This window comes from Medicago sativa, chromosome 7 (genome assembly GCF_051527215.1).
Source record: "Medicago sativa cultivar Bolivia chromosome 7, Bolivia_mono, whole genome shotgun sequence".
Lineage (NCBI taxonomy): Eukaryota > Viridiplantae > Streptophyta > Magnoliopsida > Fabales > Fabaceae > Medicago > Medicago sativa.
The window spans coordinates 22,959,105-23,031,193 of record NC_140755.1 but is presented as its reverse complement, the minus strand read 5'-3'; the positions used below and the strand labels follow the sequence as shown (position 1 = coordinate 23,031,193).

Below are 72,089 nucleotides of genomic sequence, written 5' to 3'. Positions count from 1 at the left end.
GTTAATTTACGGATTTTACTCGTTTTTCACCCTTTTTCTTTCCATAAAAAAGGCATAAAGTGGCCTAGCCTTATCGAATCGAAGCATGTAATAGTTCCTAGGAAATCAAACGAGCATATCTACGACTTCCATGGTTGATTTTAGAAATTTTAAAAACGTCCAAAATGGTGGTAAAGTGAATTTCCTTGTTAATTTACAGATTTTACTCGATTTTGATCCCTTTTCTTTCGCTAAAAAGGGCATAAAATGGCCTAGCCTTATCGAATCGAACCATGTAATAGTTAGTAGGAAATCTAACGAGCATATCTATCACTTCCATGGTTGATTGTTTATTTACGGATCTTACTCGTCTTTGACCCATTTTCTTTCACTAAAAAATGCATAAAGTGGCCTAGCCTTATCGAATCGAAGCATGTAATAGTTCCTAGGAAATCTAACAAGCATATCTACGACTTCCACGGTTTATATTAGAATTTTCAAAACGGCCAAAATGAGGGTTAAGTTAATTTCCTTGTTAATTTACGGATTTTACTTGCTTTTGACCCTTTTTCTTTCACTAAAAAAGGCATAAAGTGGCCTAGCCTTATCGAATCGAAGCATGTAATAGTTCCTAGGAAATCTAACAAGCATATCTACGACTTCCACGGTTTATATTAGAATTTTCAAAACGGCCAAAATGAGGGTTAAGTTAATTTCCTTGTTAATTTACGGATTTTACTCGTTTTTCACCCTTTTTCTTTCCATAAAAAAGGCATAAAGTGGCCTAGCCTTATCGAATCGAAGCATGTAATAGTTCCTAGGAAATCAAACGAGCATATCTACGACTTCCATGGTTGATTTTAGAAATTTTAAAAACGTCCAAAATGGTGGTAAAGTGAATTTCCTTGTTAATTTACGGATTTTACTCGATTTTGATCCCTTTTCTTTCGCTAAAAAGGGCATAAAGTGGCCTAGCCTTATCGAATCGAACCATGTAATAGTTTGTAGGAAATCTAACGAGCATATCTATCACTTCCATGGTTGATTTTAGAATTTTCAAAACCGGCCAAAATGGGGGTTAAGTGAATATCCTTGTTTATTTACGGATCTTACTCGTCTTTTACCCATTTTCTTTCACTAAAAAATGCATAAAGTGGCCTAGCCTTATCGAATCGAAGCATGTAATAGTTCCTAGGAAATCTAACAAGCATATCTACGACTTCCACGGTTTATATTAGAATTTTCAAAACGGCCAAAATGAGGGTTAAGTTAATTTCCTTGTTAATTTACGGATTTTACTCGTTTTTCACCCTTTTTCTTTCCATAAAAAAGGCATAAATGGCCTAGCCTTATCGAATCGAAGCATGTAATAGTTCCTAGGAAATCAAACGAGCATATCTACGACTTCCATGGTTGATTTTAGAAATTTTAAAAACGTCCAAAATGGTGGTAAAGTGAATTTCCTTGTTAATTTACGGATTTTACTCGATTTTGATCCCTTTTCTTTCGCTAAAAAGGGCATAAAGTGGCCTAGCCTTATCGAATCGAACCATGTAATAGTTCGTAGGAAATCTAACGAGCATATCAATCACTTCCATGGTTGATTTTAGAATTTTCAAAACCGGCCAAAATGGGGGTTAAGTGAATATCCTTGTTTATTTACGAATCTTACTCGTCTTTGACCCATTTTCTTTCACTAAAAAATGCATAAAGTGGCCTAGCCTTATCGAATCGAAGCATGTAATAGTTCCTACGAAATCTAACAAGCATATCTACGACTTCCACGGTTTATATTAGAATTTTCAAAACGGCCAAAATGAGGGTTAAGTTAATTTCCTTGTTAATTTACGGATTTTACTTGCTTTTGACCCTTTTTCTTTCACTAAAAAAGGCATAAAGTGGCCTAGCCTTATCGAGTCGAAGCATGTAATAGTTCCTAGGAAATCTAACAAGCATATCTACGACTTCCACGGTTTATATTAGAATTTTCAAAACGGCCAAAATGAGGGTTAAGTTAATTTCCTTGTTAATTTACGGATTTTACTCGTTTTTCACCCTTTTTCTTTCCATAAAAAAGGCATAAAGTGGCCTAGCCTTATCGAATCGAAGCATGTAATAGTTCCTAGGAAATCAAACGAGCATATCTACGACTTCCATGGTTGATTTTAGAAATTTTAAAAACGTCCAAAATGGTGGTAAAGTGAATTTCCTTGTTAATTTACGGATTTTACTCGATTTTGATCCCTTTTCTTTCGCTAAAAAGGGCATAAAGTGGCCTAGCCTTATCGAATCGAACCATGTAATAGTTTGTAGGAAATCTAACGAGCATATCTATCACTTCCATGGTTGATTTTAGAATTTTCAAAACCGGCCAAAATGGGGGTTAAGTGAATATCCTTGTTTATTTACGGATCTTACTCGTCTTTTACCCATTTTCTTTCACTAAAAAATGCATAAAGTGGCCTAGCCTTATCGAATCGAAGCATGTAATAGTTCCTAGGAAATCTAACAAGCATATCTACGACTTCCACGGTTTATATTAGAATTTTCAAAACGGCCAAAATGAGGGTTAAGTTAATTTCCTTGTTAATTTACGGATTTTACTTGCTTTTGACCCTTTTTCTTTCACTAAAAAAGGCATAAAGTGGCCTAGCCTTTTCGAATCGAAGCATGTAATAGTTCCTAGGAAATCTAACAAGTATATCTACGACTTCCACGGTTTATATTAGAATTTTCAAAACGGCCAAAATGAGGGTTAAGTTAATTTCCTTGTTAATTTACGGATTTTACTCGTTTTTCACCCTTTTTCTTTCCATAAAAAAGGCATAAAGTGGCCTAGCCTTATCGAATCGAAGCATGTAATAGTTCCTAGGAAATCAAACGAGCATATCTACGACTTCCATGGTTGATTTTAGAAATTTTAAAAACGTCCAAAATGGTGGTAAAGTGAATTTCCTTGTTAATTTACGGATTTTACTCGATTTTGATCCCTTTTCTTTCGCTAAAAAGGGCATAAAGTGGCCTAGCCTTATCGAATCGAACCATGTAATAGTTCGTAGGAAATCTAACGAGCATATCTATCACTTCCATGGTTGATTTTAGAATTTTCAAAACCGGCCAAAATGGGGGTTAAGTGAATATCCTTGTTTATTTACGGATCTTACTCGTCTTTGACCCATTTTCTTTCACTAAAAAATGCATAAAGTGGCCTAGCCTTATCGAATCGAAGCATGTAATAGTTCCTAGGAAATCTAACAAGCATATCTACGACTTCCACGGTTTATATTAGAATTTTCAAAACGGCCAAAATGAGGGTTAAGTTAATTTCCTTGTTAATTTACGGATTTTACTTGCTTTTGACCCTTTTTCTTTCACTAAAAAAGGCATAAAGTGGCCTAGCCTTATCGAATCGAAGCATGTAATAGTTCCTAGGAAATCTAACAAGCATATCTACGACTTCCACGGTTTATATTAGAATTTTCAAAACGGCCAAAATGAGGGTTAAGTTAATTTCCTTGTTAATTTACGGATTTTACTCGTTTTTCACCCTTTTTCTTTCCATAAAAAAGGCATAAATGGCCTAGCCTTATCGAATCGAAGCATGTAATAGTTCCTAGGAAATCAAACGAGCATATCTACGACTTCCATGGTTGATTTTAGAAATTTTAAAAACGTCCAAAATGGTTGTAAAGTGAATTTCCTTGTTAATTTACGGATTTTACTCGATTTTGATCCCTTTTCTTTCGCTAAAAAGGGCATAAAGTGGGCTAGCCTTATCGAATCGAACCATGTAATAGTTCGTAGGAAATCTAACGAGCATATCAATCACTTCCATGGTTGATTTTAGAATTTTCAAAACCGGCCAAAATGGGGGTTAAGTGAATATCCTTGTTTATTTACGGATCTTACTCGTCTTTGACCCATTTTCTTTCACTAAAAAATGCATAAAGTGGCCTAGCCTTATCGAATCGAAGCATGTAATAGTTCCTACGAAATCTAACAAGCATATCTACGACTTCCACGGTTTATATTAGAATTTTCAAAACGGCCAAAATGAGGGTTAAGTTAATTTCCTTGTTAATTTACGGATTTTACTTGCTTTTGACCCTTTTTCTTTCACTAAAAAAGGCATAAAGTGGCCTAGCCTTATCGAATCGAAGCATGTAATAGTTCATAGGAAATCTAACAAGCATATCTACGACTTCCACGGTTTATATTAGAATTTTCAAAACGGCCAAAATGAGGGTTAAGTTAATTTCCTTGTTAATTTACGGATTTTACTTGCTTTTGACCCTTTTTCTTTCACTAAAAAAGGCATAAAGTGGCCTAGCCTTATCGAATCGAAGCATGTAATAGTTCATAGGAAATCTAACAAGCATATCTACGACTTCCACGGTTTATATTAGAATTTTCAAAACGGCCAAAATGAGGGTTAAGTAAATTTCCTTGTTAATTTACGGATTTTACTCGTTTTTCACCCTTTTTATTTCCATAAAAAAGGCATAAAGTGGCCTAGCCTTATCGAATCGAAGCATGTAATAGTTCCTAGGAAATCTAACAAGCATATCTACGACTTCCACGGTTTATATTAGAATTTTCAAAACGGCCAAAATGAGGGTTAAGTTAATTTCCTTGTTAATTTACGGATTTTACTTGCTTTTGACCCTTTTTCTTTCACTAAAAAAGGCATAAAGTGGCCTAGCCTTATCGAATCGAAGCATGTAATAGTTCCTAGGAAATCTAACAAGCATATCTACGACTTCCACGGTTTATATTAGAATTTTCAAAACGGCCAAAATGAGGGTTAAGTTAATTTCCTTGTTAATTTACGGATTTTACTCGTTTTTCACCCTTTTTCTTTCCATAAAAAAGGCATAAAGTGGCCTAGCCTTATCGAATCGAAGCATGTAATAGTTCCTAGGAAATCTAACAAGCATATCTACGACTTCCACGGTTTATATTAGAATTTTCAAAACGGCCAAAATGAGGGTTAAGTTAATTTCCTTGTTAATTTACGGATTTTACTCGTTTTTCGACCTTTTTCTTTCCATAAAAAAGGCATAAAGTGGCCTAGCCTTATCGAATCGAAGCATGTAATAGTTCCTAGGAAATCAAACGAGCATATCTACGACTTCCATGGTTGATTTTAGAATTTTCAAAACCGGCCAAAATGGGGGTTAAGTGAATATCCTTGTTTATTTACGGATCTTACTCGTCTTTTACCCATTTTCTTTCACTAAAAAATGCATAAAGTGGCCTAGCCTTATCGAATCGAAGCATGTAATAGTTCCTAGGAAATCTAACAAGCATATCTACGACTTCCACGGTTTATATTAGAATTTTCAAAACGGCCAAAATGAGGGTTAAGTTAATTTCCTTGTTAATTTACGGATTTTACTTGCTTTTGACCCTTTTTCTTTCACTAAAAAAGGCATAAAGTGGCCTAGCCTTATCGAATCGAAGCATGTAATAGTTCCTAGGAAATCTAACAAGCATATCTACGACTTCCACGGTTTATATTAGAATTTTCAAAACGGCCAAAATGAGGGTTAAGTTAATTTCCTTGTTAATTTACGGATTTTACTCGTTTTTCACCCTTTTTCTTTCCATAAAAAAGGCATAAAGTGGCCTAGCCTTATCGAATCGAAGCATGTAATAGTTCCTAGGAAATCAAACGAGCATATCTACGACTTCCATGGTTGATTTTAGAAATTTTAAAAACGTCCAAAATGGTGGTAAAGTGAATTTCCTTGTTAATTTACGGATTTTACTCGATTTTGATCCCTTTTCTTTCGCTAAAAAGGGCATAAAGTGGCCTAGCCTTATCGAATCGAACCATGTAATAGTTCGTAGGAAATCTAACGAGCATATCTATCACTTCCATGGTTGATTTTAGAATTTTCAAAACCGGCCAAAATGGGGGTTAAGTGAATATCCTTGTTTATTTACGGATCTTACTCGTCTTTGACCCATTTTCTTTCACTAAAAAATGCATAAAGTGGCCTAGCCTTATCGAATCGAAGCATGTAATAGTTCCTAGGAAATCTAACAAGCATATCTACGACTTCCACGGTTTATATTAGAATTTTCAAAACGGCCAAAATGAGGGTTAAGTTAATTTCCTTGTTAATTTACGGATTTTACTCGTTTTTCACCCTTTTTCTTTCCATAAAAAAGGCATAAAGTGGCCTAGCCTTATCGAATCGAAGCATGTAATAGTTCCTAGGAAATCAAACGAGCATATCTACGACTTCCATGGTTGATTTTAGAATTTTCAAAACCGGCCAAAATGGGGGTTAAGTGAATATCCTTGTTTATTTACGGATCTTACTCGTCTTTTACCCATTTTCTTTCACTAAAAAATGCATAAAGTGGCCTAGCCTTATCGAATCGAAGCATGTAATAGTTCCTAGGAAATCTAACAAGCATATCTACGACTTCCACGGTTTATATTAGAATTTTCAAAACGGCCAAAATGAGGGTTAAGTTAATTTCCTTGTTAATTTACGGATTTTACTTGCTTTTGACCCTTTTTCTTTCACTAAAAAAGGCATAAAGTGGCCTAGCCTTATCGAATCGAAGCATGTAATAGTTCCTAGGAAATCTAACAAGCATATCTACGACTTCCACGGTTTATATTAGAATTTTCAAAACGGCCAAAATGAGGGTTAAGTTAATTTCCTTGTTAATTTACGGATTTTACTCGTTTTTCACCCTTTTTCTTTCCATAAAAAAGGCATAAAGTGGCCTAGCCTTATCGAATCGAAGCATGTAATAGTTCCTAGGAAATCAAACGAGCATATCTACGACTTCCATGGTTGATTTTAGAAATTTTAAAAACGTCCAAAATGGTGGTAAAGTGAATTTCCTTGTTAATTTACGGATTTTACTCGATTTTGATCCCTTTTCTTTCGCTAAAAAGGGCATAAAGTGGCCTAGCCTTATCGAATCGAACCATGTAATAGTTCGTAGGAAATCTAACGAGCATATCTATCACTTCCATGGTTGATTTTAGAATTTTCAAAACCGGCCAAAATGGGGGTTAAGTGAATATCCTTGTTTATTTACGGATCTTACTCGTCTTTGACCCATTTTCTTTCACTAAAAAATGCATAAAGTGGCCTAGCCTTATCGAATCGAAGCATGTAATAGTTCCTAGGAAATCTAACAAGCATATCTACGACTTCCACGGTTTATATTAGAATTTTCAAAACGGCCAAAATGAGGGTTAAGTTAATTTCCTTGTTAATTTACGGATTTTACTTGCTTTTGACCCTTTTTCTTTCACTAAAAAAGGCATAAAGTGGCCTAGCCTTATCGAATCGAAGCATGTAATAGTTCCTAGGAAATCTAACGAGCATATCTATTACTTCCATGGTTGATTTTAGAATTTTCAAAAACGGCCAAAATGGGGGTTAGGTTAATTTCCTTGTTAATTTACGGATTTTACTCGTTTTTCACCCTTTTTCTTTCCATAAAAAAGGCATAAAGTGGCCTAGCCTTATCGAATCGAAGCATGTAATAGTTCCTAGGAAATCAAACGAGCATATCTACGACTTCCATGGTTGATTTTAGAAATTTTAAAAACGTCCAAAATGGTGGTAAAGTGAATTTCCTTGTTAATTTACGGATTTTACTCGATTTTGATCCCTTTTCTTTCGCTAAAAAGGGCATAAAGTGGCCTAGCCTTATCGAATCGAACCATGTAATAGTTCGTAGGAAATCTAACGAGCATATCTATCACTTCCATGGTTGATTTTAGAATTTTCAAAACCGGCCAAAATGGGGGTTAAGTGAATATCCTTGTTTATTTACGGATCTTACTCGTCTTTAACCCATTTTCTTTCACTAAAAAATGCATAAAGTGGCCTAGCCTTATCGAATCGAAGCATGTAATAGTTCCTAGGAAATCTAACAAGCATATCTACGACTTCCACGGTTTATATTAGAATTTTCAAAACGGCCAAAATGAGGGTTAAGTTAATTTCCTTGTTAATTTACGGATTTTACTTGCTTTTGACCCTTTTTCTTTCACTAAAAAAGGCATAAAGTGGCCTAGCCTTATCGAATCGAAGCATGTAATAGTTCCTAGGAAATCTAACAAGCATATCTACGACTTCCACGGTTTATATTAGAATTTTCAAAACGGCCAAAATGAGGGTTAAGTTAATTTCCTTGTTAATTTACGGATTTTACTCGTTTTTCACCCTTTTTCTTTCCATAAAAAAGGCATAAAGTGGCCTAGCCTTATCGAATCGAAGCATGTAATAGTTCCTAGGAAATCAAACGAGCATATCTATGACTTCCATGGTTGATTTTAGAAATTTTAAAAACGTCCAAAATGGTGGTAAAGTGAATTTCCTTGTTAATTTACGGATTTTACTCGATTTTGATCCCTTTTCTTTCGCTAAAAAGGGCATAAAGTGGCCTAGCCTTATCGAATCGAACCATGTAATAGTTCGTAGGAAATCTAACGAGCATATCTATCACTTCCATGGTTGATTTTAGAATTTTCAAAACCGGCCAAAATGGGGGTTAAGTGAATATCCTTGTTTATTTACGGATCTTACTCGTCTTTGACCCATTTTCTTTCACTAAAAAATGCATAAAGTGGCCTAGCCTTATCGAATCGAAGCATGTAATAGTTCCTAGGAAATCTAACAAGCATATCTACGACTTCCACGGTTTATATTAGAATTTTCAAAACGGCCAAAATGAGGGTTAAGTTAATTTCCTTGTTAATTTACGGATTTTACTTGCTTTTGACCCTTTTTCTTTCACTAAAAAAGGCATAAAGTGGCCTAGCCTTATCGAATCGAAGCATGTAATAGTTCCTAGGAAATCTAACGAGCATATCTATTACTTCCATGGTTGATTTTAGAATTTTCAAAAACGGCCAAAATGGGGGTTAGGTTAATTTCCTTGTTAATTTACGGATTTTACTCGTTTTTCACCCTTTTTCTTTCCATAAAAAAGGCATAAAGTGGCCTAGCCTTATCGAATCGAAGCATGTAATAGTTCCTAGGAAATCAAACGAGCATATCTACGACTTCCATGGTTGATTTTAGAAATTTTAAAAACGTCCAAAATGGTGGTAAAGTGAATTTCCTTGTTAATTTACGGATTTTACTCGATTTTGATCCCTTTTCTTTCGCTGAAAAGGGCATAAAGTGGCCTAGCCTTATCGAATCGAACCATGTAATAGTTCGTAGGAAATCTAACGAGCATATCTATCACTTACATGGTTGATTTTAGAATTTTCAAAACCGGCCAAAATGGGGGTTAAGTGAATATCCTTGTTTATTTACGGATCTTACTCGTCTTTAACCCATTTTCTTTCACTAAAAAATGCATAATGTGGCCTAGCCTTATCGAATCGAAGCATGTAATAGTTCCTAGGAAATCTAACAAGCATATCTACGACTTCCACGGTTTATATTAGAATTTTCAAAACGGCCAAAATGAGGGTTAAGTTAATTTCCTTGTTAATTTACGGATTTTACTTGCTTTTGACCCTTTTTCTTTCACTAAAAAAGGCATAAAGTGGCCTAGCCTTATCGAATCGAAGCATGTAATAGTTCCTAGGAAATCTAACAAGCATATCTATGACTTCCACGGTTTATATTAGAATTTTCAAAACGGCCAAAATGAGGGTTAAGTTAATTTCCTTGTTAATTTACGGATTTTACTCGTTTTTCACCCTTTTTCTTTCCATAAAAAAGGCATAAAGTGGCCTAGCCTTATCGAATCGAAGCATGTAATAGTTCCTAGGAAATCAAACGAGCATATCTACGACTTCCATGGTTGATTTTAGAAATTTTAAAAACGTCCAAAATGGTGGTAAAGTGAATTTCCTTGTTAATTTACGGATTTTACTCGATTTTGATCCCTTTTCTTTCGCTAAAAAGGGCATAAAGTGGCCTAGCCTTATCGAATCGAACCATGTAATAGTTCGTAGGAAATCTAACGAGCATATCTATCACTTCCATGGTTGATTTTAGAATTTTCAAAACCGGCCAAAATGGGGGTTAAGTGAATATCCTTGTTTATTTACGGATCTTACTCGTCTTTAACCCATTTTCTTTCACTAAAAAATGCATAAAGTGGCCTAGCCTTATCGAATCGAAGCATGTAATAGTTCCTAGGAAATCTAACAAGCATATCTACGACTTCCACGGTTTATATTAGAATTTTCAAAACGGCCAAAATGAGGGTTAAGTTAATTTCCTTGTTAATTTACGGATTTTACTTGCTTTTGACCCTTTTTCTTTCACTAAAAAAGGCATAAAGTGGCCTAGCCTTATCGAATCGAAGCATGTAATAGTTCCTAGGAAATCTAACGAGCATATCTATTACTTCCATGGTTGATTTTAGAATTTTCAAAAACGGCCAAAATGGGGGTTAGGTTAATTTCCTTGTTAATTTACGGATTTTACTCGTTTTTCACCCTTTTTCTTTCCATAAAAAAGGCATAAAGTGGCCTAGCCTTATCGAATAGAAGTATGTAATAGTTCCTAGGAAATCTAACGAGCATACCTACGACTTCCATGGTTGATTTTAGAAATTTTAAAAACGTCCAAAATGGTGGTAAAGTGAATTTCCTTGTTAATTTACGGATTTTACTCGATTTTGATCCCTTTTCTTTCGCTAAAAAGGGCATAAAGTGGCGTAGCCTTATCGAATCGAACCATGTAATAGTTCGTAGGAAATCTAACGAGCATATCTATCACTTCCATGGTTGATTTTAGAATTTTCAAAACCGGCCAAAATGGGGGTTAAGTGAATATCCTTGTTTATTTACGGATCTTACTCGTCTTTAACCCATTTTCTTTCACTAAAAAATGCATAAAGTGGCCTAGCCTTATCGAATCGAAGCATGTAATAGTGCCTAGGAAATCTAACAAGCATATCTACGACTTCCACGGTTTATATTAGAATTTTCAAAACGGCCAAAATGAGGGTTAAGTTAATTTCCTTGTTAATTTACGGATTTTACTCGTTTTTCACCCTTTTTCTTTCCATAAAAAATGCATAAAGTGGCCTAGCCTTATCGAATCGAAGCATGTAATAGTTCCTAGGAAATCTAACGAGCATACCTACGACTTCCATGGTTGATTTTAGAAATTTTAAAAACGTCCAAAATGGTGGTAAAGTGAATTTCCTTGTTAATTTACGGATTTTACTCGATTTTGATCCCTTTTCTTTCGCTAAAAAGGGCATAAAGTGGCCTAGCCTTATCGAATCGAACCATGTAATAGTTCGTAGGAAATCTAACGAGCATATCAATCACTTCCATGGTTGATTTTAGAATTTTCAAAACCGGCCAAAATGGGGGTTAAGTGAATATCCTTGTTTATTTACGGATCTTACTCGTCTTTGACCCATTTTCTTTCACTAAAAAATGCATAAAGTGGCCTAGCCTTATCGAATCGAAGCATGTAATAGTTCCTACGAAATCTAACAAGCATATCTACGACTTCCACGGTTTATATTAGAATTTTCAAAACGGCCAAAATGAGGGTTAAGTTAATTTCCTTGTTAATTTACGGATTTTACTTGCTTTTGACCCTTTTTCTTTCACTAAAAAAGGCATAAAGTGGCCTAGCCTTATCGAGTCGAAGCATGTAATAGTTCCTAGGAAATCTAACAAGCATATCTACGACTTCCACGGTTTATATTAGAATTTTCAAAACGGCCAAAATGAGGGTTAAGTTAATTTCCTTGTTAATTTACGGATTTTACTCGTTTTTCACCCTTTTTCTTTCCATAAAAAAGGCATAAAGTGGCCTAGCCTTATCGAATCGAAGCATGTAATAGTTCCTAGGAAATCAAACGAGCATATCTACGACTTCCATGGTTGATTTTAGAAATTTTAAAAACGTCCAAAATGGTGGTAAAGTGAATTTCCTTGTTAATTTACGGATTTTACTCGATTTTGATCCCTTTTCTTTCGCTAAAAAGGGCATAAAATGACCTAGCCTTATCGAATCGAACAATGTAATAGTTAGTAGGAAATCTAACGAGCATATCTATCACTTCCATGGTTGATTGTTTATTTACGGATCTTACTCGTCTTTGACCCATTTTCTTTCACTAAAAAATGCATAAAGTGGCCTAGCCTTATCGAATCGAAGCATGTAATAGTTCCTAGGAAATCTAACAAGCATATCTACGACTTCCACGGTTTATATTAGAATTTTCAAAACGGCCAAAATGAGGGTTAAGTTAATTTCCTTGTTAATTTACGGATTTTACTTGCTTTTGACCCTTTTTCTTTCACTAAAAAAGGCATAAAGTGGCCTAGCCTTATCGAATCGAAGCATGTAATAGTTCCTAGGAAATCTAACAAGCATATCTACGACTTCCACGGTTTATATTAGAATTTTCAAAACGGCCAAAATGAGGGTTAAGTTAATTTCCTTGTTAATTTACGGATTTTACTCGTTTTTCACCCTTTTTCTTTCCATAAAAAAGGCATAAAGTGGCCTAGCCTTATCGAATCGAAGCATGTAATAGTTCCTAGGAAATCAAACGAGCATATCTACGACTTCCATGGTTGATTTTAGAAATTTTAAAAACGTCCAAAATGGTGGTAAAGTGAATTTCCTTGTTAATTTACGGATTTTACTCGATTTTGATCCCTTTTCTTTCGCTAAAAAGGGCATAAAGTGGCCTAGCCTTATCGAATCAAACCATGTAATAGTTTGTAGGAAATCTAACGAGCATATCTATCACTTCCATGGTTGATTTTAGAATTTTCAAAACCGGCCAAAATGGGGGTTAAGTGAATATCCTTGTTTATTTACGGATCTTACTCGTCTTTGACCCATTTTCTTTCACTAAAAAATGCATAAAGTGGCCTAGCCTTATCGAATCGAACCATGTAATAGTTCGTAGGAAATCTAACGAGCATATCTATCACTTCCATGGTTGATTTTAGAATTTTCAAAACCGGCCAAAATGGGGGTTAAGTGAATATCCTTGTTTATTTACGGATCTTACTCGTCTTTTACCCATTTTCTTTCACTAAAAAATGCATAAAGTGGCCTAGCCTTATCGAATCGAAGCATGTAATAGTTCCTAGGAAATCTAACAAGCATATCTACGACTTCCACGGTTTATATTAGAATTTTCAAAACGGCCAAAATGAGGGTTAAGTTAATTTCCTTGTTAATTTACGGATTTTACTTGCTTTTGACCCTTTTTCTTTCACTAAAAAAGGCATAAAGTGGCCTAGCCTTATCGAATCGAAGCATGTAATAGTTCATAGGAAATCTAACAAGCATATCTACGACTTCCACGGTTTATATTAGAATTTTCAAAACGGCCAAAATGAGGGTTAAGTAAATTTCCTTGTTAATTTACGGATTTTACTCGTTTTTCACCCTTTTTCTTTCCATAAAAAAGGCATAAAGTGGCCTAGCCTTATCGAATCGAAGCATGTAATAGTTCCTAGGAAATCTAACAAGCATATCTACGACTTCCACGGTTTATATTAGAATTTTCAAAACGGCCAAAATGAGGGTTAAGTTAATTTCCTTGTTAATTTACGGATTTTACTTGCTTTTGACCCTTTTTCTTTCACTAAAAAAGGCATAAAGTGGCCTAGCCTTATCGAATCGAAGCATGTAATAGTTCCTAGGAAATCTAACAAGCATATCTACGACTTCCACGGTTTATATTAGAATTTTCAAAACGGCCAAAATGAGGGTTAAGTTAATTTCCTTGTTAATTTACGGATTTTACTCGTTTTTCACCCTTTTTCTTTCCATAAAAAAGGCATAAAGTGGCCTAGCCTTATCGAATCGAAGCATGTAATAGTTCCTAGGAAATCTAACAAGCATATCTACGACTTCCACGGTTTATATTAGAATTTTCAAAACGGCCAAAATGAGGGTTAAGTTAATTTCCTTGTTAATTTACGGATTTTACTCGTTTTTCGACCTTTTTCTTTCCATAAAAAAGGCATAAAGTGGCCTAGCCTTATCGAATCGAAGCATGTAATAGTTCCTAGGAAATCAAACGAGCATATCTACGACTTCCATGGTTGATTTTAGAATTTTCAAAACCGGCCAAAATGGGGGTTAAGTGAATATCCTTGTTTATTTACGGATCTTACTCGTCTTTTACCCATTTTCTTTCACTAAAAAATGCATAAAGTGGCCTAGCCTTATCGAATCGAAGCATGTAATAGTTCCTAGGAAATCTAACAAGCATATCTACGACTTCCACGGTTTATATTAGAATTTTCAAAACGGCCAAAATGAGGGTTAAGTTAATTTCCTTGTTAATTTACGGATTTTACTTGCTTTTGACCCTTTTTCTTTCACTAAAAAAGGCATAAAGTGGCCTAGCCTTATCGAATCGAAGCATGTAATAGTTCCTAGGAAATCTAACAAGCATATCTACGACTTCCACGGTTTATATTAGAATTTTCAAAACGGCCAAAATGAGGGTTAAGTTAATTTCCTTGTTAATTTACGGATTTTACTCGTTTTTCACCCTTTTTCTTTCCATAAAAAAGGCATAAAGTGGCCTAGCCTTATCGAATCGAAGCATGTAATAGTTCCTAGGAAATCAAACGAGCATATCTACGACTTCCATGGTTGATTTTAGAAATTTTAAAAACGTCCAAAATGGTGGTAAAGTGAATTTCCTTGTTAATTTACGGATTTTACTCGATTTTGATCCCTTTTCTTTCGCTAAAAAGGGCATAAAGTGGCCTAGCCTTATCGAATCGAACCATGTAATAGTTCGTAGGAAATCTAACGAGCATATCTATCACTTCCATGGTTGATTTTAGAATTTTCAAAACCGGCCAAAATGGGGGTTAAGTGAATATCCTTGTTTATTTACGGATCTTACTCGTCTTTGACCCATTTTCTTTCACTAAAAAATGCATAAAGTGGCCTAGCCTTATCGAATCGAAGCATGTAATAGTTCCTAGGAAATCTAACAAGCATATCTACGACTTCCACGGTTTATATTAGAATTTTCAAAACGGCCAAAATGAGGGTTAAGTTAATTTCCTTGTTAATTTACGGATTTTACTCGTTTTTCACCCTTTTTCTTTCCATAAAAAAGGCATAAAGTGGCCTAGCCTTATCGAATCGAAGCATGTAATAGTTCCTAGGAAATCAAACGAGCATATCTACGACTTCCATGGTTGATTTTAGAATTTTCAAAACCGGCCAAAATGGGGGTTAAGTGAATATCCTTGTTTATTTACGGATCTTACTCGTCTTTTACCCATTTTCTTTCACTAAAAAATGCATAAAGTGGCCTAGCCTTATCGAATCGAAGCATGTAATAGTTCCTAGGAAATCTAACAAGCATATCTACGACTTCCACGGTTTATATTAGAATTTTCAAAACGGCCAAAATGAGGGTTAAGTTAATTTCCTTGTTAATTTACGGATTTTACTTGCTTTTGACCCTTTTTCTTTCACTAAAAAAGGCATAAAGTGGCCTAGCCTTATCGAATCGAAGCATGTAATAGTTCCTAGGAAATCTAACAAGCATATCTACGACTTCCACGGTTTATATTAGAATTTTCAAAACGGCCAAAATGAGGGTTAAGTTAATTTCCTTGTTAATTTACGGATTTTACTCGTTTTTCACCCTTTTTCTTTCCATAAAAAAGGCATAAAGTGGCCTAGCCTTATCGAATCGAAGCATGTAATAGTTCCTAGGAAATCAAACGAGCATATCTACGACTTCCATGGTTGATTTTAGAAATTTTAAAAACGTCCAAAATGGTGGTAAAGTGAATTTCCTTGTTAATTTACGGATTTTACTCGATTTTGATCCCTTTTCTTTCGCTAAAAAGGGCATAAAGTGGCCTAGCCTTATCGAATCGAACCATGTAATAGTTCGTAGGAAATCTAACGAGCATATCTATCACTTCCATGGTTGATTTTAGAATTTTCAAAACCGGCCAAAATGGGGGTTAAGTGAATATCCTTGTTTATTTACGGATCTTACTCGTCTTTGACCCATTTTCTTTCACTAAAAAATGCATAAAGTGGCCTAGCCTTATCGAATCGAAGCATGTAATAGTTCCTAGGAAATCTAACAAGCATATCTACGACTTCCACGGTTTATATTAGAATTTTCAAAACGGCCAAAATGAGGGTTAAGTTAATTTCCTTGTTAATTTACGGATTTTACTTGCTTTTGACCCTTTTTCTTTCACTAAAAAAGGCATAAAGTGGCCTAGCCTTATCGAATCGAAGCATGTAATAGTTCCTAGGAAATCTAACGAGCATATCTATTACTTCCATGGTTGATTTTAGAATTTTCAAAAACGGCCAAAATGGGGGTTAGGTTAATTTCCTTGTTAATTTACGGATTTTACTCGTTTTTCACCCTTTTTCTTTCCATAAAAAAGGCATAAAGTGGCCTAGCCTTATCGAATCGAAGCATGTAATAGTTCCTAGGAAATCAAACGAGCATATCTACGACTTCCATGGTTGATTTTAGAAATTTTAAAAACGTCCAAAATGGTGGTAAAGTGAATTTCCTTGTTAATTTACGGATTTTACTCGATTTTGATCCCTTTTCTTTCGCTAAAAAGGGCATAAAGTGGCCTAGCCTTATCAAATCGAACCATGTAATAGTTCGTAGGAAATCTAACGAGCATATCTATCACTTCCATGGTTGATTTTAGAATTTTCAAAACCGGCCAAAATGGGGGTTAAGTGAATATCCTTGTTTATTTACGGATCTTACTCGTCTTTAACCCATTTTCTTTCACTAAAAAATGCATAAAGTGGCCTAGCCTTATCGAATCGAAGCATGTAATAGTTCCTAGGAAATCTAACAAGCATATCTACGACTTCCACGGTTTATATTAGAATTTTCAAAACGGCCAAAATGAGGGTTAAGTTAATTTCCTTGTTAATTTACGGATTTTACTTGCTTTTGACCCTTTTTCTTTCACTAAAAAAGGCATAAAGTGGCCTAGCCTTATCGAATCGAAGCATGTAATAGTTCCTAGGAAATCTAACAAGCATATCTACGACTTCCACGGTTTATATTAGAATTTTCAAAACGGCCAAAATGAGGGTTAAGTTAATTTCCTTGTTAATTTACGGATTTTACTTGCTTTTGACCCTTTTTCTTTCACTAAAAAAGGCATAAAGTGGCCTAGCCTTATCGAATCGAAGCATGTAATAGTTCCTAGGAAATCTAACGAGCATATCTATTACTTCCATGGTTGATTTTAGAATTTTCAAAAACGGCCAAAATGGGGGTTAGGTTAATTTCCTTGTTAATTTACGGATTTTACTCGTTTTTCACCCTTTTTCTTTCCATAAAAAAGGCATAAAGTGGCCTAGCCTTATCGAATCGAAGCATGTAATAGTTCCTAGGAAATCAAACGAGCATATCTACGACTTCCATGGTTGATTTTAGAAATTTTAAAAACGTCCAAAATGGTGGTAAAGTGAATTTCCTTGTTAATTTACGGATTTTACTCGATTTTGATCCCTTTTCTTTCGCTGAAAAGGGCATAAAGTGGCCTAGCCTTATCGAATCGAACCATGTAATAGTTCGTAGGAAATCTAACGAGCATATCTATCACTTACATGGTTGATTTTAGAATTTTCAAAACCGGCCAAAATGGGGGTTAAGTGAATATCCTTGTTTATTTACGGATCTTACTCGTCTTTAACCCATTTTCTTTCACTAAAAAATGCATAAAGTGGCCTAGCCTTATCGAATCGAAGCATGTAATAGTTCCTAGGAAATCTAACAAGCATATCTACGACTTCCACGGTTTATATTAGAATTTTCAAAACGGCCAAAATGAGGGTTAAGTTAATTTCCTTGTTAATTTACGGATTTTACTTGCTTTTGACCCTTTTTCTTTCACTAAAAAAGGCATAAAGTGGCCTAGCCTTATCGAATCGAAGCATGTAATAGTTCCTAGGAAATCTAACAAGCATATCTATGACTTCCACGGTTTATATTAGAATTTTCAAAACGGCCAAAATGAGGGTTAAGTTAATTTCCTTGTTAATTTACGGATTTTACTCGTTTTTCACCCTTTTTCTTTCCATAAAAAAGGCATAAAGTGGCCTAGCCTTATCGAATCGAAGCATGTAATAGTTCCTAGGAAATCAAACGAGCATATCTACGACTTCCATGGTTGATTTTAGAAATTTTAAAAACGTCCAAAATGGTGGTAAAGTGAATTTCCTTGTTAATTTACGGATTTTACTCGATTTTGATCCCTTTTCTTTCGCTAAAAAGGGCATAAAGTGGCCTAGCCTTATCGAATCGAACCATGTAATAGTTCGTAGGAAATCTAACGAGCATATCTATCACTTCCATGGTTGATTTTAGAATTTTCAAAACCGGCCAAAATGGGGGTTAAGTGAATATCCTTGTTTATTTACGGATCTTACTCGTCTTTAACCCATTTTCTTTCACTAAAAAATGCATAAAGTGGCCTAGCCTTATCGAATCGAAGCATGTAATAGTTCCTAGGAAATCTAACAAGCATATCTACGACTTCCACGGTTTATATTAGAATTTTCAAAACGGCCAAAATGAGGGTTAAGTTAATTTCCTTGTTAATTTACGGATTTTACTTGCTTTTGACCCTTTTTCTTTCACTAAAAAAGGCATAAAGTGGCCTAGCCTTATCGAATCGAAGCATGTAATAGTTCCTAGGAAATCTAACGAGCATATCTATTACTTCCATGGTTGATTTTAGAATTTTCAAAAACGGCCAAAATGGGGGTTAGGTTAATTTCCTTGTTAATTTACGGATTTTACTCGTTTTTGACCCTTTTTCTTTCCATAAAAAGGGCATAAAGTGGCCTAGCCTTATCGAATAGAAGTATGTAATAGTTCCTAGGAAATCTAACGAGCATACCTACGACTTCCATGGTTGATTTTAGAAATTTTAAAAACGTCCAAAATGGTGGTAAAGTGAATTTCCTTGTTAATTTACGGATTTTACTCGATTTTGATCCCTTTTCTTTCGCTAAAAAGGGCATAAAGTGGCGTAGCCTTATCGAATCGAACCATGTAATAGTTCGTAGGAAATCTAACGAGCATATCTATCACTTCCATGGTTGATTTTAGAATTTTCAAAACCGGCCAAAATGGGGGTTAAGTGAATATCCTTGTTTATTTACGGATCTTACTCGTCTTTAACCCATTTTCTTTCACTAAAAAATGCATAAAGTGGCCTAGCCTTATCGAATCGAAGCATGTAATAGTGCCTAGGAAATCTAACAAGCATATCTACGACTTCCACGGTTTATATTAGAATTTTCAAAACGGCCAAAATGAGGGTTAAGTTAATTTCCTTGTTAATTTACGGATTTTACTCGTTTTTCACCCTTTTTCTTTCCATAAAAAATGCATAAAGTGGCCTAGCCTTATCGAATCGAAGCATGTAATAGTTCCTAGGAAATCAAACGAGCATATCTACGACTTCCATGGTTGATTTTAGAAATTTTAAAAACGTCCAAAATGGTGGTAAAGTGAATTTCCTTGTTAATTTACGGATTTTACTCGATTTTGATCCTTTTTCTTTCGCTAAAAAGGGCATAAAGTGGCCTAGCCTTATCGAATCGAACCATATAATAGTTCGTAGGAAATCTAACGAGCATATCTACGACTTCCATGGTTGATTTTAGAATTTTCAAAACCGGCCAAAATGGGGGTTAAGTGAATATCCTTGTTTATTTACGGATCTTACTCGTCTTTTACCCATTTTCTTTCACTAAAAAATGCATAAAGTGGCCTAGCCTTATCGAATCGAAGCATGTAATAGTGCCTAGGAAATCTAACAAGCATATCTACGACTTCCACGGTTTATATTAGAATTTTCAAAACGGCCAAAATGAGGGTTAAGTTAATTTCCTTGTTAATTTACGGATTTTACTCGTTTTTCACCCTTTTTCTTTCCATAAAAAATGCATAAAGTGGCCTAGCCTTATCGAATCAAAGCATGTAATAGTTCCTAGGAAATCAAACGAGCATATCTACGACTTCCATGGTTGATTTTAGAAATTTCAAACCAAGTGTCTCTAAGTGTTATATGACTCTTAGGATCATTAGAAACCTGTAAAACATGAACTCAGCAAGTATTCACAAGTCAAGCAAGCATGGCATACAAATGGGGTAACTAAACATATACTTGAACCCTGGAATTTCATATTGTTCATATTAATCATAGATGGCATAAACATAATCCCAAAGGGTGGGGAATCTATCTATGGAACTCACCTAAAAGATTATACTTGCTTCCCAAAAGCTTCCAAGCATCAACAAACCAAACCCTAGCTTCTAGTTCCCTTTTGTTTTCTTGCTATCCACATCATCTTCATCCTTGCTAGCTCATCTCAATCCAACCCAAAGCTTTATTCAACAAACCCTAGTTCTTGACTTACCCACATCCATGGCCTTAGCTTAATAATCAATCTTCAATCATCTTCCTCTTTGCTTATTTAACCATTAAGAACCCATACCTTATGCCAAAACATGCTTCACTTTCCAACTTGATCAAAACCCTAACTTTGAATCCATCCTTAAGAGGAGAAATGAAGGAAATCAAACAAAACCCAAGCTTCCTTAAGTTCAAGAGGTTCATAAGGAAACATAATCTAAAGATTGCCATGGTAGAAAGAAGATTTAGAAAAGTTTGGTGGAAAGAGGAGAGGAATGAAAACAAGCTTAATCCAAGCTACACAATCTCTTAAAGGGCATAGAGTAACCAAAAGATGATCATGAATCTTTGAGGAAGGAGTTTTGATGAATTGGTAAGGTGGGGAGAGAAGAGAGAGGCCGATGGAGTAGAGAGAAGGAGGAGAGAAAACTCTTGCCAAGTCCTAGAGAGAGAAAGGTTGAAGAATAATGAAGATATTTTGGCCCAACTCAATTAAATACCCTTTCCAAGTGAAATTACCAAATTGCCCTTGTCTTTAAACGTGGTAAAAGCGACACGGATACTTACTCCGTAATAAGCTGATATTACATAATAAATATTCTCCATTAACTTTCTTTGAAAATATGTTCTCTGGGACGATCGACTGATACAGTTCAGACACTGACAGGCGGAATGTTACATTTCTACCCCCCTTAAAAAAATTTCGTCCTCGAAATTTAGAAACCATCTATCCATCTCTGAAACTGAACTTATCTTCTTCCGTTTTCAGTTAGACAAAGTCCATTCATATTCCCTCCAAAGAGTTCAAAGCATACTTTCCTCATCAAACGTGTAACTCATCCTCTTTCTTAATCCGCATAAACGAATATGATCTCCTCAGTCTTAATATCTTTCTCAAAATCACAGAACTATCTTAGAATATTGTGTTTGAAACACACTTTCGCTACCTGCGGACTAGTTGTCTCTATTCCATATCTCATCTTCTTAGCATAACCATTCACGTAAGTAACCTTTTTCTAACTAAAACACTCAGGATTTGCCTTTATACTGGGGTCCTACCGGAATCCAGGTTTGCCCTGCAGTGCTTTCTGGCATCTGAAATATCTTATCATGCATACATGATCTTTCTTACCGCATCTTGCGATTTATATCTCTTACTTATGTTACTTATCTTAATGATTATACAAAACTCTTAACTCTTTAGTACAAAACCGTGCATCCCGTATGATATTGATATCACACGAACATTGCCATCTCCTCTTAAACTTTATCCTATTAATACTTGCATACTTCCAAATACCGCTTCTTGTTAGTTAATAACGATACTCAATCTAGTATTTTACTTCTAGAAATTTCAAAATTTCGGTATATAGGTTCTTGGAACGAACATTTGCTTAACTAAAAGAAAATCTTATTTTGTAACCGAGTTACAATGGTACCTCAGAACCACAGGACGAGTCTCTAAATTTTATTAAAAAGGTTTTATAACTCTCCCCTAACTTGTCTATATCAAGTTGGTCCTGAAGTCTGTACGTCTTAAGTGAGCTTGCTCACTTACGGCGCAACTCATCGGTTTCATCAATGTTTAATATCATACTTTTTAAAACAATTTCGTTCACAATTCCTTAATACCAATCTTAACTTTGAGAAAACTACAAACATAGCTTATCGCTAGTCTAGAAAGTATCGTTATCATTTAACAAGTTTGGTATAGGAGGGTATGTTCTTCATCTTGTGAAACTCATAAACCTTACTCCATTATAATAGCACATGCTCTTCTACATATTCAACAACATCATTTAAACAACCCGATTACTTCATCTGTGGTATCTCTGGTCTTCTTTGTCTTACTTAAGCGAAGATACTTCCTTTATTCTTCTACTTTAATCAACACTGACGGTGTGAGTATCAACACTTACTTTACACATCGAGAACTTCTTGTTCATCTTATAGTACTTCTTATTAAAACTTATATTACTTTCCCAAACTTTCTTCGCGAAGATTCTTACTACCAAAATTCCATGTTCCATGGTCACCGCTCACAACTTTACCAATTCATTTCCGCGGCGCTACTCTGATTCCACCGGTTGGCTTTGTCTAGTTCTCTAATCCATTGAGACGAGTAATCTTCACACTCCTTCTATCATTTCAATATTATCTTCGTGAACTCTTCTCAAAACTTTCCATGGTAAACTCAGCTTGCACTTGAACATATATGCCTTATGCATCTATCACGGTGCGTTCGTATTTTCCTCTTACTACGTTTTGCTTAATCATACATATGCTTTGCTCGTGACTTTTCTTTCAAAGAAAACTTTGTAAATTAGCACATGGGTTATTGACGTTGATGGTTTTTTTTTTCCACTAAATACATTGTTAAAATAAACTGAACCTGAGCCCCAGTTGCTACTCTAAATTCACAGGACGAGTTGACAACACATACGTGCCATCAAATCTTAGTCCTAGTGAGTTTAGTATACTCTACGTGAGTCTTAACAACCAGTACCTGTAAAATTTCTTTTTGAATTCAAAATGTCAACTTCAATCACCCACATGCATATATCTTTCTAAAATCTCGTAAACTTTATGATTCAACATCCTAACGAGCTTTAGCAAGTTAATTAAGCAAAACACAAGTTCGAGGGATACTCATAACTCCTCAAAATCCGAGAACCTTGCGACTTCGTACAACTCTTCACCTCTTTAACTTCTTTACTTCATGTCTTCACTTCTGTGACGTCCGTTCTAAACACTGGAACCTCTAACTTTTAATCTGAACTCTTTCTCGACCCTTGACATATTAACTTCCAAATTTACCCTAACCGTATCGATTTTCGTTAATAGTTGCTCATGCCCTTTTTCCTTTGAAAATCTTAGGATATGATATGCATTTATTACTTGAGGTCATGAATGGTTTTTGTTACATAAAAGATTGTGAAGACAACTTCCCAATAGCTACTATAAATCCTAGGAACGAATTGAAAATTTTCAAAAACTCAAATTTCGCTCCTGGTTCGCTATTGGCGAGTTTCTTCGACTCAATTTTCCTAAAAACATTCTTCACATGAAAATTCTTATTTCTCAGGTAATCCAATGCATATCTTTCATTCATATCATATTAAAATATTCTACAATATAAATACACGGCAACTGTTAACCTATTTCAATACAGTTCTCAACTCGTCGGAATCAATGACTTAGTCCTGACGACTTAAACTTTCGCTTAAATCCTTAACTTCTTCTACTACTAGTAACTTGCCTTGCTACGTTGCGACTTAACGCACTTTCAGAACACTAGAACCTTGTCCACTCTTGAGTGTTCAAATCCATAACCTTATTCACATAATGATATCCTGAGAGCCCACTAATTCCGTCAACAACACCAACTTCTTTCTAACTCGTAACCTCACGCTTACGTTCCGGAAAACAATTCCTTCCTATACAATAATTCTGTTCAAGCAACAGCTCTTACTGAAACTTCAGATCATACTTAGTTATTTCCAAACTCTTACTTACGGGTATACGAGTACCTTCCACATCTTTCCCGGAACCGTCGGAACGTTCCTTCTTAGCATTATCTTACATTCCCGGAGGATCTATACTTCTACTACTTAGTTCACCGACCACTTTCTGGCACGACAAACTCTTACTTACTACTCATTCTGAGTTCTTACTTTTCGGTACAACTTCATGTCTTTCTTCATTCCTCCTGGGTCCTATTCAGCTCTCAGGCATCCATTCTAATCGTTGAATGCTAAATTGAGTTGATCAGGCTCAACTAACAACAACAACTAGAACATTTACCCGGAACCCAATGGTCCCACTACCTTAGTTGTAATTTAATGACCCAAGGCACGGTCTGAATCGACCTGCTCTGATACCAAATGTAACACCCATACTAGACGTATCTAGAAAGTCTAGCACGTGCGTTATTTTAGTATTGGATACATTAAAATATACAACATAAAAACTTCGAATGAATATTATTTACAACAACAAAGCGTTCGTACAAAGATATACAACTCATCTTTTCCTAAAGTATAGTATATACATCCTTGGAACCCTTGTCACCCTGCTGCGGTACGAACGATCCCTTGTTGAAACATCCATCCGGCTTCAAGCTTGCATACCAAATTGCTTATCTGAAACAAATAAGGATTGGGATGAGACATAATGTCTCAGTGAGTTCCCCTAAATCCTAGGCTATAGTTAACCTCAGGGGAAACCTACGGTCACCACGTGTCTACATTACAACCTGACGGTTGATTATACGTGTGTGGGGACTTGCTTTCTTAGACGGTTGTGCATACTAGGGCCGTCATAAAATCTTAACTTGTTATAGGCTTCTCTTCTATATGTGTCATGGCGGTTACGGGGGAAACTAAAACCGCAATGCCAAGATACTATCTACGCATCAAGGCCTTCTCTTGCTAAAATCATGACACGGCTCTAAACCGGACGATTAGGGGAAACCTAAGATCGTCGTCGGTATAGCTCTCCTTACTTGCTTACTTGCTTACTTGAATTGTATCTATCTTAATCTTACCACAAAAGTGACTCTTTCTAGCTTGCTAGTTCTTGACTATCTTCTTCTTTATTCTTTCTAATTCTTGACAGTCTATGTCAAGGCTCTATGACATGACATATAAATGTATAATAACTATGCAAAGTCAGCTTCATTGATTATGTTAGCGTGTAACAAACAACTTATCTGAGTTCATTTTACGGATTAGTTCCGAGTGGAGTAACCCCGGAAGTTCATCCCTTACTACCGGTGAAAATGCTTTGCAATAGCGCACCGGACTCCCTTAGTGAACGTGCGGGTCCCTTACGGCTTACCCCGTTCCCCTTGGAGAACCTTTTATATCCAACCTTGGAAGGAATATAAAAGACACGACACCTTAACTTAGTGAAATGCGGCTCCCTTTCGGCTTAACCATTCCCCTTGGGGAACCCCTTGAACCCAACCTTGGAAGGAATTCAAGAGACATAACACTCTTATTATAATCTTAGTCTTATGCATGTATGAAGGTTAAACCTAATCATACTATCTCTTTTACCTCGGATCCTTGAACGATCCACTAGAGGTAAACTTAAGCTTTGCTTATCTTACTTTGTGAATGGATACGAAATCGATTCACATCTTACCATACTCGTATGGTTCTTGCTTCTTATGCGAAGATAATACTTTTATTACCTTGCATCTAAACAAGCATATTACTAATGCATAGCATTCTATTCTTTACTAACTATTCTAGTTCTCGATAACTATACCGAGGCTCTAGTTCTTCCCTTTCTTAAGGATAACTTGCTACCCGATTCATAATATGATCTCTCGTATGCCATGCCTCACTAACTTGCATAATACTTGCCTCTTTATCATAAAAATCTTGCTTAGATTGATCATCATTTAGGACCTTGGTTTGAGGGGTTTAACTTATAAAAAGACTGCTCAAAAGATCCGGAACGGAAAAACACCGAATCTGCCTGAAACGAGCAAGCAGTGCCGGAACACACCACTTGCTCGCCTAGGCGAGTAAATTCATGGGGGAGGCGAGTAGCTACTCGCCATGGCGAGTAGGAGGCGAGCAGGACCCCCTGTTCGACCTTCCAGCTCGCTGTGGCGAGTAATAGCTCGCCGTGGCGAGTTAGGACAGTCCAGAACCCCTAAAAATGGTATTTTTGACCCAAAAACCTCAAACCAAGTGTCTCTAAGTGTTATATGACTCTTAGGATCATTAGAAACCTGTAAAACATGAACTCAGCAAGTATTCACAAGTCAAGCAAGCATGGCATACAAATGGGGTAACTAAACATATACTTGAACCCTGGAATTTCATATTGTTCATATTAATCATAGATGGCATAAACATAATCCCAAAGGGTGGGAAATCTATCTATGGAACTCACCTAAAAGATTATACTTGCTTCCCAAAAGCTTCCAAGCATCAACAAACCAAACCCTAGCTTCTAGTTCCCTTTTGTTTTCTTGCTATCCACATCATCTTCATCCTTGCTAGCTCATCTCAATCCAAGCCAAAGCTTTATTCAACAAACCCTAGTTCTTGACTTACCCACATCCATGGCCTTAGCTTAATAATCAATCTTCAATCATCTTCCTCTTTGCTTATTTAACCATTAAGAACCCATACCTTATGCCAAAACATGCTTCACTTTCCAACTTGATCAAAACCCTAACTTTGAATCCATCCTTAAGAGGAGAAATGAAGGAAATCAAACAAAACCCAAGCTTCCTTAAGTTCAAGAGGTTCATAAGGAAACATAATCTAAAGATTGCCATGGTAGAAAGAAGATTTAGAAAAGTTTGGTGGAAAGAGGAGAGGAATGAAAACAAGCTTAATCCAAGCTACACAATCTCTTAAAGGGCATAGAGTAACCAAAAGATGATCATGAATCTTTGAGGAAGGAGTTTTGATGAATTGGTAAGGTGGGGAGAGAAGAGAGAGGCCGATGGAGTAGAGAGAAGGAGGAGAGAAAACTATTGCCAAGTCCTAGAGAGAGAAAGGTTGAAGAATAATGAAGATATTTTGGCCCAACTCAATTAAATACCCTTTCCAAGTGAAATTACCAAATTGCCCTTGTCTTTAAACGTGGTAAAAGCGACACGGATACTTACTCCGTACACTACTACAGAAATGACATTTAACATCAGTTGAAATTGACTTTTCACATCGGGTCCCACCCGATGTAACTAAAGGTGAGGTTAAATGTCCATAACATTTCACATCGGGTTCATACCCGATGTGATAGATGACTTTCCACGTCAGGTTATTTTCAACCCGATGTGAGTTTTGTATTAAATATATAAACACTAGGGTTTTCACATCAGGTATAACCCATCCACTGATGAGAAATACTTTTACTTCACATCGGCACTATTTCCACCTGATGTGAGATCTATCTCAATTAAAAAAAAAACATTCCCTTTTTTTTGGCTGTTTTACCAAATAGGCTAGAGTACATGAGCAATTTTTTAAGGCCGCGCTATTTAATAAAAGGAAACATACAATATATAATCAATATCAAAGATCCTATTTTTATTGATATACATTCAATATCAACAAACACAAATATTAATAAAACATTTTAGTTCACCGTATCACCAAAGCTTCACACACACCAAGTTTACATATACAAAATTATCACTATTAACATTTTACAAATTGTAAATACTTACTAAATTTCTACCATCAATACTTCAACGACGTCGAAGGAGAAGAGCTTTGCTTATATGTGATGCGCGAGACCAAGTTAATATTCATAAAGTATATGGTATAGCCGCGGCAGCAATGCATGAGAGTCAATATCCAAAAATGCTGGCCTCTGCAAAAATATATTCACAAACTGAAATAAAGTTAAAAGTACGATACAACAACCTCCCTTTTCAGGTAAAGGCCTCAACACGCGATAGAATTAATGAAGGCCACAATTTAATGTTTGGATTAGGCTTGGTTTATGTATAGTAGTATAAAAGAGATTAATTGTCTGTTGAATATGACGTGGTTATGTGTCTTTTACCACCTTCACTAGCTTGTCCCCAAATTAAGAAAAGTAGTCAAACATGGATTAATTGAGACATTTCTAAGTTCTTCTATATAAGCTTAGAAGCATGAAACGTGCTTTGTCTAATTTGACATCCTATCATCAGCAAGATATATATTATAACACCCACAAGAGACTAAACAACTCATAGCACAGTAGCTAAACCACAAGACTCATGCAAGCTAAAATTTGTAACATTTCAATTATGAGTAATGCAAACATTGAAATCCAAAATTCAGTCCATATAAACAAAACAAGACACCAAAATAAAATAGAACCACACTGTCACAAGTCTGATCAACAAAGCCTAATGGATAATACCTAGAAATAGGAGCTTCTCTTGTCAAAGTAAGATGAAAGCCACATGGACATGATATTCCCAACAAATCTGCATAATTGGATAGAAAAGCAGCAAACTTGATCACTACATTTAAGGTCTAAAATTGTCTTTAAATACAAAGTAAAAGACACTCTCTTTATATTTGATTGCACTGCAACTTATGCAGAAAAGATAAATGGTAAAAATATAACGAAAGAGAAATTCTACTACCAACTCCATATTAGCAACTAAAAGACACAAATAAAATATTCTCCTCTTTATATCCGATTCATTAACTAAAAGACACAACTTCTTTCCAATTATTAATGGGTAAACCACAGTCTACATTATCAACTATGAAAGGCAATCCTAAGAACACAAGTTAACTAGTACTAGTATTTTACATCATTTTTTTAACACAAATTAATTCATTCTAACCACCTCAACTACTCATGATTGACATTTCATATCTTTATGTAGCTACAGGAATCAAAAGTATACATTTGGGTATTCATCAAATCAAATATAATTAAAATGTCTACTTTGAATCTAAGTATGCTTTGTAATAGTACGTAGCCAAGGAAAAAGCTTGAGTTAGCATAAATTATATTAACTAATGTATTTGGACATTTTTCTAATAAACTTTTTAAGTTTCTTGACAAAAAAATCCAAACTGCATTACTCTTTGTTGAGATTTCGCCCATCAGGACTGTGTATTATATGTGCAGTTGCAAGAATAGTCAAATTTACCTAGAGTACTTCCAACAATTTAAATGAATTCTACGAGGTATTTGAAAGAACAAAAGCTGTCATAAGGGATTTGGTCAAAATACCCAATGCATGCAATTGGTTGTTTGAGTTTATAGTGAGTAACATTACACAAACATAAGTGTATTTCATAGAAATTTGTCACTACCAATTAAATTGTGTTTTCTAATTACTAGTGATTATTGTACATATGGTTAGCGAGATTTTTCTTTTAATAATTTAGCAAGTAATTAAATTTTAAGTGAAGCTAGTTTTTATTTTTTGTTCAACCATACACTGACAATTTGAATGCAACAATTAAATAACGTTCAAAAACTTACTCTGCATGCAGCAGCGCGAAGGTGAGGGTTCTTGCAATGGCGAGGGTTCATGAGTGATGAAATAGCCAGTTTTTATAAAATCAGTGAAAGCCTTCCATTCCATGAGAACCTGAAGGCCACATATTGGATGAATTTCAGTCACAATCACACGAGATTCAACCTGCTTCGAAGCAACAGGACAACCCTTTCCAACATATCCATATCCACAAACAACACCAACCTTCCCAGCAATCATAACATCAGTAGCCTCATCAAACCATCCGGAAGTGAGTGACGGCATCCATACAAGTTGTTAGACTATTACAAAACCACAAATCAAAAGAAGCATAAAAACATAAACTTCGTTAGATCAAAACATTCCACATAACCCAAAACACAACAACCACATTCACATAATAGTTAACAATAACAACACAAATGTAACAACACAAATTAAATGACATATCCATTTGTTAAACCCAAGATCAAAACATGACATATCATAGTTAACCATTATGGACTTAAAACACCACACACACACACACACACACACCCACGCACGTAGCTTACACACATTCCATTTGTTAAATCCAAGACATTCATCAAACTCAATTTCAAGACATTCATCAAACAATTGGCAGATTTAAAACCAAATACTCAAATTCACACTACACATAAACTCAATTTCACAATAATTCTTTCAAGACAACCATTGCCAAAATCCAATACTCAATTTCAAACAACACACACTCTCATCCTCAGGAAGGTACACAACAACAACCAAACCTGAATCCAACCCAATACCTAAAACGTGAAAAAGCATAAATTTTAACTTAAAATAACACAAACCTACTAACCTTACTATCATTAACATATGGAATATTAAAAAACAAAATAAACAGATCCAGTTTTCACTGACCTTGCTCTTGGTGACAGAGTCATTCAAGTTAACTACAGGGAACAATAAAGTCCATTAGCTTGCACCCAATAAATTTGAGAAATGACCCATTAGACTTGATTTCTCGGCGACGAAGAAGAGCCTGATGAACAAAAACCAAGTAAGAGGGTATAATAGGAATTAAAAGAACAAAGAAAGGGAATCAGAGGAAATTCCAATCTGTACTAAGATTGTTGTGTCCGATTGTAGCCACAAAGGAAGAAAACTGAATCGATCTGAAGCGAAGAGAGAAACGAGAACCGAAAATAAGAAAGCTTAGAGCATCGAAGATACCGATTAAAAGGTATATGGAGAGGAAGAGAAGAAGGAGGCAGACGAAAGAACAAGATCTGAAGTGAAAACCTGGGGTTGAGACTTGAGAGATGTGGACGAAAGAAGGGAGATTGAGGAATGAAAGATGAGATTGAGATGGGATCTAAGAATCGTAAACCAATCCTTTTTCCTATTGGTGAAGAGAAGTTAAACAAAATTACAAAATTGCCACCGCTTTGATTTCCCCTCGGTCCAAAAATCCACTGAAGGGAAATGTCATAGATTATTTAGTTTTCCCCTCAGCTGCTTATGCTTGCCGATGTGAAAGCCACCATGTTCTCTTTCCCCTCAGTGATTTTTTCCACTGATGTAAAAACTCTGATGTGGAATGTATATTTTCTTGTAGTGGTAATAAGCTGATATTACATAATAAATATTCTCCATTAACTTTCTTTCAAAATACGTTCTCTGGGACGATCGACTGATACAGTTCAGACACTGACAGGCGGAATGTTACAATCCCAAAGGGTGGGGAACTAACTAAGGAACTCACCTTAACATAATCTTGAAGCATTCCCAAGCTCCAAGCTCAAACATGACAAAACCCTAGTTTGTGATCACTTGATTCCTTGGCCCAAATCATCTCTATCTTGATGTTTTTCTTACAAACCTTGGCATCATGATCTTTTCTAGCTCATCACTAATCCATTCCCAAGCTTCTTTCACCAAAACCCTAATTTCCAAACACTTCTTTCAAGAGGTGGAATAGAAGAAATCAAACCTAATCCATACTTCCTTAAGCTTAAATGATCATAAGGGAACAAGTTTGGAAGCTTACCATGAGATGATGAAGTTTCATGAAAGATTGGTGAAGAGGAAAAGAGATGGGATTATCTTCATGAGAGGTGGAAAAGGAAAATCAATCCATAACCAAGCTTCTACTTGTACAAGAGACCATGAAAGAGCCATTTTATTTCACTTGCCATGGAGGAAAGAATATTTGAATGATTTGGTGGAGAAGGAAGGAGATGCGCGTGGGAGAAGAGAAGAGAGAAGGGAGAGAAATGTTTTCCCAACTTAGAAAGAGAAAGAAATGAGAGAAATGAGATATTTTGATCCAAAATCATATAAATATCCTTTTCCATGAAATTACCATTATGCCCTTGCCTCAAGCGTGCTTAAAACGACTCTGATACTTTTCCCGTATAAAGCTAACATCTTACAAAATATTTCCATTAACTTTCTTTCCATGAATTAAATTCATCTGACACAGTCGACTGGTAATATCTCGATACTGTCAGGCGGGATATTACATTCTACCCCCCTTAAAAAAATTTCGTCCTCGAAATTTAGAAACTATATACCAATCTCTGAGATTAAACTCGTCTTCTTCGGTTTTTTTAGTTAAACAAAGTCTGTTCGTACTCACTCCCAAAGGGTTCGAAGCATATAACTCATCCTCTTTCTTTATTCTCCTAACGAATATGATCTCCTCAATCTTAATATCTTTCTCAAAATCATAGAACTATCTCAGAACATTGTGTTTGACACACATTTTGGCTACATGCGGACTAGTTGCCTCAATTCAATATCTCATCTATTTATCATAACCACTCACGTAATTAACCTTTCACGAACTAAAACACTTAGGATTTGCCTTTATACTGGAGATCTACCGGAATCCAGGTTTGCCCTGCAGTGCTTTCTTGCATCTAAAACATCTTATCATGCATACATCTTTTTATGCATACATAATCTTTCTTACCGCATCTTGCGATTTATATTTCTTACTTATGTTACTTATCTTGATGATTATACAAATCTCTTAGCTCTTTCAAACTCTTCAAAAACCTTTCTAACTTGACATGAAGAAACGAAATCCATTATGTCGATTCATCTGACAATCTATTTACCAGTCTTGCGGATTACATACTCTTAAAATCTTCTACTAAATCCCTTTGGCACTTACACTTGAACTCTTTAAGCAAAAATCCATAAATCTCGTACAATATTGATATTGTAAGGACTTTGCCGTTTCCTCTTAAAATCTTATCTCCATAGTATTCTCATTCCTTCAAGTACCGCTTCTTGTTAGTTAATAACGATACTGATTCTAGCATTTTGCTTCAAAAAAAAAAAAATTCCTAAACTTTGGTACATAGGTCTTTGGAACGAACATTTACTTGACTAAAAGAAAATCTCATTTTGAAACCGAGTTGTAATGATACCGCAGAACCTCAGGACGAGTCTCTATATTATGAAAAAGGTTTTACAACTCGTCCCAAACTTGCCTATGACAAGTTGGCCCCGAAGTCTGCACGCCCTAAGTGAGCTTACTCGCTCACGACATGCCTCCTCAGTTTCAACAATGTACTATGTCATGTTTTTATAACAAACTTCGTTCCCAAGTTCCTTATTACCAATCTTAACTTTAAAAGTCACAGAATCAAAATTTAACTTTATTCTGGCAAGTATCGTTATCACTTACAAGTAGGGTATAGGAGGGTATGTACTTCTTCGTGCATATCTCGTGAACCGTATTCTCTTATGGTAGCTCATAACCTTCCCTGACTAACCAATAGCTCCTCAACACATTCAACCTCATCAATCAGGCAATCCGTTTACTTCATCTGTGGTAACTCTAGTCTTTATTGTCTTGCTTAAGTGAAGATACATCCTTTAAACTTTTACCTTATTCATCACTGACGGTATAAGCATCAATACTTACTTATCATAATGAAAGTTCCTCTCGCTCGTCTCGTAGTACTTTCCTTACTAAAACTGTATTACTATCTCAAACATTCTCCACGAAGATTCTTACTTCCAATTTTCATACCCTATAGTTATCCTCAGCAACTTAACCAATTAACTTATGTTGCGCTACTCTGATTCCCTCCGGTTAGCTTAAACCAATACTCTAATCCGTTGAGATGTGTGTAACTTCTCATTCCTGTTCACCACTTGTTTACTATCTTCTTGAACTAATCTCAAGACTTTCCATGTTGCAACCACGTCACAACTTTACACTTACCACTGCTTATAAGATCAAAACCCACGATAAACTTATCGTATACTCATAACACTTCACTCGGGGATATACCTTACGTTCTTGCCGATTGGGTTCACTTCCTGATATTTACATATCATACTTGAACTTGTTTCTGAGCAAATCTCAAATTCTCACAGTAGACTCCTATTGCACTTGGACATACATTCCTCAAACATCTAACCTTGTACCTTAGTATTCCCGCTTATTATAATTTGCTTAATCATTCCTATGCTTGCTCGTTGGTTTTTTTTTTCTTTTAATGAAAACTTCATAACTAGCATACGGGTCATTGATATTGATGATTTTCCACTAAATAATTCATACTAAAATTTAAGCCCAAGTCGTTACTCTAAAATCATAGAACAAGTTGGTAACACATGCGTGCCATCAAATCTTGGTTCTAGTGAATTTAGCTCACTCTATGTGAGTCGTAACAATCTGGTACCTACAAAATTTTCTTTGAATTTTCAAAACTGTCAACTTCAATTACCCACATGTGTATGTCATTCTAAAATCTTGTAAACTTTATGATTCAACATCCTAACGAGCCTTAGCAAGTTGATTAGGCAAAACGTAGATTCAGGAAATACTCATAACTCCACAAAATCCGAGAACCTTATGACTTCGTATGACTCTTCATTTCTTTAACTTATTTTCTTCATGTCTTCACATTCATGTCGTCCATTCTAAATACTGGAACCTCTAAACTCTTAGTCTGAACTCCTTCTCTACCCTTGACACATTAACTTCCAAAGCTACCTTAACCGTATCGATTTTCGTTAATAGTTGCTCATGCCTTTTTCCTTTGAAAATCTTAGGATGTGATATGCTTTCATTACTTGATGTCATAAAAGGTTTTTGTTGCTTTAAAGATTTGTGAAGATAACTCCCCAATAATTACTGCAAATCCTAGAGACGAACTAACGGTTTTCGGAAAACTGGGAATTTCACCTCTGGTTCGCTATTGGCGAGTTTCTTCGGTTCAATCTCCTCATAAATATACTTTACCGGAAAATTCTTATTTCTCAAGTAGTCCAATGCATATCATTCATTCCTATCAACATAAAATATTCTACAATATATGCATAGCAACCATCAACCTATTTCAATACAGTTCTCGGCTCGTCGGAAATCAATGCCTTAGTCCTGATGACATAAACTTTCGCTTAAATCCTTAACCTCTCCTACTACGAGTAACTTGCCTCGCTACATTGCGACTTAACGCACTTTCAAAACACTAGAACCTTGTCCACCCTGAGCTTACAAGTCCATAACCTCATTCACATAACGCTATCTCTGAGAGCCTACTAATTCCGCCAGCCTACATCAACTTCTTTCTAACTTGTAGCCTTGCGCTGACGTTCTGGAACACAAATCCTTCCTATACAATAAATCTGTTCCGACAACAAATCTTACTGAAACTCCAGATCATACTTAGACATTTCCAAACTCTTTACTTACTGGTATACGATGTATCCACAACATCTTACCCAACGCCATCGGAACGTCCCTTCTTAACATTACCTTACATTCCCGAAGAATTCACATTTCTACAACTTAGTTCACCGGCCACCTATTGGCACATTCAAACTTCTTACTAATACTCCTTCCGAGTTCTTACTTTCCGATGCATCTTCATCACATACTTCGTTCCTCCAGGGTCCTATTCAGCTCTCAGGCATCCATTCTAATCGTCGAATGCTAAATTGAGTTGATCAGGCTCAATTAACAACGACAACTAGAACATTTACCCGGAACCCAATGGTCCCACTACCTTTGTTGTAACTTAATGACCCAAGGCACGGTCTGAATCGACCTGCTCTGATACCAAATGTAACACCCATACCAGACGTATCTAGAATGTCTAGCATGTGCGTTAGTTTAGTACTGGATACATTAAAAATTTACAACATAAAAACTTTGAATGAATAACGTATACAACAAATGCGTTCGTACAATAAGGTTACAACTCAACTTTTCTAAAATATAATAAGGACATCCTTGATTATCCATATCCTGCTGCCGCTGATACGAACGAACACTTGCTGAAACATCCATCCGGCTACTAGCTTCCCAAACCATCCTGATATCTGAAACAAATAAGGATTGGGATGAGACATAATGTCTCAGTGAGTTCCACCTAACCCTAGGCTATAGGCAACCACGGGAAAACCTACGGTCACCACGTGTCTACAATACAACCTGCCGGTTGATTATACGTGTGTGGGGACTTGCTTTCTTAGACGGCGGTGCTTGCTAGGGCCGTCTTAATGTTCTTAACTTGTTATAGGTTTCTCTTCTTATACGTGCCACGGCGGTAAAAGGGGGATCTAAGACCGCATTGCCAAGATACGATCTACGCATCAAGGCCTCCACTTTCTAAAATCATGACACGACTCTAACCGGACGATTAGGGGAAACCTAAGATCGTCGACGGTATAACTCTCTTAACTTGCTTACTTACTTGGATAAATTGTATTAATAAACTTTCTTAATCTTGCCACAAAAGTGACTCTTTCTAGCTTGCTAGCTCTTGACTTTCTACTTCTATATTCTTTCTAGTTCTTGACAGTCTATGCCAAGGCTCTATAACATAACACACATAAATGTATGATGAATATGCATAGTTAGCTTCTTAGATTATGTTAGCGTGTAACAAACAACTTATCTGAGTTCATTTTACGGATTAGTCCCGAGTGGAGTAACCCCGGAAGTTAATCCCTTACTACCGGTGAAGTGCTTAGCAAGAGCGCACCGGACTCCCTTAGTGAACGTGCGGGTCCCTTACGGCTTACCCCATTCCCCTTGGAGAACCTTTTGTACCCATCCTTGGAAGGAATACAAAAGACACGACACCTTAACTTAGTGAAATGCGGCTCCCTTGCGGCTTAACCATTCCCCCTTGGGGAACCCCTTGAATCCAACCTTGGAAGGATTACAAGAGACATAACACTCTTTCTTTCTTATAAGTCTTAGTCTTATGCATGAAAATTAACTTAAACATGCTAACTCTTTTACCTCGGATCCCTAGACGATCCCACTAGACGCAACTATATGCTTGCTTAACTTACTTTGTGAATGGATATAAAAACGATTCACATCTTGCCATACTCGTATGGCACTTGCTTCTATGCGAAGATAATACTCTCATTACCTCGCGACTATCAAGCATATTGATAATGCAAAGCATTCTATTCTTTCTAACTATTCTAGTTCTCGATAACTATACCGAGGCTCTAGTTCTTCCCTTTCCTTAAGATTTATCTTGCTACCCGATTCTTACATCATACTCTCGCTCACCATGCTTTACCATAATTGCCAAATACTTGTTTCTTATATAAGGAACTCTCCTTTTTAAAAAACTTAACAATTAGGATCTTGGTTTGAGGGGTTTATTTCTCTTAAAAAGACTGCACAAGAAAAACCGCTCGCGAAACGCCGAAATGACCTGAGGCGAGCAAAACACTGGGTCTCCCCACTGTGTAGCTCGCCTAGGCGAGTAAATTGGTGTGGGAGGCGAGCTCCTACTCGCCATGGCGAGTTGGGGGCGAGCAGGACCCCCTGTTCGACCTCCTAGCTCGCCTCGCGAGCCATTTGCTCGCCGTGGCGAGCTGTGACAGTCCTGCAACTTCAAAATTGATATTTTTGACTTAAAAACCTCAAACCAAGCATCTCCAAGTGCTATGTGACCCTTAGGATCATTAGAAACCTATAAAAACAGTCATGGAACAAGTGTACACAAGTATGGCAAGCATGGTAAGAAAAGAGGCATCTAACTTATACTTTAAAAACCCTAAGATACATGTTATCTTTGCAAGATAAATACACAATCCCAAAGGGTGGGGAACTAACTAAGGAACTCACCTTAACATAATCTTGAAGCATTCCCAAGCTCCAAGCTCAAACATGACAAAACCCTAGTTTGTGATCACTTGATTCCTTGGCCCAAATCATCTCTATCTTGATGTTTTTCTTACAAACCTTGGCATCATGATCTTTTCTAGCTCATCACTAATCCATTCCCAAGCTTCTTTCACCAAAACCCTAATTTCCAAACACTTCTTTCAAGAGGTGGAATAGAAGAAATCAAACCTAATCCATACTTCCTTAAGCTTAAATGATCATAAGGGAACAAGTTTGGAAGCTTACCATGAGATGATGAAGTTTCATGAAAGATTGGTGAAGAGGAAAAGAGATGGGATTATCTTCATGAGAGGTGGAAAAGGAAAATCAATCCATAACCAAGCTTCTACTTGTACAAGAGACCATGAAAGAGCCATTTTATTTCACTTGCCATGGAGGAAAGAATATTTGAATGATTTGGTGGAGAAGGAAGGAGATGCGCGTGGGAGAAGAGAAGAGAGAAGGGAGAGAAATGTTTTCCCAACTTAGAAAGAGAAAGAAATGAGAGAAATGAGATATTTTGATCCAAAATCATATAAATATCCTTTTCCATGAAATTACCATTATGCCCTTGCCTCAAGCGTGCTTAAAACGACTCTGATACTTTTCCTGTATAAAGCTAACATCTTACAAAATATTTCCATTAACTTTCTTTCCATGAATTAAATTCATCTGACACAGTCGACTGGTAATATCTCGATACTGTCAGGCGGGATATTACATTGGCCGTTTTTGAAAATTCTAAAATCAACCATGGAAGTCATAGATATGCTCATTAGAATTCCTATGAACTATTACATGGTTCGATTCGATAAGGCTAGGCCACTTTATGCCCTTTTTAGCAAAAGAAAAAGGATCAAAATCGAGTAAAATCCGTAAATTAACAAGGAAATTCACTTTACCACCATTTTGGACGTTTTTGAAATTTCTAAAATCAACCATGGAAGTCGTAGATATGCTCGTTAGATTTCCAAGGAACTATTACATGCTTCGATTCGATAAAGCTAGGCCACTTTATGCCCTTTTTAGTGAAATAAAAAGGGTGAAAAACGAGTAAAATCCGTAAATTAACTAGGAAATTAACCTAACCCCCATTTTGGCCGTTTTTGAAAATTCTAACATCAACCATGGAAGTAATAGATATGCTCGTTAGATTTCCTAGGAACTATTACATGCTTCGATTCGATAAGGCTAGGCCACTTTATGCCATTTTTAGTGAAAGAAAAAGGGTCAAAAGCAAGTAAAATCCGTAAATTAACTAGGAAATTAACTTAACCCTCATTTTGGCGTTTTGAAAATTCTAATATAAACCGTGGAAGTTGTAGATATGCTTGTTAGATTTCCTCGGAACTATTACATGCTTCGATTCGATAAGGCTAGGCCACTTTATGCATTTTTTAGTGAAAGAAAATGGGTCAAAGACGAGTAAGATCCGTAAATAAACAAGGATATTCACTTAACCCCCATTTTGGCCGGTTTAGAAAATTCTAAAATCAACCATGGAAGAGATAGATATGCTCGTTAGATTTCCTACGAACTATTACATGGTTCGATTCGATAAGGCTAGGCCACTTTATGCCCATTTTAGCGAAAGAAAAAGGAACAAAATCGAGTAAAAACCGTAAATTAACAAGGAAATTCACTTTACCACCATTTTGGACGTTTTTGAAATTCCTAAAATCAACCATGGAAGTCGTAGATATGCTCGTTAGATTTCCTAGGAACTATTACATGCTTCGATTCGATAAGGGTAGGCCACTTTATGCCCTTTTTATGTAAAGAAAATGTAACAGCCCAGACGGGTCCCGACTAGGCACTGTACCCCCCGGCACTGTTACTCACAAGCTTAATCACCACCCCCCCCTATAGTGGTGTTTTTGCCTCCCGTGGGAATCGAACCTAGTACCTGGGGTTAAGTACTAGTTCAATGCATTCCCACTACCAATTGAGCTACTAGCTCAATTGGTAGTGGGAATGCATTGAACTAGTACTTAACCCCAGGTACTAGGTTCGATTCCCACGGGAGGCTAAAACACCACTATAGGGCGGGGGGGTGGTGATTAAGCTTGTGAGTAACAGTGCCGGGGGGTACAGTGCCTAGCCGGGACCCGCCTGGGCTGTTACAGAAAAAGGGTCAAAAACGAGTAAAATCCGTAAATTAACAAGGAAATTAACCTAACCCCCATTTTGGCCGTTTTTGAAAATTCTAAAATCAACCATGGAAGTCATAGATATGCTGGTTAGATTTCCTAGGAACTATTACATGGTTCGATTCGATAAGGCTAGGTCACTTTATGCCTTTTTTAGTGAAAGAAAAAGGGTCAAAAACGAGTAAAATCCGTAAATTAACAAGGAAATTAACTTAACCCCATTTTGGCCGTTTTGAAAATTCTAATATAATCCGTGGAAGTCATAGATATGCTTGTTAGATTTCCGAGGAACTATTACATGGTTCGATTCGATAAGGCTAGGCCACTTTATGCATTTTTTAGTGCAAGAAAATGGGTCAAAGACGAGTAAGATCCGTAAATAAACAAGGATATTCACTTAACCCCCATCTTGGCCGTTTTTGAAAATTCTAAAATCAACCATGGAAGTCATAGATATGCTCGTTAGAATTCCTACGAACTATTACAAGGTTCGATTCGATAAGGCTAGGCCACTTTATGCCCTTTTTAGCGAAAGAAAAAGGAACAAAATCGAGTAAAATCCGTAAATTAACAAGGAAAATCACTTTACCACCATTTTGGACGTTTTTGAAATTTCTAAAATCAACCAGGGAAGTCATATATATTCTCGTTAGATTTCCTAGGAACTATTACATGCTTCGATTCGATAAGGGTAGGCCACTTTATGCCCTTTTTATGGAAAGAAAAAGGGTCAAAAACGAGTAAAATCCGTAAATTAACAAGGAAATTAACCTAACCCCCATTTTGGCCGTTTTTGAAAATTCTAAAATCAACCATGGAAGTCATAGTTATGCTGGTTAGATTTCCTAGGAACTATTACATGGTTCGATTCGATAAGGCTAGGTCACTTTATGCCTTTTTTAGTGCTAGAAAAAGGGTCAAAAACGAGTAAAATCCGTAAATTAACAAGGAAATTAACTTAACCCCATTTTGGCCGTTTTGAAAATTCTAATATAATCCGTGGAAGTCGTAGATATGCTTGTTAGATTTCCAAGGAACTATTACATGGTTCGATTCGATAAGGCTAGGCCACTTTATGCATTTTTTAGTGCAAGAAAATGGGTCAAAGACGAGTAAGATCCGTAAATAAACAAGGATATTCACTTAACCCCCATCTTGGCCGTTTTTGAAAATTCTAAAATCAACCATGGAAGTCATAGATATGCTCGTTAGAATTCCTACGAACTATTACAAGGTTCGATTCGATAAGGCTAGGCCACTTTATGCCCTTTTTAGCAAAAGAAAAAGGATCAAAATCGAGTAAAATCCGTAAATTAACAAGGAAATTCACTTTACCACCAGTTTGGACGTTTTTGAAATTTCTAAAATCAACCATGGAAGTCGTAGATATGCTCGTTAGATTTCCTAGGAACTATTACATGCTTCGATTCGATAAGGGTAGGCCACTTTATGCCCTTTTTATGGAAAGAAAAAGGGTCAAAAACGAGTAAAATCCGTAAATTAACAAGGAAATTAACCTAACCCCCATTTTGGCCGTTTTTGAAAATTCTAAAATCAACCATGGAAGTCATAGTTATGCTGGTTAGATTTCCTAGGAACTATTACACGGTTCGATTCGATAAGGCTAGGTCACTTTATGCCTTTTTTAGTGCTAGAAAAAGGGTCAAAAACGAGTAAAATCCGTAAATTAACAAGGAAATTAACTTAACCCCATTTTGGCCGTTTTGAAAATTCTAATATAAACCGTGGAAGTCGTAGATATGCTTGTTAGATTTCCTCGGAACTATAACATGCTTCGATTCGATAAGGCTAGGCCACTTTATGCATTTTTTAGTGAAAGAAAATGGGTCAAAGACGAGTAAGATCCGTAAATAAACAAGGATATTCACTTAACCCCCATTTTCGCCGGTTTAGAAAATTCTAAAATCAACCATGGAAGAGATAGATATGCTCGTTAGATTTCCTACGAACTATTACATGGTTCGATTCGATAAAGCTAGGCCACTTTATGCCCTTTTTAGCGAAAGAAAAAGGAACAAAATCGAGTAAAAACCGTAAATTAACAAGGAAAATCACTTTACCACCATTTTGGACGTTTTTGAAATTTCTAAAATCAACCAGGGAAGTCATATATATTCTCGTTAGATTTCCTAGGAACTATTACATGCTTCGATTCGATAAGGGTAGGCCACTTTATGCCCTTTTTATGGAAAGAAAAAGGGTCAAAAACGAGTAAAATCCGTAAATTAACAAGGAAATTAACCTAACCCCCATTTTCGCCGTTTTTGAAAATTCTAATATAATCCGTGGAAGTCGTAGATATGCTTGTTAGATTTCCTAGGAACTATTACATGGTTCGATTCAATAAGGCTAGGCCACTTTATGCATTTTTTAGTGCAAGAAAATGGGTCAAAAACGAGTAAGATCCGTAAATAAACAAGGATATTCACTTAACCCCCATCTTGGCCGTTTTTGAAAATTCTAAAATCAACCATGGAAGTCATAGATATGCTCGTTAGAATTCCTACGAACTATTACAAGGTTCGATTCGATAAGGCTAGGCCACTTTATGCCCTTTTTAGCGAAAGAAAAAGGAACAAAATCGAGTAAAATCCGTAAATTAACAAGGAAAATCACTTTACCACCATTTTGGACGTTTTTGAAATTTCTAAAATGAACCAGGGAAGTCATATATATTCTCGTTAGATTTCCTAGGAACTATTACATGCTTCGATTCGATAAGGGTAGGCCACTTTATGCCCTTTTTATGGAAAGAAAAAGGGTCAAAAACGAGTAAAATCCGTAAATTAACAAGGAAATTAACCTAACCCCCATTTTGGCCGTTTTTGAAAATTCTAAAATCAACCATGGAAGTCATAGTTATGCTGGTTAGATTTCCTAGGAACTATTACATGGTTCGATTCGATAAGGCTAGGTCACTTTATGCCTTTTTTAGTGCTAGAAAAAGGGTCAAAAACGAGTAAAATCCGTAAATTAACAAGGAAATTAACTTAACCCCATTTTGGCCGTTTTGAAAATTCTAATATAATCCGTGGAAGTCGTAGATATGCTTGTTAGATTTCCAAGGAACTATTACATGGTTCGATTCGATAAGGCTAGGCTACTTTATGCCCTTTTTAACGAAAGAAAAAGGATCAAAATCGAGTAAAATCCGTAAATTAACAAGGAAATTTACTTTACCACCATTTTGGACGTTTTTGAATTTTCTAAAATCAACCATGGAAGTCGTAGATATGCTCTTTAGATTTCCTAGGAACTATTACATGCTTCGATTCGATAAAGCTAGGCCACTTTATGCCCTTTTTAGTGAAAGAAAAAGGGTGAAAAACGAGTAAAATCCATAAATTAACAAGGAAATTAACCTAACCCCCATTTTTGCCGTTTTTGAAAATTCTAAAATCATCCATGGAAGTAAAAGATATGCTCGTTAGATTTCCTACGACCTATTACATGCTTCGATTTGATAAAGCTAGGCCACTTTATGCCCTTTTTAGTGAAAGAAAAAGGGTGAAAAACGAGTGAAATCCGTAAATTAACAAGGAAATTAACCTAACCCCCATTTTTGCCGTTTTTGAAAATTCTAAAATCAACCATGGAAGTAATAGATATGCTCGTTAGATTTCCTAGGAACTATTACATGCTTCGATTCGATAAGGCTAGGCCACTTTATGCCTTTTTTAGTGACTGAAAAAGGGTCAAACACGAGTAAAATCCGTAAATTAACAAGCAAATTAACATAACCCCATTTTGGCCGTTTTGAAAATTCTAATATAATTCGTGGAAGTCGTAGATATGCTTGTTAGATTTCCTAGGAACTATTACATGGTTCGATTCGATAAGGCATGGCCACTTTATGCATTTTTAGTGAAAGAAAAAGGATCAAAATCGAGTAAAATCCGTAAATTAACAAGGAAATTCACTTTACCACCACTTTGGACGTTTTTGAAATTTCTAAAATCAACCATGGAAGTCGTAGATATGCTCGTTAGATTTCCTAGGAACTATTACATGCTTCGATTTGATAAAGCTAGGCCACTTTATGCCCTTTTTAGTGAAAGAAAAAGGGTGAAAAACGAGTAAAATCCGTAAATTAGCAAGGAAATTAACCTAACCCCCATTTTGGCCGTTTTTGAAAATTCTAAAATCAACCATGGAAGTAATAGATATGCTCGCTAGATTTCCTAGGAACTATTACATGTTTCGATTCGATAAGGCTAGGCCACTTTATGCCTTTTTTAGTGAAAGAAAAAGGGTCAAAAACGAGTAAAATCCGTAAATTAACAAGGAAATTAACTTAACCCTCATTTTGACCATTTTGAAAATTTTAATATAAACCGTGGAAGTCGTAGATATGCTTGTTAGATTTCCTAGGAACTATTACATGCTTCGATTCGATAAGGCTAGGCCACTTTATGCATTTTTTAGTGAAAGAAAATGGGTCAAAGACGAGTAAGATCCGTAAATAAACAAGGATATTCACTTAACCCCCATTTTGGCCGGTTTTGAAAATTCTAAAATCAACCATGGAAGTGATAGATATGCTTGTTAGATTTCCTACGAACTATTACATGGTTCGATTCGATAAAGCTAGGCCACTTTATGCCCTTTTTAGTGAAAGAAAAAGGGTGAAAAACGAGTAAAATCCGTAAATTAACAAGGAAATTAACCTAACTCCCATTTTTGCCGTTTTTGAAAATTCTAAAATCAACCATGGAAGTAAAAGATATGCTCGTTAGATTTCCTAGGAACTATTACATGCTTCGATTCGATAAGGCTAGGCCACTTTATGCCTTTTTTAGTGAAAGAAAAAGGGTCAAAGACGAGTAAGATCCGTAAATAGACAAGGATATTCACTTAACCCCCATTTTGGCCTGAAAATTCTAAAATCAACCATGGAAGTCAAAGATATGCTCGTTAGATTTCCTACGAACAATTACATGGTTCGATTCGTTAAGGCTAGGCTACTTTATGCCCTTTTTAACGAAAGAAAAAGGATCAAAATCGAGTAAAATCCGTAAATTAACAAGGAAATTTACTTTACCACCATTTTGGACGTTTTTGAAATTTCTAAAATCAACCATGGAAGTCGTAGATATGCTCTTTAGATTTCCTAGGAACTATTACATGCTTCGATTCGATAAAGCTAGGCCACTTTATGCCCTTTTTAGTGAAAGAAAAAGGGTGAAAAACGAGTAAAATCCATAAATTAAGAAGGAAATTAACTTAACCCTCATTTTGGCCGTTTTGAAAATTCTAATATAAACCGTGGAAGTCGTAGATATGCTTGTTAGATTTCCTAGGAACTATTACATGCTTCGATTCGATAAGGCTAGGCCACTTTATGCATTTTTTAGTGAAAGAAAATGGGTCAAAGACAAGTAAGATCCGTAAATAAACAAGGATATTCACTTAACCCCCATTTTGGCCGGTTTTGAAAATTCTAAAATCAACCATGGAAGTGATAGATATGCTTGTTAGATTTCCTACGAACTATTACATGGTTCGATTCGATAAAGCTAGGCCACTTTATGCCCTTTTTAGTGAAAGAAAAAGGGTGAAAAACGAGTAAAATCCATAAATTAACAAGGAAATTAACCTAACCCCCATTTTTGCCGTTTTTGAAAATTCTAAAATCAACCATGGAAGTAAAAGATATGCTCGTTAGATTTCCTACGACCTATTACATGCTTCGATTCGATAAAGCTAGGCCATGTTATGCCCTTTTTAGTGAAAGAAAAAGGGTGAAAAACGAGTGAAATCCGTAAATTAACAAGGAAATTAAACTAACCCCCATTTTTGCCGTTTTTGAAAATTCTAAAATCAACCATGGAAGTAATAGATATGCTCGTTAGATTTCCTAGGAACTATTACATGGTTCGATTCGATAAGGCTAGGCCACTTTATGCATTTTTAGTGAAAGAAAAAGGATCAAAATCGAGTAAAATCCGTAAATTAACAAGGAAATTCACTTTACCACCATTTTGGACGTTTTTGAAATTTCTAAAATCAACCATGGAAGTCGTAGATATGCTCGTTAGATTTCGTAGGAACTATTACATGCTTCGATTCGATAAAGCTAGGCCACTTTATGCCCTTTTTAGTGAAAGAAAAAGGGTGTAAAACGAGTAAAATCCGTAAATTAACAAGGAAATTAACCTAACCCCCATTTTGGCCATTTTTGAAAATTCTAAAATCAACCATGGAAGTAATAGATATGCTCGTTAGATTTCCTAGGAACTATTACATGCTTCGATTCGATAAGGCTAGGCCACTTTATGCCTTTTTTAGTGACTGAAAAAGGGTCAAAAACGAGTAAAATCCGTAAATTAACAAGGAAATTAACATAACCCCATTTTGGCCGTTTTGAAAATTCTAATATAATCCGTGGAAGTCGTAGATATGCTTGTTAGATTTCCTAGGAACTATTACATGGTTCGATTCGATAAGGCTAGGCCACTTTATGCATTTTTAGTGAAAGAAAAAGGATCAAAATCGAGTAAAATCCGTAAATTAACAAGGAAATTCACTTTACCACCATTTTGGACGTTTTTGAAATTTCTAAAATCAACCATGGAAGTCGTAGATATGCTCGTTAGATTTCCTAGGAACTATTACATGCTTCGATTCGATAAAGCTAGGCCACTTTATGCCCTTTTTAGTGAAAGAAAAAGGGTCAAAAACGAGTAAAATCCGTAAATTAACAAGGAAGTTAACTTAACCCCATTTTGGCCGTTTTGAAAATTCTAATATAATCCATGGAAGTCGTAGATATGCTTGTTAGATTTCCTTGGAACTATTACATGCTTTGATTCGATAAGGCTAGGCCACTTTATGCATTTTTTAGTGAAAGAAAATGGGTCAAAGACGAGTAAGATCCGTAAATAGACAAGGATATTCACTTAACTCCCATTTTGGCAGGTTTTGAAAATTCTAAAATCAACCATGGAAGTCAAAGATATGCTCGTTAGATTTCCTATGAACTATTCCATGGTTCGATTCGATAAGGCTAGGCTACTTTATGCCCTTTTTAACGAAAGAAAAAGGATCAAAATCGAGTAAAATCCGTAAATTAACAAGGAAATTTACTTTACCACCATTTTGGACGTTTTTGAAATTTCTAAAATCAACCATGGAAGTCGTAGATATGCTCTTTAGATTTCCTAGGAACTATTACATGCTTCGATTCGATAAAGCTAGGCCACTTTATGCCCTTTTTAGTGAAAGAAAAAGGGTGAAAAACGAGTAAAATCCATAAATTAAGAAGGAAATTAACTTAACCCTCATTTTGGCCGTTTTGAAAATTCTAATATAAACCGTGGAAGTCGTAGATATGCTTGTTAGATTTCCTAGGAACTATTAAATGCTTCGATTCGATAAGGCTAGGCCACTTTATGCATTTTTTAGTGAAAGAAAATGGGTCAAAGACGAGTAAGATCCGTAAATAAACAAGGATATTCACTTAACCCCCATTTTGGCCGGTTTTCAAAATTCTAAAATCAACCATGGAAGTGATAGATATGCTTGTTAGATTTCCTACGAACTATTACATGGTTCGATTCGAAAAAGCTAGGCCACTTTATGCCCTTTTTAGTGAAAGAAAAAGGGTGAAAAACGAGTAAAATCCGTAAATTAACAAGGAAATTAACCTAACCCCCATTTTTGCCGTTTTTGGAAATTCTAAAATCAACCATGCAAGTAAAAGATATGCTCGTTAGATTTCCTACGACCTATTACATGCTTCGATTCGATAAAGCTAGGCCACTTTATGCTCTTTTTAGTGAAAGAAAAAGGGTGAAAAACGAGTGAAATCCGTAAATTAACAAGGAAATTAAACTAACCCCCATTTTTGCCGTTTTTGAAAATTCTAAAATCAACCATGGAAGTAATAGATATGCTCGTTAGATTTCCTAGGAACTATTACATGCTTCGATTCGATAAGGCTAGGCCACTTTATGCCTTTTTTAGTGACTGAAAAAGGGTCAAAAACGAGTAAAATCCGTAAATTAACAAGGAAATTAACAGAACCCCATTTTGGCCGTTTTGAAAATTTTAATATAATCCGTGGAAGTCGTAGATATGCTTGTTAGATTTCCTAGGAACTATTACATGGTTCGATTCGATAAGGCTAGGCCACTTTATGCATTTTTAGTGAAAGAAAAAGGATCAAAATCGAGTAAAATCCGTAAATTAACAAGGAAATTTACTTTACCACCATTTTGGACGTTTTTGAAATTTCTAAAATCAACCATGGAAGTCGTAGATATGCTCTTTAGATTTCCTAGGAACTATTACATGCTTCGATTCGATAAAGCTAGGCCACTTTATGCCCTTTTTAGTGAAAGAAAAAGGGTGAAAAACGAGTAAAATCCATAAATTAAGAAGGAAATTAACTTAACCCTCATTTTGACCGTTTTGAAAATTCTAATATAAACCGTGGAAGTCGTAGATATGCTTGTTAGATTTCCTAGGAACTATTACATGCTTCGATTCGATAAGGCCAGGCCACTTTATGCATTTTTTAGTGAAAGAAAATGGGTCAAAGACGAGTAAGATCCGTAAATAAACAAGGATATTCACTTAACCCCCATTTTGGCCGGTTTTCAAAATTCTAAAATCAACCATGGAAGTGATAGATATGCTTGTTAGATTTCCTACGAACTATTACATGGTTCGATTCGAAAAAGCTAGGCCACTTTATGCCCTTTTTAGTGAAAGAAAAAGGGTGAAAAACGAGTAAAATCCGTAAATTAACAAGGAAATTAACCTAACCCCCATTTTTGCCGTTTTTGGAAATTCTAAAATCAACCATGCAAGTAAAAGATATGCTCGTTAGATTTCCTACGACCTATTACATGCTTCGATTCGATAAAGCTAGGCCACTTTATGCTCTTTTTAGTGAAAGAAAAAGGGTGAAAAACGAGTGAAATCCGTAAATTAACAAGGAAATTAAACTAACCCCCATTTTTGCCGTTTTTGAAAATTCTAAAATCAACCATGGAAGTAATAGATATGCTCGTTAGATTTCCTAGGAACTATTACATGCTTCGATTCGATAAGGCTAGGCCACTTTATGCCTTTTTTAGTGACTGAAAAAGGGTCAAAAACGAGTAAAATCCGTAAATTAACAAGGAAATTAACAGAACCCCATTTTGGCCGTTTTGAAAATTTTAATATAATCCGTGGAAGTCGTAGATATGCTTGTTAGATTTCCTAGGAACTATTGCATGGTTCGATTCGATAAGGCTAGGCCACTTTATGCATTTTTAGTGAAAGAAAAAGGATCAAAATCGAGTAAAATCCGTAAATTAACAAGGAAATTTACTTTACCACCATTTTGGACGTTTTTGAAATTTCTAAAATCAACCATGGAAGTCGTAGATATGCTCTTTAGATTTCCTAGGAACTATTACATGCTTCGATTCGATAAAGCTAGGCCACTTTATGCCCTTTTTAGTGAAAGAAAAAGGGTGAAAAACGAGTAAAATCCATAAATTAAGAAGGAAATTAACTTAACCCTCATTTTGACCGTTTTGAAAATTCTAATATAAACCGTGGAAGTCGTAGATATGCTTGTTAGATTTCCTAGGAACTATTACATGCTTCGATTCGATAAGGCCAGGCCACTTTATGCATTTTTTAGTGAAAGAAAATGGGTCAAAGACGAGTAAGATCCGTAAATAAACAAGGATATTCACTTAACCCCCATTTTGGCCGGTTTTCAAAATTCTAAAATCAACCATGGAAGTGATAGATATGCTTGTTAGATTTCCTACGAACTATTACATGGTTCGATTCGAAAAAGCTAGGCCACTTTATGCCCTTTTTAGTGAAAGAAAAAGGGTGAAAAACGAGTAAAATCCGTAAATTAACAAGGAAATTAACCTAACCCCCATTTTTGCCGTTTTTGGAAATTCTAAAATCAACCATGCAAGTAAAAGATATGCTCGTTAGATTTCCTACGACCTATTACATGCTTCGATTCGATAAAGCTAGGCCACTTTATGCTCTTTTTAGTGAAAGAAAAAGGGTGAAAAACGAGTGAAATCCGTAAATTAACAAGGAAATTAAACTAACCCCCATTTTTGCCGTTTTTGAAAATTCTAAAATCAACCATGGAAGTAATAGATATGCTCGTTAGATTTCCTAGGAACTATTACATGCTTCGATTCGATAAGGCTAGGCCACTTTATGCCTTTTTTAGTGACTGAAAAAGGGTCAAAAACGAGTAAAATCCGTAAATTAACAAGGAAATTAACAGAATCCCATTTTGGCCGTTTTGAAAATTTTAATATAATCCGTGGAAGTCGTAGATATGCTTGTTAGATTTCCTAGGAACTATTACATGGTTCGATTCGATAAGGCTAGGCCACTTTATGCATTTTTAGTGAAAGAAAAAGGATCAAAATCGAGTAAAATCCGTAAATTAACAAGGAAATTTACTTTACCACCATTTTGGACGTTTTTGAAATTTCTAAAATCAACCATGGAAGTCGTAGATATGCTCTTTAGATTTCCTAGGAACTATTACATGCTTCGATTCGATAAAGCTAGGCCACTTTATGCCCTTTTTAGTGAAAGAAAAAGGGTGAAAAACGAGTAAAATCCATAAATTAAGAAGGAAATTAACTTAACCCTCATTTTGGCCGTTTTGAAAATTCTAATATAAACCGTGGAAGTCGTAGATATGCTTGTTAGATTTCCTAGGAACTATTACATGCTTCGATTCGATAAGGCTAGGCCACTTTATGCCTTTTTTAGCGAAAGAAAAAAGGTCAAAAACGAGTAAAATCTGTAAATTAACAAGGAAGTTAACCTAACCCCCATTTTGGCCGTTTTTGAAAATTCAAATATAAACCATGGAAGTCGTAGACATGCTTGTTAGTGAAAGAAAATGGGTCAAAGATGAGTAAGATCCGTAAATAAACAAGGATATTCACTTAACCCCCATTTTGGCCGGTTTTGAAAATTCTAAAATCAACCATGGAAGTGATAGATATGCTTGTTAGATTTCCTACGAACTATTACATGGTTCGATTCGAAAAAGCTAGGCCACTTTATGCCCTTTTTAGTGAAAGAAAAAGGGTGAAAAACGAGTAAAATCCGTAAATTAACAAGGAAATTAACCTAACCCCCATTTTTGCCGTTTTTGGAAATTCTAAAATCAACCATGCAAGTAAAAGATATGCTCGTTAGATTTCCTACGACCTATTACATGCTTCGATTCGATAAAGCTAGGCCACTTTATGCTCTTTTTAGTGAAAGAAAAAGGGTGAAAAACGAGTGAAATCCGTAAATTAACAAGGAAATTAAACTAACCCCCATTTTTGCCGTTTTTGAAAATTCTAAAATCAACCATGGAAGTAATAGATATGCTCGTTAGATTTCCTAGGAACTATTACATGCTTCGATTCGATAAGGCTAGGCCACTTTATGCCTTTTTTAGTGACTGAAAAAGGGTCAAAAACGAGTAAAATCCGTAAATTAACAAGGAAATTAACAGAACCCCATTTTGGCCGTTTTGAAAATTTTAATATAATCCGTGGAAGTCGTAGATATGCTTGTTAGATTTCCTAGGAACTATTACATGGTTTGATTCGATAAGGCTAGGCCACTTTATGCATTTTTAGTGAAAGAAAAAGGATTAAAATCGAGTAAAATCCGTAAATTAACAAGGAAATTTACTTTACCACCATTTTGGACGTTTTTGAAATTTCTAAAATCAACCATGGAAGTCGTAGATATGCTCTTTAGATTTCCTAGGAACTATTACATGCTTCGATTCGATAAAGCTAGGCCACTTTATGCCCTTTTTAGTGAAAGAAAAAGGGTGAAAAACGAGTAAAATCCATAAATTAAGAAGGAAATTAACTTAACCCTCATTTTGACCGTTTTGAAAATTCTAATATAAACCGTGGAAGTCGTAGATATGCTTGTTAGATTTCCTAGGAACTATTACATGCTTCGATTCGATAAGGCCAGGCCACTTTATGCATTTTTTAGTGAAAGAAAATGGGTCAAAGACGAGTAAGATCCGTAAATAAACAAGGATATTCACTTAACCCCCATTTTGGCCGGTTTTCAAAATTCTAAAATCAACCATGGAAGTGATAGATATGCTTGTTAGATTTCCTACGAACTATTACATGGTTCGATTCGAAAAAGCTAGGCCACTTTATGCCCTTTTTAGTGAAAGAAAAAGGGTGAAAAACGAGTAAAATCCGTAAATTAACAAGGAAATTAACCTAACCCCCATTTTTGCCGTTTTTGGAAATTCTAAAATCAACCATGCAAGTAAAAGATATGCTCGTTAGATTTCCTACGACCTATTACATGCTTCGATTCGATAAAGCTAGGCCACTTTATGCTCTTTTTAGTGAAAGAAAAAGGGTGAAAAACGAGTGAAATCCGTAAATTAACAAGGAAATTAAACTAACCCCCATTTTTGCCGTTTTTGAAAATTCTAAAATCAACCATGGAAGTAATAGATATGCTCGTTAGATTTCCTAGGAACTATTACATGGTTCGATTCGATAAGGCTAGGCCACTTTATGCATTTTTAGTGAAAGAAAAAGGATCAAAATCGAGTAAAATCCGTAAATTAACAAGGAAATTTACTTTACCACCATTTTGGACGTTTTTGAAATTTCTAAAATCAACCATGGAAGTCGTAGATATGCTCTTTAGATTTCCTAGGAACTATTACATGCTTCGATTCGATAAAGCTAGGCCACTTTATGCCCTTTTTAGTGAAAGAAAAAGGGTGAAAAACGAGTAAAATCCATAAATTAAGAAGGAAATTAACTTAACCCTCATTTTGGCCGTTTTGAAAATTCTAATATAAACCGTGGAAGTCGTAGATATGCTTGTTAGATTTCCTAGGAACTATTACATGCTTCGATTCGATAAGGCTAGGCCACTTTATGCCTTTTTTAGCGAAAGAAAAAAGGTCAAAAACGAGTAAAATCTGTAAATTAACAAGGAAGTTAACCTAACCCCCATTTTGGCCGTTTTTGAAAATTCAAATATAAACCATGGAAGTCGTAGACATGCTTGTTAGTGAAAGAAAATGGGTCAAAGATGAGTAAGATCCGTAAATAAACAAGGATATTCACTTAACCCCCATTTTGGCCGGTTTTGAAAATTCTAAAATCAACCATGGAAGTGATAGATATGCTTGTTAGATTTCCTACGAACTATTACATGGTTCGATTCGAAAAAGCTAGGCCACTTTATGCCCTTTTTAGTGAAAGAAAAAGGGTGAAAAACGAGTAAAATCCGTAAATTAACAAGGAAATTAACCTAACCCCCATTTTTGCCGTTTTTGGAAATTCTAAAATCAACCATGCAAGTAAAAGATATGCTCGTTAGATTTCCTACGACCTATTACATGCTTCGATTCGATAAAGCTAGGCCACTTTATGCTCTTTTTAGTGAAAGAAAAAGGGTGAAAAACGAGTGAAATCCGTAAATTAACAAGGAAATTAAACTAACCCCCATTTTTGCCGTTTTTGAAAATTCTAAAATCAACCATGGAAGTAATAGATATGCTCGTTAGATTTCCTAGGAACTATTACATGCTTCGATTCGATAAGGCTAGGCCACTTTATGCCTTTTTTAGTGACTGAAAAAGGGTCAAAAACGAGTAAAATCCGTAAATTAACAAGGAAATTAACAGAACCCCATTTTGGCCGTTTTGAAAATTTTAATATAATCCGTGGAAGTCGTAGATATGCTTGTTAGATTTCCTAGGAACTATTACATGGTTCGATTCGATAAGGCTAGGCCACTTTATGCATTTTTAGTGAAAGAAAAAGGATTAAAATCGAGTAAAATCCGTAAATTAACAAGGAAATTTACTTTACCACCATTTTGGACGTTTTTGAAATTTCTAAAATCAACCATGGAAGTCGTAGATATGCTCTTTAGATTTCCTAGGAACTATTACATGCTTCGATTCGATAAAGCTAGGCCACTTTATGCCCTTTTTAGTGAAAGAAAAAGGGTGAAAAACGAGTAAAATCCATAAATTAAGAAGGAAATTAACTTAACCCTCATTTTGACCGTTTTGAAAATTCTAATATAAACCGTGGAAGTCGTAGATATGCTTGTTAGATTTCCTAGGAACTATTACATGCTTCGATTCGATAAGGCCAGGCCACTTTATGCATTTTTTAGTGAAAGAAAATGGGTCAAAGACGAGTAAGATCCGTAAATAAACAAGGATATTCACTTAACCCCCATTTTGGCCGGTTTTCAAAATTCTAAAATCAACCATGGAAGTGATAGATATGCTTGTTAGATTTCCTACGAACTATTACATGGTTCGATTCGAAAAAGCTAGGCCACTTTATGCCCTTTTTAGTGAAAGAAAAAGGGTGAAAAACGAGTAAAATCCGTAAATTAACAAGGAAATTAACCTAACCCCCATTTTTGCCGTTTTTGGAAATTCTAAAATCAACCATGCAAGTAAAAGATATGCTCGTTAGATTTCCTACGACCTATTACATGCTTCGATTCGATAAAGCTAGGCCACTTTATGCTCTTTTTAGTGAAAGAAAAAGGGTGAAAAACGAGTGAAATCCGTAAATTAACAAGGAAATTAAACTAACCCCCATTTTTGCCGTTTTTGAAAATTCTAAAATCAACCATGGAAGTAATAGATATGCTCGTTAGATTTCCTAGGAACTATTACATGCTTCGATTCGATAAGGCTAGGCCACTTTATGCCTTTTTTAGTGACTGAAAAAGGGTCAAAAACGAGTAAAATCCGTAAATTAACAAGGAAATTAACAGAACCCCATTTTGGCCGTTTTGAAAATTTTAATATAATCCGTGGAAGTCGTAGATATGCTTGTTAGATTTCCTAGGAACTATTGCATGGTTCGATTCGATAAGGCTAGGCCACTTTATGCATTTTTAGTGAAAGAAAAAGGATCAAAATCGAGTAAAATCCGTAAATTAACAAGGAAATTTACTTTACCACCATTTTGGACGTTTTTGAAATTTCTAAAATCAACCATGGAAGTCGTAGATATGCTCTTTAGATTTCCTAGGAACTATTACATGCTTCGATTCGATAAAGCTAGGCCACTTTATGCCCTTTTTAGTGAAAGAAAAAGGGTGAAAAACGAGTAAAATCCATAAATTAAGAAGGAAATTAACTTAACCCTCATTTTGACCGTTTTGAAAATTCTAATATAAACCGTGGAAGTCGTAGATATGCTTGTTAGATTTCCTAGGAACTATTACATGCTTCGATTCGATAAGGCCAGGCCACTTTATGCATTTTTTAGTGAAAGAAAATGGGTCAAAGACGAGTAAGATCCGTAAATAAACAAGGATATTCACTTAACCCCCATTTTGGCCGGTTTTCAAAATTCTAAAATCAACCATGGAAGTGATAGATATGCTTGTTAGATTTCCTACGAACTATTACATGGTTCGATTCGAAAAAGCTAGGCCACTTTATGCCCTTTTTAGTGAAAGAAAAAGGGTGAAAAACGAGTAAAATCCGTAAATTAACAAGGAAATTAACCTAACCCCCATTTTTGCCGTTTTTGGAAATTCTAAAATCAACCATGCAAGTAAAAGATATGCTCGTTAGATTTCCTACGACCTATTACATGCTTCGATTCGATAAAGCTAGGCCACTTTATGCTCTTTTTAGTGAAAGAAAAAGGGTGAAAAACGAGTGAAATCCGTAAATTAACAAGGAAATTAAACTAACCCCCATTTTTTCCGTTTTTGAAAATTCTAAAATCAACCATGGAAGTAATAGATATGCTCGTTAGATTTCCTAGGAACTATTACATGCTTCGATTCGATAAGGCTAGGCCACTTTATGCCTTTTTTAGTGACTGAAAAAGGGTCAAAAACGAGTAAAATCCGTAAATTAACAAGGAAATTAACAGAACCCCATTTTGGCCGTTTTGAAAATTTTAATATAATCCGTGGAAGTCGTAGATATGCTTGTTAGATTTCCTAGGAACTATTACATGGTTCGATTCGATAAGGCTAGGCCACTTTATGCATTTTTAGTGAAAGAAAAAGGATCAAAATCGAGTAAAATCCGTAAATTAACAAGGAAATTTACTTTACCACCATTTTGGACGATTTTGAAATTTCTAAAATCAACCATGGAAGTCGTAGATATGCTCTTTAGATTTCCTAGGAACTATTACATGCTTCGATTCGATAAAGCTAGGCCACTTTATGCCCTTTTTAGTGAAAGAAAAAGGGTGAAAAACGAGTAAAATCCATAAATTAAGAAGGAAATTAACTTAACCCTCATTTTGGCCGTTTTGAAAATTCTAATATAAACCGTGGAAGTCGTAGATATGCTTGTTAGATTTCCTAGGAACTATTACATGCTTCGATTCGATAAGGCTAGGCCACTTTATGCCTTTTTTAGCGAAAGAAAAAAGGTCAAAAACGAGTAAAATCTGTAAATTAACAAGGAAGTTAACCTAACCCCCATTTTGGCCGTTTTTGAAAATTCAAATATAAACCATGGAAGTCGTAGACATGCTTGTTAGTGAAAGAAAATGGGTCAAAGATGAGTAAGATCCGTAAATAAACAAGGATATTCACTTAACCCCCATTTTGGCCGGTTTTGAAAATTCTAAAATCAACCATGGAAGTGATAGATATGCTTGTTAGATTTCCTACGAACTATTACATGGTTCGATTCGAAAAAGCTAGGCCACTTTATGCCCTTTTTAGTGAAAGAAAAAGGGTGAAAAACGAGTAAAATCCGTAAATTAACAAGGAAATTAACCTAACCCCCATTTTTGCCGTTTTTGGAAATTCTAAAATCAACCATGCAAGTAAAAGATATGCTCGTTAGATTTCCTACGACCTATTACATGCTTCGATTCGATAAAGCTAGGCCACTTTATGCTCTTTTTAGTGAAAGAAAAAGGGTGAAAAACGAGTGAAATCCGTAAATTAACAAGGAAATTAAACTAACCCCCATTTTTGCCGTTTTTGAAAATTCTAAAATCAACCATGGAAGTAATAGATATGCTCGTTAGATTTCCTAGGAACTATTACATGCTTCGATTCGATAAGGCTAGGCCACTTTATGCCTTTTTTAGTGACTGAAAAAGGGTCAAAAACGAGTAAAATCCGTAAATTAACAAGGAAATTAACAGAACCCCATTTTGGCCGTTTTGAAAATTTTAATATAATCCGTGGAAGTCGTAGATATGCTTGTTAGATTTCCTAGGAACTATTACATGGTTCGATTCGATAAGGCTAGGCCACTTTATGCATTTTTAGTGAAAGAAAAAGGATCAAAATCGAGTAAAATCCGTAAATTAACAAGGAAATTTACTTTACCACCATTTTGGACGTTTTTGAAATTTCTAAAATCAACCATGGAAGTCGTAGATATGCTCTTTAGATTTCCTAGGAACTATTACATGCTTCGATTCGATAAAGCTAAGCCACTTTATGCCCTTTTTAGTGAAAGAAAAAGGGTGAAAAACGAGTAAAATCCATAAATTAAGAAGGAAATTAACTTAACCCTCATTTTGACCGTTTTGAAAATTCTAATATAAACCGTGGAAGTCGTAGATATGCTTGTTAGATTTCCTAGGAACTATTACATGCTTCGATTCGATAAGGCCAGGCCACTTTATGCATTTTTTAGTGAAAGAAAATGGGTCAAAGACGAGTAAGATCCGTAAATAAACAAGGATATTCACTTAACCCCCATTTTGGCCGGTTTTCAAAATTCTAAAATCAACCATGGAAGTGATAGATATGCTTTTTAGATTTCCTACGAACTATTACATGGTTCGATTCGAAAAAGCTAGGCCACTTTATGCCCTTTTTAGTGAAAGAAAAAGGGTGAAAAACGAGTAAAATCCGTAAATTAACAAGGAAATTAACCTAACCCCCATTTTTGCCGTTTTTGGAAATTCTAAAATCAACCATGCAAGTAAAAGATATGCTCGTTAGATTTCCTACGACCTATTACATGCTTCGATTCGATAAAGCTAGGCCACTTTATGCTCTTTTTAGTGAAAGAAAAAGGGTGAAAAACGAGTGAAATCCGTAAATTAACAAGGAAATTAAACTAACCCCCATTTTTGCCGTTTTTGAAAATTCTAAAATCAACCATGGAAGTAATAGATATGCTCGTTAGATTTCCTAGGAACTATTACATGCTTCGATTCGATAAGGCTAGGCCACTTTATGCCTTTTTTAGTGACTGAAAAAGGGTCAAAAACGAGTAAAATCCGTAAATTAACAAGGAAATTAACAGAACCCCATTTTGGCCGTTTTGAAAATTTTAATATAATCCGTGGAAGTCGTAGATATGCTTGTTATATTTCCTAGGAACTATTACATGGTTCGATTCGATAAGGCTAGGCCACTTTATGCATTTTTAGTGAAAGAAAAAGGATCAAAATCGAGTAAAATCCGTAAATTAACAAGGAAATTCACTTTACCACCATTTTGGACGTTTTTGAAATTTCTAAAATCAACCATGGAAGTCGTAGATATGCTCGTTAGATTTCCTAGGAACTATTACATGCTTCGATTCGATAAAGCTAGGCCACTTTATGCCCTTTTTAGTGAAAGAAAGAGGGTGAAAAACGAGTAAAATCCGTAAATTAACAAGGAAATTAACCTAACCCCCATTTTGGCCGTTTTTGAAAATTCTAAAATCAACCATGGAAGTAATAGATATGCTCGTTAGATTTCCTAAGAACTATTACATGCTTCGATTCGATAAGGCTAGGCCACTTTATGCCTTTTTTAGTGACTGAAAAAGGGTCAAAAACGAGTAAAATCTGTAAATTAACAAGCAAATTAACATAACCCCATTTTGGCCGTTTTGAAAATTCTAATATAATTCGTGGAAGTCGTAGATATGCTTGTTAGATTTCCTAGGAACTATTATGTAACAGCCCGATTTTCGCTAGTTTTATTTTATTATTTATTTATGTGTGTTGTGTGTGCTATTATGTAATTATTTGCCTCTGTGTGTATTTTTGGTTGGGAATTGTAGAATTCGGTGCAGAAGGGTATTTTAGTCATTTTGGACTTAGGGGCATTTTGGTCATTTTGAGAGTAGGGGTAATTTTGTAATTTTGGTTGAGGATTATTTTTGAGTGTTAGTAAGAATATTATTTTACCAAGTTACTAGAGAGAAGGTAGTAATTATTTTGTTTACCGGTAAGTGACCGTTAGTGTTGTAATTTACCGTTAAGTGAGTAGTGACCTTTTGGGTGTTAGAATATAAATGGGTTAGGCCCATTAAGGTTGAGAGATAAGCCCAATTGAGTAGAGCTAGTATATAAACTCTAGTGTTGGTGAGAATTAGGTTTACAAACATTTTTATCTCATTTCATTTGAGAAGAGGAGAGATAGAGGCTAGAGGGAAGAACAAGGGTTAGAGCTTGAAGAGGGGATTCATCATCTAGGAGCTAAATTGAAGCTTTGGTTAGAGATTCTTGGTGTTAGAGGTAAGAGGGTTAGGTTTCAACCATAATTCACATCTTTTTCTTTTTACCCATTTTTATGAAATTGATGAATTGAACCTAATTGTTGTTAAATTCGTGCATACTTGTTGCTGTTATGTTTAAGAACATGTTTTATATGGTAATTGCATGTTAGTATGTGAATTAACATGTTTAAATGCATAGTTGTTGGTGTTTTGTGTTCTTGAGCAAAATTGATGAAAAATGAAGTTGTGATGTTGAATTGTGCATGAATTTGTGTTCATTAGTTGTTGATGATGAATGTTGAACTGTTAGAATCGAATTGGTGAAACTGGAATCGCTATTTATAGATTCATAAGGAGATTTGTGGTTATGTTGGTGTTTTGAGAAAATTTCATGATTTTGATGAAATGAGCTATGTTGTTGTTTTTAATGCTTGAATCATGTTTGTTTAAGTGTATTGAACCTATTTTGACCCATAAACACTTTCTGGAAGTTGATTTGGGAGTTGGGGGTTTGAAAATTGGGATTTTGGGTGAAAATGGGGTGAAAACCCGTAACAGCTGAAGAAATTCGCCAGAATTTCGCTAATAGCGAAACTCTCTGGACTTTTTTCGCTGTTGGCGAAAATTTCGCTAATAGCGAAATTGTCTGAAGAATTTGGCTAATAGCTCAGATTTCGCTAATAGCGAAATTGCCAGAAGACAGCTTTTCTGTTTTGTTCGTTTGAGCCTTTGGGGACCAATCTAATACTTCTAAAATGTTTCTTTGGACTTAATTAGCACCTGTTTACACCTTTAATCCTACTGGAACAAGATTTGAGTTGGTTTGGACTTGAATTTATGAAAATCGTCTAACTTTTGTGAAAACGGTCCAAACGTCAATTTTTCCAAAAACTCGTTTTCTCCGGAAATTGAAGTGGGATTAGAGTTGTATATTGTTTATATGATTTTTAAAAATGGATGTGATTGGTTCCATCAAGTTTGAACTTGTTTTGCTTTGAAAATGGAAAAATTTGTGAAAAGTGATAAAATGAGACGAACTTTGTGATTTTTATGAATTCATCGTATTTGGCCGATGAAATGCTTATGTAACCTCTACTGCACACATATGTGACTTGTGAGAATACATGGCATAGGCAATTGAGCTTGTTTACTTGGTTTTAGTTCATAACCTCTAGTATTTCTAAGTTGTGACTTTTGGAGACGAACTTGGTAGAAAATGATTTTTAGAGTTGATTGTCTTGTTAATCCTTTATGGATAGATTAATATGATTATGAGATGATGTATGAATGGTTGTTGAGTGATGAATATGATGTTTGTTATCATATGTTGTATTTGTTCCTCTATTTGGATTGTAAGGAATTATGTGGAAATGTGGCAACTATATGTTGATTTATGTGAAGATGATTGATGATGTATATATATGACAACTTTATGTTGTGTGATTTTTGATGTTGTTGGTGATTGTATATATATGTTATATTGGTGGTGAATTATTGATGTTGCATATATACATGTATTGGTGATGATGAGGTGATTATTGTTTGTGTGAACATATGCATTGTAGTTGAGTCATATGTTCATGCATTCATGACTGATGGTGGTGGATTTTATATCCAAGACTGATGGTGGCGGATTTTATATCCAATTGAGGTGAGTACGATGTTTTTGTTGCATCGAAGGTGACGACCTTGAGGTGTTTTGGTACCACATGCATCTAGAGAAGAGTCTAGAACATTGCATGCATTTGAATAATTGATGAGTTGTGTCATAATTGAATATATGACTTGGTGAATTTGTGTATTGGTGAAATTGGTGAATGTTGTGATGATGTGGATTGGTGTATATGTACATTGGTGAATTTGTGTATTGGTGAAATTTGGTGAATGTTGTGATGATGTGGATTGGTGTATATGTACATTGGTGAATTTTGTATATGGTTGTGAATAGTTGTATTATGCTCTATTTGCATGCCTTAATTGTTTGTGCTTATACACTTGGTGAATCAATTGATGATGGTTATTTTAATAATAATGATGAGGTGAGATTTGTATATGTATATATACATATATGATGTGGTGATGTTCTTTGATAATGATGATGACTTGCTTATAACTTCGATATGATGAATTGTACTTGTTAAGATAAGCATGCTAGATGAGTAATGAAGTGAGTAATGTTTTCATTGATTGATGTTGATAAATGATGAACTTTTGTTGATGACTTGATTAGAGGTTGAATATGCATGCTATGCTATGATATTAATGTGATAGCTTGAAATGTAAGTGATGGGGGATAATACTGATCATGTGATGCTAGTGTTCTAGGAGGGAGGGTTATGTATATGTGATACGTGTATGATACACTTATTGATATGAACTTGGAATGATTGTATGGAATGGTTTGAATGGTATGAGAATCATGAATACTTGTGAATACATGTATGATTTGTTATTCTGTATCCTTGAATATATATTCTTTCATTTCCAATGTTCATGATAACTGTTTTTCGTGGATTATGATGATGTAATGCTAACCCTCAGTGGTCTGTGGTGGACCGCCTACCTCTCTGTATGGATGGGTAGACGGCGTGCAGGATGCTTAGTTGTTGCTTGTTGATGCCGAGGAGTGGAGTCCTCTTTTTCATGCAAGTGTCTAGATTAGGGCTCTGATCTAGGACAGTCTTTGCATGTTGTTTATTTGACTTTGTGTTTTGGAGTTGAGATGTTATTTGTTATTTGAGAATTGGAGAATACATTTGTTTCATGTTGAGATTTGAAGATGTTTAAGAATTATATGTATGTTCCGCTGCTATGTTATATAACATGATCTTTATGCATGTGTGTTTGAATTCGAAGACGTAGCATCTATTTCTAGAATATGTTTGTATATTCGCGCGTTTTACCGCTTATTAGGAATAGGGTGTTACAAGTTGGTATCAGAGCCGTGGTCGGTCTTGTCCAGACCAAAACCCGTTGAATTTCCTGTTTGTATGCGACATGTACGGAAGTACTGTCGGTACTTGTTGTGTTGTTCTGTTCTTTTAGGTGGGTTTGAGCGTAGTGGAGGAGTAGCAGGTTGTTTCAGGTTTGTTGGGTCTGGCAAGGGAAGGTATCTTTGGCTGCGGAGGCTCAGTTGGTTGTGGTTTGTGTTAAGGTTCCTGTTGATTTTGAGTTGGATCTTGTGTGTCTTCCGTTGAAGCATATGGACGTAATTTTTGGTATGGATTGGATGTTGACTTTTGGTGTTAACATTAATTGTTTGACCAAGAGTATAACGTTTTTAAGCCGGTAGCTGAGGAAGGTGGGAAGTTCTTAACCGCGGAGCAAGTGAAGAAGTCCTTGGATGGTGAAGCTAGTGTGTTCATGATGTTTGCTTCCTTGAAGGAAAATAGTGAGAAAGGAGTTGGTGATTTGCCGGTAGTGCAAGAGTTTCCAGAAGTTTTTCAGGACGACATTACCGAGTTACCGCCGGAGAGAGAACTTGAGTTTGCAATTGATTTGGTACCGGGAACGAGTCCTATTTCGATTGCGCCTTATCGGATGTCTGCATCAGAATTGGGTGAGTTGAAGAAACAGTTGGAAGAGTCGCTCGAGAAACAGTTTATCAGGCCGAGTGTTTCTCCGTGGGGAGCTCCTGTGTTGTTGGTTAAGAAGAAAGATGGAAGCATGAGGTTGTGTGTGGATTATCGGCAGTTGAACAAGGTGACAATCAAGAATCGGTATCCGCTTCCGAGGATTGATGATTTGATGGATCAGTTGGTTGGTGCAGAAGTGTTCAGCAAGATTGATTTGAGCTCGGGATATCATCAGATTAGAGTGAAGGCGGAAGATATATCCAAAACTGCGTTCAGAACGAGGTATGGACACTATGAGTATTCTGTGATGCCATTTGGAGTATCTTAAGGACCTTGATTTCCAGTTGAGCTATCATCCTGGAAAGGCCAATGTTGTTGCTGATGCTTTGAGTAGGAAATCGTTTCATATGTCTGCTTTGATGGTGAAAGAGTTGGAGTTGATCGAACAGTTTAGAGACTTGAGTTTGGTTAGTGAACCGACGCCAGATGGTGTGAGGTTGGGAATGTTGAAGCTGACAAGTAATATTCTGGAGGAGATCAAGAATGGTCAGAAGGAAGATTTGGAACTTGTAGATCGAGTGGTGTTGGTTAATCAAGGCAAAGGTGGAGACTTTAGATTGGATGAGAACGGTGTTTTGATGTTTCGTGATCGTGTTTGTGTGCCAAGTGTACTTGAGCTTAAGAAGCAGATTTTGGAAGAAGGTCACAGAAGTAGTTTGAGTATTCATCCAGGAGCGACTAAGATGTATCAAGATTTGAAGAGGTTGTTTTGGTGGCCTGGAATGAAGAAAGAGATCGCAGAGTTTGTGTATGCTTGTTTGGTGTGTCAGAAGTCTAAGATTGAACATCAGAAGCCGTCAGGTTTGATGCAACCGTTGTTTGTGCCAGAGTGGAAGTGGGATAGCATATCAATGGACTTTGTTGGAGCGTTGCCAAAGACTGTTAAGGGTTTTGACTCTATTTGGGTGATTGTTGATCGGTTAACGAAGTCGGCACATTTTGTTCCTATTAAGACCGGTATGTCTGTGGCGAAGTTGGCTGAGATCTACATTGAGCAGATTGTTAGATTGCATGGTGTTCCTTCTAGTATTGTGTCGGATCGGGATCCGAGGTTTACTTCTAAGTTTTGGGAGAGTTTGCAAGATGCTTTGGGAACTAAGTTGAGGTTGAGTTCTGCTTATCATCCTCAGACTGATGGTCAGACGGAGAGGACTATTCAGAGTTTGGAAGATCTGTTGAGAGCTTGCGTGTTGGAGCAAGGTGTCAGCTGGATTGAATGTTTACCGTTGATTGAGTTCACTTACAACAACAATTTTCATTCTAGTATCGGGATGGCACCGTTTGAGGCTTTGTATGGTCGGAGGTGTAGAACTCCTTTGTGTTGGTATGAGTCAGGAGAGAGTGCTTTGTTAGGACCGGATGTTGTGCAAGAGACTACGGAAAAGGTTAAGATGATTCAAGAGAAGATGAAAGCGTCACAGAGTAGGCAGAAGAGTTATCATGATAAGAGGAGGAAGGACATTGAGTTTCAGGTTGGTGATCATGTGTTTTTGAGAGTGAATCCTGTAACTGGTGTTGGACGTGCTTGAAGTGTCGGAAGTTGACTCCTCGTTTTGTTGGACCTTTTGAGATTGTTGAGAAGGTTGGGGTTGTAGCGTATCGGATTGCGTTACCGCCATCTTTGTCGAATCTTCATGATGTGTTTCATGTGTCTCAGTTGAGGAAGTATGTGTATGATGCGTCTCATGTGATTCAAGTGGATGATCTGGAAGTAAGGGATAATTTGACCGTTGAGACTTGGCCGGTTAGGATTGAAGATCGTGAAGTGAAGCGTTTGCGTGGCAAGGAGGTCGTTTTGGTTAAGGTGATTTGGGTTGGACCAACCGGTGAGAGTGCCACTTGGGAATCGGAGAGTAGGATGAGGGTTGCGTATCCAGAGTTGTTTCCTTCAGGTAATTTTCGAGGGCGAAAATTCTTTTTAGTGGGGGAGAGTTGTAACAGCCCGATTTTCGCTAGTTTTATTTTATTATTTATTTATGTGTGTTGTGTGTGCTATTATGTAATTATTTGCCTCTGTGTGTATTTTTGGTTGGGAATTGTAGAATTCGGTGCAGAAGGGTATTTTAGTCATTTTGGACTTAGGGGCATTTTGGTCATTTTGAGAGTAGGGGTAATTTTGTAATTTTGGTTGAGGATTATTTTTGAGTGTTAGTAAGAATATTATTTTACCAAGTTACTAGAGAGAAGGTAGTAATTATTTTGTTTACCGGTAAGTGACCGTTAGTGTTGTAATTTACCGTTAAGTGAGTAGTGACCTTTTGGGTGTTAGAATATAAATGGGTTAGGCCCATTAAGGTTGAGAGATAAGCCCAATTGAGTAGAGCTAGTATATAAACTCTAGTGTTGGTGAGAATTAGGTTTACAAACATTTTTATCTCATTTCATTTGAGAAGAGGAGAGATAGAGGCTAGAGGGAAGAACAAGGGTTAGAGCTTGAAGAGGGGATTCATCATCTAGGAGCTAAATCGAAGCTTTGGTTAGAGATTCTTGGTGTTAGAGGTAAGAGGGTTAGGTTTCAACCATAATTCACATCTTTTTCTTTTTACCCATTTTTATGAAATTGATGAATTGAACCTAATTGTTGTTAAATTCGTGCATACTTGTTGCTGTTATGTTTACGAACATGTTTTATATGGTAATTGCATGTTAGTATGTGAATTAACATGTTTAAATGCATAGTTGTTGGTGTTTTGTGTTCTTGAGCAAAATTGATGAAAAATGAAGTTGTGATGTTGAATTGTGCATGAATTTGTGTTCATTAGTTGTTGATGATGAATGTTGAACTGTTAGAATCGAATTGGTGAAACTGGAATCGCTATTTATAGATTCATAAGGAGATTTGTGGTTATGTTGGTGTTTTGAGAAAATTTCATGATTTTGATGAAATGAGCTATGTTGTTGTTTTTAATGCTTGAATCATGTTTGTTTAAGTGTATTGAACCTATTTTGACCCATAAACACTTTCTGGAAGTTGATTTGGGAGTTGGGGGTTTGAAAATTGGGATTTTGGGTGAAAATGGGGTGAAAACCCGTAACAGCTGAAGAAATTCGCCAGAATTTCGCTAATAGCGAAACTCTCTGGACTTTTTTCGCTGTTGGCGAAAATTTCGCTAATAGCGAAATTGTCTGAAGAATTTGGCTAATAGCTCAGATTTCGCTAATAGCGAAATTGCCAGAAGACAGCTTTTCTGTTTTGTTCGTTTGAGCCTTTGGGGACCAATCTAATACTTCTAAAATGTTTCTTTGGACTTAATTAGCACCTGTTTACACCTTTAATCCTACTGGAACAAGATTTGAGTTGGTTTGGACTTGAATTTATGAAAATCGTCTAACTTTTGTGAAAACGGTCCAAACGTCAATTTTTCCAAAAACTCGTTTTCTCCGGAAATTGAAGTGGGATTAGAGTTGTATATTGTTTATATGATTTTTAAAAATGGATGTGATTGGTTCCATCAAGTTTGAACTTGTTTTGCTTTGAAAATGGAAAAATTTGTGAAAAGTGATAAAATGAGACGAACTTTGTGATTTTTATGAATTCATCGTATTTGGCCGATGAAATGCTTATGTAACCTCTGCTGCACACATATGTGACTTGTGAGAATACATGGCATAGGCAATTGAGCTTGTTTACTTGGTTTTAGTTCATAACCTCTAGTATTTCTAAGTTGTGACTTTTGGAGACGAACTTGGTAGAAAATGATTTTTAGAGTTGATTGTCTTGTTAATCCTTTATGGATAGATTAATATGATTATGAGATGATGTATGAATGGTTGTTGAGTGATGAATATGATGTTTGTTATCATATGTTGTATTTGTTCCTCTATTTGGATTGTAAGGAATTATGTGGAAATGTGGCAACTATATGTTGATTTATGTGAAGATGATTGATGATGTATATATATGACAACTTTATGTTGTGTGATTTTTGATGTTGTTGGTGATTGTATATATATGTTATATTGGTGGTGAATTATTGATGTTGCATATATACATGTATTGGTGATGATGAGGTGATTATTGTTTGTGTGAACATATGCATTGTAGTTGAGTCATATGTTCATGCATTCATGACTGATGGTGGTGGATTTTATATCCAAGACTGATGGTGGCGGATTTTATATCCAATTGAGGTGAGTACGATGTTTTTGTTGCATCGAAGGTGACGACCTTGAGGTGTTTTGGTACCACATGCATCTAGAGAAGAGTCTAGAACATTGCATGCATTTGAATAATTGATGAGTTGTGTCATAATTGAATATATGACTTGGTGAATTTGTGTATTGGTGAAATTGGTGAATGTTGTGATGATGTGGATTGGTGTATATGTACATTGGTGAATTTGTGTATTGGTGAAATTTGGTGAATGTTGTGATGATGTGGATTGGTGTATATGTACATTGGTGAATTTTGTATATGGTTGTGAATAGTTGTATTATGCTCTATTTGCATGCCTTAATTGTTTGTGCTTATACACTTGGTGAATCAATTGATGATGGTTATTTTAATAATAATGATGAGGTGAGATTTGTATATGTATATATACATATATGATGTGGTGATGTTCTTTGATAATGATGATGACTTGCTTATAACTTCGATATGATGAATTGTACTTGTTAAGATAAGCATGCTAGATGAGTAATGAAGTGAGTAATGTTTTCATTGATTGATGTTGATAAATGATGAACTTTTGTTGATGACTTGATTAGAGGTTGAATATGCATGCTATGCTATGATATTAATGTGATAGCTTGAAATGTAAGTGATGGGGGATAATAATGATCATGTGATGCTAGTGTTCTAGGAGGGAGGGTTATGTATATGTGATACGTGTATGATACACTTATTGATATGAACTTGGAATGATTGTATGGAATGGTTTGAATGGTATGAGAATCATGAATACTTGTGAATACATGTATGATTTGTTATTCTGTATCCTTGAATATATATTCTTTCATTTCCAATGTTCATGATAACTGTTTTTCGTGGATTATGATGATGTAATGCTAACCCTCAGTGGTCTGTGGTGGACCGCCTACCTCTCTGTATGGATGGGTAGACGGCGTGCAGGATGCTTAGTTGTTGCTTGTTGATGCCGAGGAGTGGAGTCCTCTTTTTCATGCAAGTGTCTAGATTAGGGCTCTGATCTAGGACAGTCTTTGCATGTTGTTTATTTGACTTTGTGTTTTGGAGTTGAGATGTTATTTGTTATTTGAGAATTGGAGAATACATTTGTTTCATGTTGAGATTTGAAGATGTTTAAGAATTATATGTATGTTCCGCTGCTATGTTATATAACATGATCTTTATGCATGTGTGTTTGAATTCGAAGACGTAGCATCTATTTCTAGAATATGTTTGTATATTCGCGCGTTTTACCGCTTATTAGGAATAGGGTGTTACATATTACATGGTTCAATTCGATAAGGCTAAGCCACTTTATGCATTTTTAGTGAAAGAAAAAGGATCAAAATCGAGTAAAATCCGTAAATTAACAAGGAAATTCACTTTACCACCATTTTGGACGTTTTTGAAATTTCTAAAATCAACCATGGAAGTCGTAGATATGCTCGCTAGATTTCCTAGGAACTATTACATGCTTCGATTTGATAAAGCTAGGCCACTTTATGCCCTTTTTAGTGAAAGAAAAAGGGTGAAAAACGAGTAAAATCCATAAATTAGCAAGGAAATTAACCTAACCCCCATTTTGGCCGTTTTTGAAAATTCTAAAATCAACCATGGAAGTAATAGATATGCTCGTTAGATTTCCTAGGAACTATTACATGCTTCGATTCGATAAGGCTAGGCCACTTTATGCCATTTTTAGAGAAAGAAAAAGGGTCAAAAGCGAGTAAAATCCGTAAATTAACAAGGAAAATAACTTAACGCTCATTTTGGCCGTTTTGAAAATTCTAATATAAACCGTGGAAGTCGTAGATATGCTTGTTAGATTTCCTAGGAACTATTACATGCTTCGATTCGATAAGGCTAGGCCACTTTATGCATTTTTTAGTGAAAGAAAATGGGTCAAAGACGAGTAAGATCCGTAAATAAACAAGGATATTCACTTAACCCCCATCTTGGCCGTTTTTGAAAATTCTAAAATCAACCATGGAAGTCATAGATATGCTCGTTAGAATTCCTATGAACTATTACATGCTTCGATTCGATAAAGCTAGGCCACTTTATGCCCTTTTTAGTGAAAGAAAATGGGTGAAAAACGAGTAAAATCCGTAAATTAACAAGGAAATTAACCTAACCCCCATTTTTGACATTTTTGAAAATTCTAAAATCAACCATGGAAGTAATAGATATGCTCGTTAGATTTCCTAGGAACTATTACATGCTTCGATTCGATAAGGCTAGGCCACTTTATGCCTTTTGTAGTGAAAGAAAAAGGGTCAAAAACGAGTAAAATCCGTAAATTAACAAGGAAATTAACTTAACCCCATTTTGGCCGTTTTGAAAATTCTAATATAATCCGTGGAAGTCGTAGATATGCTTGTAAGATTTCCTAGGAACTATTACATGCTTTGATTCGATAAGGATAGGCCACTTTATGCATTTTTTAGTGAAAGAAAATGGGTCAAAGACGAGTAAGATCCGTAAATAGACAAGGATATTCACTTAACCCCCATTTTGGCCGGTTTTGAAAATTCTAAAATCAACCATGGAAGTCAAAGATATGCTCATTAGATTTCCAACGAACTATTACATGGTTCGATTCGATAAGGCTAGGCTACTTTATGCCCTTTTTAACGAAAGAAAAAGGATCAAAATCGAGTAAAATCCGTAAATTAACAAGGAAATTTACTTTACCACCATTTTGGACGTTTTTGAAATTTCTAAAATCAACCATGGAAGTCGTAGATATGCTCTTTAGATTTCCTAGGAACTATTACATGCTTCGATTCGATAAAGCTAGGCCACTTTATGCCCTTTTTAGTGAAAGAAAAAGGGTGAAAAACGAGTAAAATCCATAAATTAACAAGGAAATTAACCTAACCCCCATTTTTGCCGTTTTTGAAAATTCTAAAATCATCCATGGAAGTAAAAGATATGCTCGTTAGATTTCCTACGACCTATTACATGCTTCGATTTGATAAAGCTAGGCCACTTTATGCCCTTTTTAGTGAAAGAAAAAGGGTGAAAAACGAGTGAAATCCGTAAATTAACAAGGAAATTAACCTAACCCCCATTTTTGCCGTTTTTGAAAATTCTAAAATCAACCATGGAAGTAATAGATATGCTCGTTAGATTTCCTAGGAACTATTACATGCTTCGATTCGATAAGGCTAGGCCACTTAATGCCTTTTTTAGTGACTGAAAAAGGGTCAAAAACGAGTAAAATCCGTAAATTAACAAGCAAATTAACATAACCCCATTTTGGCCGTTTTGAAAATTCTAATATAATTCGTGGAAGTCGTAGATATGCTTGTTAGATATCCTAGGAACTATAACATGGTTCGATTCGATAAGGCATGGCCACTTTATGCATTTTTAGTGAAAGAAAAAGGATCAAAATCGAGTAAAATCCGTAAATTAACAAGGAAATTCACTTTACCACCATTTTGGACGTTTTTGAAATTTCTAAAATCAACCATGGAAGTCGTAGATATGCTCGTTAGATTTCCTTGGAACTATTACATGCTTCGATTTGATAAAGCTAGGCCACTTTATGCCCTTTTTAGTAAAAGAAAAAGGGTGAAAAACGAGTAAAATCCGTAAATTAGCAAGGAAATTAACCTAACCCCCATTTTGGTCGTTTTTGAAAATTCTAAAATCAACCATGGAAGTAATAGATATGCTCGTTAGATTTCCTAGGAACTATTACATGTTTCGATTCGATAAGGCTAGGCCACTTTATGCCTTTTTTAGTGAAAGAAAAAGCGTCAAAAACGAGTAAAATCCGTACATTAACAAGGAAATTAACTTAACCCTCATTTTGACCGTTTTGAAAATTCTAATATAAACCGTGGAAGTCGTAGATATGCTTGTTAGATTTCCTAGGAACTATTACATGCTTCGATTCGATAAGGCTAGGCCACTTTATGCATTTTTTAGTGAAAGAAAATGGGTCAAAGACGAGTAAGATCCGTAAATAAACAAGGATATTCACTTAACCCCCATTTTGGCCGGTTTTCAAAATTCTAAAATCAACCATGGAAGTGATAGATATGCTTGTTAGATTTCCTACGAACTATTACATGGTTCGATTCGATAAAGCTAGGCCACTTTATGCCCTTTTTAGTGAAAGAAAAAGGGTGAAAAACGAGTAAAATCCGTAAATTAACAAGGAAATTAACCTAACCCCCATTTTTGCCGTTTTTGAAAATTCTAAAATCAACCATGGAAGTAAAAGATATGCTCGTTAGATTTCCTAGGAACTATTACATGCTTCGATTCGATAAGGCTAGGCCACTTTATGCCTTTTTTAGTGAAAGAAAAAGGGTCAAAGACGAGTAAGATCCGTAAATAGACAAGGATATTCACTTAACCCCCATTTTGGCCGGTTTTGAAAATTCTAAAATCAACCATGGAAGTCAAAGATATGCTCGTTAGATTTCCTACGAACTATTACATGGTTCGATTCGATAAGGCTAGGCTACTTTATGCCCTTTTTAACGAAAGAAAAAGGATCAAAATCGAGTAAAATCCGTAAATTAACAAGGAAATTTACTTTACCACCATTTTGGACGTTTTTGAAATTTCTAAAATCAACCATGGAAGTCGTAGATATGCTCTTTAGATTTCCTAGGAACTATTACATGCTTCGATTCGATAAAGCTAGGCCACTTTATGCCCTTTTTAGTGAAAGAAAAAGGGTGAAAAACGAGTAAAATCCATAAATTAAGAAGGAAATTAACTTAACCCTCATTTTGGCCGTTTTGAAAATTCTAATATAAACCGTGGAAGTCGTAGATATGCTTGTTAGATTTCCTAGGAACTATTACATGCTTCGATTCGATAAGGCTAGGCCACTTTATGCATTTTTTAGTGAAAGAAAATGGGTCAAAGACGAGTAAGATCCGTAAATAAACAAGGATATTCACTTAACCCCCATTTTGGCCGGTTTTGAAAATTCTAAAATCAACCATGGAAGTGATAGATATGCTTGTTAGATTTCCTACGAACTATTACATGGTTCGATTCGATAAAGCTAGGCCACTTTATGCCCTTTTTAGTGAAAGAAAAAGGGTGAAAAACGAGTAAAATCCATAAATTAACAAGGAAATTAACCTAACCCCCATTTTTGCCGTTTTTGAAAATTCTAAAATCAACCATGGAAGTAAAAGATATGCTCGTTAGATTTCCTACGACCT

The 72,089-nt window shown here is 35.7% G+C and overlaps 1 protein-coding gene and 1 long non-coding RNA gene across 8 annotated transcripts; one reads left to right on the top strand and one right to left on the bottom strand.

The window, feature by feature from the left end:
* Positions 1-27,399: 27,399 nt before the first annotated feature.
* LOC146904998 (adenosylhomocysteinase-like) lies at positions 27,400-30,947 on the bottom strand. 7 transcript variants are annotated; one of them, XM_085726548.1, is made up of 5 exons: positions 30,255-30,947; positions 29,577-29,653; positions 29,357-29,465; positions 28,271-28,337; positions 27,400-27,730 (listed from the first exon to the last, which is right to left on the bottom strand). In XM_085726548.1, the coding sequence occupies exons 2-5, from the start codon at positions 29,634-29,636 to the stop codon at positions 27,598-27,600; spliced, it is 369 nt and encodes a 122-aa protein (XP_085582674.1). In that variant the 5' UTR covers positions 29,637-29,653; positions 30,255-30,947; the 3' UTR covers positions 27,400-27,597. The 7 variants fall into 7 exon arrangements, 6 of the variants coding, with proteins under 6 accessions (XP_085582674.1, XP_085582675.1, XP_085582671.1 ...); XM_085726549.1 differs by having other exon boundaries at positions 29,357-29,467; positions 29,582-29,653; XM_085726545.1 differs by having other exon boundaries at positions 29,357-29,653; positions 30,255-30,375; positions 30,459-30,947.
* Positions 30,948-59,025: 28,078 nt separating this feature from the next.
* On the top strand, positions 59,026-61,967 carry LOC146904997 (uncharacterized). Its single transcript, XR_015017508.1, has 2 exons — positions 59,026-59,146; positions 61,711-61,967. It is a non-coding gene; the product is annotated as an uncharacterized LOC146904997 (long non-coding RNA).
* The last annotated feature ends 10,122 nt before the right edge of the window (positions 61,968-72,089 follow it).

Excerpts from the sequence above, each read along its gene's own strand:
- LOC146904998 (XM_085726544.1), bottom strand. The coding sequence starts at position 29,636 with ATGCCGTCACTCACTTCCGGATGGTTTGATGAGGCTACTGATGTTATG. Across the intron at positions 28,338-29,356 it reads TTCGCGCTGCTGCATGCAGA|ATTTGTTGGGAATATCATGT; the intron begins GTAAGTTTTTGA and ends CCAATTATGCAG. Across the intron at positions 27,731-28,270 it reads AGAGAAGCTCCTATTTCTAG|AGGCCAGCATTTTTGGATAT; the intron begins GTATTATCCATT and ends ATATTTTTGCAG.